Source organism: Ammospiza nelsoni, chromosome 6, assembly GCF_027579445.1.
Source record: "Ammospiza nelsoni isolate bAmmNel1 chromosome 6, bAmmNel1.pri, whole genome shotgun sequence".
NCBI classification, from domain to species: domain Eukaryota; kingdom Metazoa; phylum Chordata; class Aves; order Passeriformes; family Passerellidae; genus Ammospiza; species Ammospiza nelsoni.
The window spans coordinates 21,690,160-21,751,107 of NC_080638.1; the positions used below are offsets into that span (position 1 = coordinate 21,690,160).

Here is a 60,948-nt window from a genome sequence, read left to right on the forward strand (position 1 = left end):
ACGGCTCGTTCTCCTGCGTCCGGAGGGAAGCGCCAGCCCCGAACCACTTCACCCAGCTGTGCGTGTGCTCAGTTCACATTTGTGGTGAGGCCAGGTGTGTGAAACAGCCAGTGGCAGATCAAGGCAGCCCCGGGCACCTAGGCACTTCAAGAAATCTCATTATCTCTGCTCCTGCAGCTCAGGCAGCCTGGGAGAGGGAGGTAAGGAGAGCTGTAAGGTCGTGGCTGTGACCCAAAACCCCAACAAGAGCCCCATTATTTCATATGGGAATAGCTCACAGAGAGAGAACAGCCACCGTTAGTTTAAGTTACATCTCAGTAAGGCAAAGGGATTCATATCCCATTATCAAGGAAATACTGGAGTCATTCAGGCCCCTTTTGTTGCGATTGCTGCCTTTTATTGGTTTGAAATGACACTTTTGGAGGGCTTATTTCTGCCTTACTAGCTATGATTGTCTTTTCATTCGGTGTTAGTATGCTGGCTAGCTCAAAGAACTCCAGATTAAGGTGCTAAGAAATAGCAATAAAATCATAAAGCCACAGGTTATTTCAACAATGCCTTGATCACACATATAATTGCAACAGAAAACAGTTTCAACAGTAGTTTTCAACAAAAAGCAGTTTCTTTCTCTATTTTATATGGCTTAAAACTCGGAAAACAGGAGGTATAACACAAACACTCAGAAAAACCTCTATTCATGCCTCAAAACAGAAGAGCAGAATTGTAAAAACAAACAAACTGGAATATAAATGATTTATCTTTCTCTAGAGAGGTAGAGCTTTAGCTCTACTTCTTCACAACCACATCCTTAAATTAACAAGCCATCATAAGGGTAAATGTCAGGAGAAATTCTTTGGAAATGTCCTTCCCAGTATTATCAACATCACTATGGACTATTAAAATTAAAAGGCTCTTTAAAACGTAATTGACTTTTTCATTATTTATCTGCTGCTGCCTCTGTTCACTTCCATGTGTGTAAGTAGCAAATCCCCAGAGGGGTGTTTCATAGCTATATAAATGTATATTAAATGCTTTGCCTCTGGCATTTTAGAAATAGCACAAATGCAGCTGTGTTTGTGCATCTATAATTTCAGGACATGAGCCGGCCTCTCAAAGAAGTTTCCACTTGGCAGCTTATGTTTTCTTCTCTGGAGTTTTGCAAAATCTCAGTGTTAGTAACGAGGGTGTGTGAGGCAACGTCAGAACAGCAGAAATTATCTAATTACATTAAGACTTCAGCCTATGTTTATGTGAAACATTATGCCACAAGTAAATTGAATCCAGTCTGCTGGGCTCTTACCAATAGGATAAGAATGGTATGCAAAATAGTACAAACTAATTACTTTCTTTTAAGGGAAGCTCTTCAAGCAGATTATGTAAAATACACCAAAACAGACTTCATCCCCAATGCCTATCTATTACATAGTAAATGCAGCATGTGTAACAAAATTAATACTTTCTCTAGAAAAAATACCTTTAACCATTTTGTGTGCATTCATCGTAACTCACAGAGGGGGAAGCAAGAGAGAGGTGCTGTTTGGAGGTGAAAACAAACAAAAAATTGCAGTTCTGCAGGTCGTGCAGTCACACTGTGCTGTGCCCTGTAGCTCTGTGATGCAGAGCAGCAGCTGTGACTGTGAGCACATGAGGTGCAAACCAAGCTGTGGTGAGGCAGGAGGGAGCTGTCAGTGGTGTGACTGTCACGCTCAGCGCATGAGCTTTGGCAGGTCTGGTTTGTCAAAGGTGGGAACTGTGTATTGGGTGCTTACTTCTGAAAGCAGAAAGTTCTGGTGTTTATATGGTGCATGTCCTGTTGGCTGTTACGAATTTAATGAAGGGCTTTTTCTTAATTCAGAACATTTTATGGCTGTGGTGTTTTATGTTTTTTTCCTCTCAGTAAACTGCAGAATGGAGCTTGCAAAACCTCCAGCCTCTTAGGACAGGCTGTGTTTAGCCCTGCCATCCCAAGGTACGTAGTTTGATGAGTTAGCTGAGTGTTTTACTATGCTGAAAAGAGCACCTAAGCATTGGTGTGCTTGTTGTTCTGTTTCCTCCTGGCTAATACATCCTGCAAACAATCTAACTTATTCCTTGTCCCCACAATGACAGCATTGTACAGCGCAACAGATCAGCATCAACTGATGTGTGATGCACGGTGCCTCATCGTACCAGAGACAGAATCAAAGGGCTACTGAAGAGTGCCACAGCTTTAAAAAAATGACATAGCTGAACCTAGAATTTGTTTTGTTTTGATAGCTGTTGTTCAAAACAGGCTCCTCAGTATATTTTCTGTTAAAAATATCTTTTGACATGTCTATAAAATTACCTTAGTTGAAGGGTAAACCAAATGATCACAACTCTAACATCAAGCCTAGGTAGTAATTCCCTGGCTAATAGCTACTGATGCTGCCCTGTCACTGGGGTGCTTGATTGATTTTACCCAGGCTGTGCATCCCCACTCTGACAGGTTGTATCAGAAGAGCCCTGCCTGGGGAACCAGCTCAGGAAAGACAGCTGTAGGCAGGGTTTTACTGTCGAGTGTTTTCCTGTGAAAACAATATGTTTGCTGAGGATATGTGTCAGCTCAGGAAGAGAATCTGTGCCTGCAACAGAGAGGCTGGACATTGGTAGGTCACTTTATAATTTCAGTGTGTCCACATACAATACAAACCTCTGATTATGAAATGCATATAATATATAAAATGTAAATACAGTGGTGTAAATGAGGCCTTAAAGGTTTCTCCACTCTCACCTGTAACTCTTTGTGCCAGTGCTACACAGGAGCACTGCTGTCTGAAGCCTCCTGTTGCAGCATCTTGCCAATGCACAGTGATGTTATGCAACTTCATTATGCAGTGACACAAATACCATGGAGCTGAAGCACTACTTTCAAGAAAAATTTATTCCAGCAGTAAAAAAAATGTTTAAATCAACACAAACACAAGGCTTTGGTAGTAAGGCAGCTCTGGGTCACCAACTGATCTGAATCAGCATGACTTGAAATGAAGCAGAATGAATTCTCATACCTTCAGATACAAGCTGTCAGAGTTTAGAGAAGTGTAGATACTTTACACCTCAGGAAATGTGTCTAAAAGTAGGAGCTCGTATACCAGCCTGGAAACAGCCATGTGTCAGCCTGTTGTGCCTTTTCTCTGCACTGTGGCTCTAGTGTGCAGTGAAGGGACAAAAGTGTGGGACAGAGCACAGCCATTGCAGCAGTTCTGCCTGCAATGCTTGTGATGTGGCTCCACTGGTGCTTCAGTTTGGATCAGGACTGTATTTTTTGATGCAAATCTTCTGAACATCTTTATTGCCTGTGCTTCTTTTTCCATCAGGGGCTGAATTTTGAGTGGAGGGGTTAGGTTCTGTTGAGTGAAATTAAACTGAAAAATGTTCTCCAGAAGTGTACCAAACATGCTCAGACCTCATTGGCATTCACTCTGGGGGATCCAAATGAAGGTGATTTGAATTGAAAAAAACAACACCTGGAATAGTGTGCATGTCAGATCTTCAGCAGCAACTGTTTGTGTAGAGCATCTATTCTACAGGTTCTTGGTCTGCTTGACCTTACCATGCAGATGGAACTTGATCTGATTTTTAATAGTAGTTGAGAGAACCTAGTTGTAGGGGGATAGAATAAAAGAAAATAAAGGTAGTGTAGAAAGTAATCTCACCCCTAAGGAGTTGCAGCTGGGCCGATTAGCAAAGATGAGGAACAGGCCTGACTTTAACAGGGCACAGCTGTAACCAGTGAGAAGAAGAGTGCTATTAAAGAGTGGGGTGCCTGGTTGAGAAGGGAACTGGAGTCAGTGGGTGCTTTGTGAAGGAGTAGGAGTCAGTGCTCTGAGGAGCTGCCCATGAGAAACACCAAGAAGGTATGGAACTTTTGTGATAAGGAGATAACAGTATGGAGTCCCTGCAATGAGATGACAGCACCTAGTGAAAATTAGGCTCCAAATTTTCAATTTCATTTTCCCCATAAATGAATTTGACCATGTGAAATTCTTACTCCTCCATATGCTATGATCATTAGTGAATTAGTGCTTATATAACATCTCTGAAAATTATTTGTCATTTCTGTAAATGTGCTGGTAATGGTGAGGAAGTTTACTAGTTTATTCTATAATATTCTCTAATATTTCACGGCTTATACAAGTGGTAAATATTTAAATTTTTGCTGAAAATGGACTCCCTTCAAGAGTGGAATGTTCCAGCTGAATCAGCACACAAAATTACAATGTAACTGTAGGAAGTTGAGGGGTAAAGGGGGGAATTGCATAAAGAATTCCATGTCCTAGGTAAAAATCAGCATATTGCAACCTAAGTTGGATTTGGAATTTTCCTAAGCATTTCTGAATGGAAAGGCATTTGAGATACTGTTTAATGTAAGGATTAAATTGATAAGTAAATGTTAAACAGTGTTTGGAGAAAGTTGGATGTTAATTAGTTACAGCTGCATTTTCAGCAGTTCTTACTAGAACTTTTTCTTAAGCAGAAGCAAACAGGAAGCATAACTCTTTCAGTATCACCACCGCTTCAGATTTGATTCAACTAGGAAATAAAAGTCTATAGTAACAAAAATTTTAAACCCCTGTTTTCTTCCTGGAACAGGAAATGTAAAAATAGGAATAGTCTACTTCCAAATTCTTCTAAAAGAGGTGAAAATGTGTCACTCATTCCATAAAAAAAACACTTTACAGTGTTTTTAAAACAGCAAGTACAGCGACCGAAGCAGCTTCATATATGAATATGCAGCATATTAAAGAACTGACAGAAAACATAAAAGCACACAGAAATCCTAGCTACCTTGGTTTTCAACATCACTATTACAAGGCCAAACCAGTATCAATCAATTTAATCTCTGTGAACTATGAACCACTGTTGATCCATAAAATCTAAGAGTCCAGACAATGGAATACTTGTTGATTTCTGACTGTTGGAAGAGAGCAATATCAATATTGCACTCAAAATCCCAGTCAAAATGGCTGTGATTATAACATGTAATTTAATTTTTTTAAAAATCATAACATTTTATTAATTAGATATTAGGTGCTTTATTGAGTAAATTGACAAACACTATTAGTATGTAGAATGCTCCAGAGACTCCCACTTTCATTTTCTTTTTTTTTTTTTTTCCCTCAAACACTATTTGGCTTGTTAATTACAAAAGGTTGAGAAACAGTTTTGTTACAATGCAGGTTTGGGCTTGGATATTAATCCTCAGTTAGAAACTTCCTGTCCCAATTCTCTCTTTGTCTCCGTCAGCTTAAAACCACAGTAAGCCTCAAATACTACATAATGCCAGCCCCAGTCATCTTGAAATGGGAGCCTCAGAGTCTAAAAATCTCCTTCTGCTGGAGTCATGAGAATCACTGTGTTTGAACAACCATTCCCATTTCTCAAGATAAGGAGGCAGGAGAGGACCTTTAATGTTTAAGGTCTGATGCATGGGCAACTACTTCACTAGAGAAGCAGTTGTGTTTGGGGGCACTTGAATAGACAAACCTCTCTCAAAATGCTGAGGCCAACTCTCCTCTCATCTTAGAGCAGGGATGTTTCTTCCAGAATACTTTCTTGGGAGCATCCAGCAGCCTGCATTCACCTCCTTCTGCAAATACGATTTACATGATTAGCTGGAACTGAGTCAATGCCCCCAGGCTAGGGCACAGGATACAGGAGGATTTTAGTACGAGTTGGGTTTCCTGGAGGGAAGTCCAGCTAAAGAGGAGTCTTGCATTCTCCTCAGTCTATTGTTCAGTCTGACTTGGACCCTGGTCTTTTCTGTTTACTCACTCAGACAGCCCGTGTCCCTGCATACCAGTCTGTGTGTGTACAGTAAACACTGGAAGCTCATTGTAGTGGTAATAAGGCATTGCGGCTACGAGAATCCCAATCTTCCTGGGTCAGCTGCTGACCTTGGTTCTTTCTGCCCTCTTGTCCCTGCTGGCAGGCTCCTGCAAGAAGGTAGGTGCAGGCAGTGTGTATCCTGTGCATATCCTGAGCACTGCTGCACGCTGCAGCTTTCATCAGATGAGAAAAGTACACGTATGCCAGCAAAATGTCTTTTGCAAGGCTTATGGAGCTGACAGAAATTTTGTTGCTTAGATTTCTATATTTACAAGAGAGGAAAGCTTTTTTTGGTTAGTTTTGTGACCACTGTGTGTAGAGAAAGGGACAGTATAGAATCACATAAAGGCTGGTTGAAATTAACTTCATTGACTTTGCAGTTCAGGCTGTGGCTGAACTGCAAAGTCATTTGGCAGCAACTTTAACTCCTGTTAACACTGTTCTCTCTGCCTCCTATCAGGAACATATGCCATGGAATTTTCTCCAGCAAAACACCTGTCCTGCACAGACTTTGGAAAACACAGACGTGAAAATAAATTCAAAGGTACCTGCAATTATAGAGGCAAAGTGATTGAACTGCAGGGAGCACCTTGTGTTAGCTTCAACTTAGCTAATACAGGTTAAAATATTGGTGGAGATGACTGAGAGAAGTCATCTTTCCATATGCTTTTCCTGTTCCTGTGGTCCACCTAAGGCATCTGTGTTTGGCTATTGTCAGAGACAGAAATCTGAGTTAAAGGGACCCATTCTGGCCCTCAATATGTTACATTGCCTAGTAACCAAATGCAAGCTGGCTGGGATCCCTGCTAGCCTACCTGAGCCAGATTTATGCAATCAGACACGTTTCCTATTTCCAGTTGCTTGTAACAATTGTATAATTGGACTAAGCCTCTCTTAGTGGTAGAACTACTAATTTTTAAACAGGCTGATAATTCATGGTGATAATGGATCTGTCAGACGACATGTAGGTGCCCTTGCTTTTGCAGCTCACTTCCAAATTCCCCTGCCTAGTCCTGAAAATCACCTCTCCCCATGCTGGGTGCAGCCTAATGCAGAGTCCCTTAATGAAGCACATGTCCCAGCTGCAGGAGAACACCACAGTCTGTCCCTGTCACTCTCTGCATTTGTACCTTGCTGGGCAGAGCTCCTGGCCCAGGAGGTGACACAGTGCCAGCCAGGCCTTGCTTCACTGCACTGTCATCAGAGCTGCTCGTCTCCACAGCTCAGGACTGTGCCTCTCCTTAGCCGTGACCTAGCAGAGGCACCTTCTGGTGCAAGGGAAGGATGGGAGACAGACTGCCTGCCCAGGGCATGATGGGCATGAATCTAGTGAATTATAATCCAGAGTCAATGACTGTTTCCTTGGAATGTTTTTACCATTTTGATTTCGTATGTTTCAGCAAGGTGCAAAAATAGTGGGGAAGGAAGGCAAGGGGGGAGGGAGAGAGGAAATGAAGGAGAAGAGGCAAGCTGGTTTATTTGCTGAATTTTATTGGTTGCAAAGCCCAAGTGTTGTCCCTGTGTCTGTTCTAGAGAGTTGGCACCACATACACACACAAAAATTTCATATTTCCTTTAAACGGCTGAAATTCCAGTCTGGCCTGGCAGAAGGGTAAATTCCACATAAAGAGCAGCCTCCATAGAGAGTTTTTGAAAATAAATCAAAAACCTGCGAGACTGAGAAAAATTCTGAAAACTGGTGATATGTCAAACTGATCTACTCAGCTTCAAATTGGCACAGTTGGGATATGACTGCCCCCCACAAAAATGCAGAGCCTTAGACACAGATTCCACAGCTGGTGTTCAAAAACCTGTGTTAGCTCACTGGAGAAGTGTGTCTGTACACACAGCCATGTGGCCACCATAAAGTGTTACTCATAAGACATATGAACATGTGCATATGGGATTCTTGAGTTAAATGCATTTATTCTGACAATCACAAGCTGAATTCCACAGGTGCACACGCCCTTCTGGCTTGCAAAGACTCATCCTATGCAGTAGGTCGATATACAGTCTGCATCTTCCTTTATGCAGTGCTTTTGGCACCTTGTATCCTTCCTCCTGGTTTATTGTGTGTTCTGGGACAAAGGCTCTATGTGATAACAATAGATAATTTGGGATCAGAGGCATCTGATAACATGGAGGAATCCTATGAAGCTGTCCTTCATGTTACCATCCATGTCCCTCCCACAAGCTGTGCATACTATAGGTGTTTGCATCTTGCTCTGTATATTAAAATGCAGTTCACATTTCAAATGCCTCTGCTTGCTCTCCAAGCCTTCTCATCCTCCCTAGTTTAATGTATCGATCTCTTCTATGCCAGAGGTCACTGACACTCCTCTGTGAGACAGGAGTTGGTCAAGAAAGAGGCATGTAGTTACTGAGTTGTGACTCACTCATTCTGCCAGGCCTTTCTCTGTGCAGTTAAACACAGAATGGCCAAGGGTTTTCTTCTCACCCCACACAGACTCCAGCCATCTTCCCCACAGCACAACCTCATTCCTGGGCAGACAAAATAAGATCCCTTAGCCAGTAAAGGCATCTTCCAGTGTGCTCAGCACTGCTACGTCTGGAAAAGATGACCTGGCAATTACAGTGAAAGTCAAGAGTAGATGAGTAAAAAAGCACCAAGCTGTAAACATGTACATTCTGTCCGTGGCACCTGGCTGCATTCTACCATTCCTCCATTTATGAAGGAAGGCAGGGTCATCTCAGGGAGGTGAGGAAAAGTTGTCAGCAGCTGTGCTAAATCAACAACATAAGCCACAAAACAACAAGACTCTTGCTCCTAGAGGAAAAGGCATGTCTGCCCATCATCCCACCAACTGTGGGATGGATGAGGCTTCAAGTTTCTCCCACATTCTCTCTGAATATAAATATAGGCAGAGCTACTCTGATCCCTTTTGGTACAGCACATGATTTCCTCATGGCTCCTGACTAAACTGATCCTTGTGCCAGTCAGCTCAGGAGGTGAGCATGTCCTTCTGCTGTGTGCACACAAATTTGTTTTCAGCTGGCTCTGAGAGCTACATCAAAGTGACGGTTCCAAAGGCATTTAGGAGTTTTAAGGAGGAAAGCCTGTTTTGTTCTCACTAAGAGAAGTCTACCCCCAGTAGTGACTTTCACTGTGTTGGAGTGCTTCTGTTCTGCAGAGCCCAGCATGGTCTGCAAATGAGGTGTAGAAAGTGAGAAAAAGACTGACTGAAAACCAAGAGATGAATCACACCAAGTCAAGAATGAGTAAAGGAAGCCACCTTAGAAACCTCCTGTAATTAGAACAGTATGACTTGGTATCCATTCACCAGTGTTCACTCATTTCACCTTAAGAACGATGCCAGCTTTCAAAGACAATATAACCCAAAGCTGGTGCCAGCAGACAGCTGATATATGAAATACCAAACCTCTCTGCTGCTGGTAACTGAGCCCTTGGCCAGCTTGCCAAAATGACCCAAATTGCCCCCTATGGTGAGCTCTTTACTGGCACAGCCTACAGATCCTAAATGGCCATGGAGCTGGCTCACAGCAGGACAGCACACATGGCAGAGAAGCTTGCAGCTCAATTTCAGGCCTGTCCTTACACTCAGAGAACACAGCGAGGTTCTCCTGGCCTTTTAGGCTGGTGTTGTGGTGGACCTCACACAGCACTGGGTCCAATTGTCTTTTTGAGATGCCACCAACAGCACAAAGCGAGGTCAAGCTCCCTGTGAGCAGTGAAGGCAGTGTCATCTTTGTAACCCAGCTCATCTTCCTGGCCCAGTTTGCTGTGCAGTCACAGAGACATTGATGGCACAAGGGAGGGCAGTGCTGGCCAGAGCCAACAGCCAAAGCCAGTGTGAGATTGCTTTTTTCAGTGGCAATCACAGCTGACTTTGGTGCAACTAAGATGTAAGAAACTGAAGTAACATGAAGACAGGAGTGGAACTGTGGTGATAAGTAGAGAAGGACAGGCCAAGAGAGGGAAGGAAAAGGTATTGCTTTCAAAGTGAGAACTGACTTTTGTAGCACTGCTCTGCATAAATATGAGTGAAGATTATATTTTTGAAGGCTGGAGGAAAAGATATCACAGTTATCTTGATATGAAGTGACTGAGGTCAGGCTAAGATATATTACTCTGTGGGTAAGAAAGGACATTATTTGAAAGAGGACATCTAGAAAATATCTGGAAAATTTAGACATTGCCTGAAAATGAGAACTTAGAGAAATAATAGTCTGACTTAAAAACAATGCCCAAATAAATATGTGTGTGTGTATTTATAGTTAGTATAGTAAGTTCAAAAAGGAAGAAAAGGGACTGAAGCAGAAAAGGCAACCATGTACCAGTAACTTAATTGGTCTGTGTGTGTGAAATTACCTGAAGTCAAGATGAAGAAGAATAGAAGTGACCAAAAGAAAAAAGCCCTCCCAGAGGAAGCCAAAGGATGATACACTGATGAAGCAATTAAGGAGGAAAAGGAAACTGTAAGATGGAAAATGAAAGGCAAAAGGACTGCCATGTGTTTCAAAGATTGCTGACACGTGTGAGAAGACGGGAACTGCTCTGAATCATGGTACTTAGAAAATGGGACACACCACTCTGGTGTGGGAGGTATAGAAACCAGATTGGAGAGGGTTTAGGTGGATGTGTAAGATTCCAAGTAATGAACTTAAAGATTCAATTTACTGACCTCAGGGATGAGAGGCCAAGAGGGAGTTGGAGCAGATGGAGATGCTGGAGAGACAAACGAAGTCAGGAGTGTGATGGGAAGACTCAAAGTAGGAGGCTGGAAAGAACAGTTTGTTATGCTTGCTTGTGACCTTTGGAAATTTATATTACGGTGTCTAGCAGGGTTTAGTGTAAGGAATACTGGTTGCCACTGCCTTTGCCTGGCTCTGATTTGTGGTGTGACTGTAAAGCATCAAACACAAACATACTTCAGTTATTTTCTCCCTTTAGGTCTCTGCCCGTGGGTTATTTTGTTGTTTGTCTTCTCCTCGAGGTTTGCCACTGGCGTGACAAACAGCGCTCTACAGAGGAGGAGGCTCTAGAAACACAGAAATTAAAGATGGAAAATTCCTCTGTAAACGATCAACTAGCCCACTGTGCTTGGTAGGCCAAGGGATAAACACTGTGTTGTGCTTATTTAAAATACCGCAAGAAGTCTCCCACAGCAACTGCTCCACCAGGCAGCGGATCTTACAGCCAAGCCATTGTGACAGTACCCATCCTAATCTTCTTGCCTTGTTTCATCCTAGTTTCTCCCTCCTCACAATAAAAATGCTCTCACTTCTGTAAACCAAAATAGCTGTTCTCCCACAACTGTGTTCATTTTTTTGCAGCGTTGTGTCCTACACACCGTGCACAGCTGTATTTAGTTCTTTCAACTCACGTGACAGGTCTCTAAATCAATCCTCATCACTTCTGCTTTTTAAAAATAATTCATTTATGTTTACTGATGTCTTTTTGATGAGAAGATAGTCAGCATTGAATGCAGTATTCCAAAGTGTTTCCACAACACTACCAGTAACAGAGGCTTTTGTTACAGTTTCTGTTTATGAACTCTACTATCCCATTGTTTTCTTGTTTCTGGTTTTTTTTCCCCTCCCATCATCTCAAATTATGGGCCTGTCTAATTTACTGGCTGCTTTCCTGCTATTTTAGGTCTCTCTCAGCATTACAGCTTCTGAGAATTCATCTTCTCAATGAGTATCTGTGAGTTGAATTATTTTTTGACAGATGTAGTAGTATTCCCTGTGGAACTACATTTTGTTTCCTGAATATCATTTGTGCCAGAGCTTTGACTTGTAAAATTAATAGCATACCATACCCTCAACCCCACAGCTTAGAGGTGTTTCCTTTCCTTCCCCTTCCATCCCCAAGCTTGAAATCATAAAAATGAACATTAAATGGCAACCAAAGAAAAAATATTTTTTTATTCTCTTTGAAAGAGTTGTTTAAGCTTCATGGCATCACTGTACATGAAATTTTCTCACTACAGCCCCAAGAGAAACATTAATTGCTTTGTTAAATGATTTCCAGTCTCACTGAGGATTACCAGACATGTCCTCCCTGTCTGAGATGTGATAGGAGCTTGCTGCTCCCAGCTTATCCCCATTTGTCTGCCCCATACTGCTTGCAAGAATCTGCAAGGCAACTTTAAATGTAGCTATTGCCTAATCCTTTGTTGCCAAAATCATCTACTTTAGTTGAAGTATTTTTTTTTTGCTGGCCCCTCCTCCCCACCACACATTGGACAGATGCAGGACCTGCTGTCCTTGCAGATGGAAAGGGCAAGAGATGCTTGTAGATAGGATAAGAATAAAATGTAGGTTGATGACTTCTTAGCCTGTTTTAGCTGCAACCCTCAGCTATTTGAAATTAGTGTCAGGATTGGTAATGCTCTTCAGAAATGATGACTCTCCTCACTGCCCTCCTCACAGACTACTCTGTGGGTCTTTTCCCAGGACTCTTTTCTGGGAAGCACATGATGCTGAGGACCTGTTGGATCACACAGCCAAAGCCAAGGTGATACCTTGTGGGTTCATCCCATCATCAAGTGCATTATAAGCAAACCAATAAAAGGTCACATCTGTTAGTCACAACTCTTGTGGTTAGGCTCCTATTGAACAGCAGGCTGTGTGACAGCAGGGCGTGTGTGCGCTCAGTCCCGCTGTAGAGTGTGCTGCAGAGAGGATGTGTGGTGTTAAGGCAGAGTGGCAAAAACAAAATTAAGGCTGTAGCTATTTTCCACATGGCTGTTCATTATAGAAATGTCTGTGGCAACATTGTTGATGCTGTCAGTTTGCCTGCTGTTCAGTTCTCTGAGACGATGCTGTAGGACAAGGCCGTAGAAGAGCCCGTTCCTCTCACAGAAAGCACACAGCCGTGCATCTGCACCACACATTGTCTTTGGGGCAGGGAACAGACACCTGTGAATTAGCACTTGTCTGTGTAAGGCAGAGTTTTCTTTGAAAACCATGTTCTTCTTTTCTTGCTCAAACCACAGCTAAAAGGGGAAAAGGAGCAATTCAATTTTCTCATCTGTCAACCTGAACACAAGTCTTTTGTCTTCAGATCCCTTTTACTGCTACCTTATTCCACTTGGGCAAGCTGTAGGGCAGGATTTACCTTATCTAATTATGAAAGCTAGGTGTGTTTTACATGGACTCAGATAGCTAAAGGTAGGTAAAATTAATCCCATCTAATTCTTTTATCTCTTTCTGCTGGACTAATATTTCTAGTTGTCTTTTTTCGTCTGTCTTTGCCATATATTAAAGTCTTCCCAGTAGCTGTGCTCCTGCATAACATATCTGGAGGCCCTCACTCTCAAAGACTATTTTCTTTCCACAGAATCCTCACTTCTCCTAATGAGGAAATTAAAGAGGACCTCCCCTTTCCTTCTGGTGTGGTGGCAGGGGTCTCTTCAGCTCTTTCCTTCCTCTCTTCCCACAAATGAGAGTCCAGCCATACATCAGGATGGTCACAGTAAATCTGTGCTGTGGCAGTGATGTCCCTCAGTGGTAGTCCTGAAGCTAGAACCACATGGGTACGACAGTGACCTTTTCTTTCAAAAACCTTATGCAGGAATTTGTCCCACACCTGAAATGTCTTGTCAAATTTTGACTCATAAATATGTGAGTAAAAGTTTGGGGAAAGATGCCAGCTTGTAGGATAGTGTTTTAGTTTTTTTTAGAAAACCTGGGAATTTCACTTAAATGGAGCATGGCACCTGAACAAATATGTCAGGTCACCAGACCCTTCACCTGAAAATTCCTTAGGATTTTTGCTGGCCCATGGCAAACAGCTGAAGTACAGTAAGTCCCATCCTTGCTTTGCAGCCCATCTACCTGCAGTGATGGTCACTGCCCAGCTATACCATGAGTCAGCTTGGGATCACCACTCAAACTCCACTTCAGCAACGCTCTCTCTGAAAAATAACTAACTGTTGGCTTGAAAAGCAGGTGCACAATGAATGACAATATGCACTTTCAATTATTCATAGATTAACCAATTTTATATTCTGGGTAGGTATCGACTCTCATCGTACGACACATGAGTCTGGGACAGGAAATATGTTTTTGTATGTGTTCATAAGCTTGCAGTAAAGTCTTGTCTGCAATCTCTAGGTAATGATTTCATGTTCATAATAGTAAATCCAAACTAGTAGAAGCACTGGGCAGCAGGTAAGGTTCGCAGTACCCCAGTGAGTCTTTGTTTTAAACATCTGGAGACAGAAAAAAGAGACGCGAGAATACCTCTCCTACAAACACATATGGCAGCTGTTCTTATCTAAGCTTACTATGGATATTGACACAACTTAAAAGTGTTAAAGGATCCCAGCATAAGCTAATGGATTTACATACTGGTTTCAGAGTAGCATCAGCTTTTTCCATTCTGAGACCAAGATGCGACTTGGTTGTAAAGTTACAATTGGAATTCTCTTAACAAGGAGTGCATCAGGTGACCAAGCTTCACCAGTATAGAGCATAATTCACAAAACGCTCTTAAACAGTTTAAGAAAATTTCACTATTTTACCAGTTTGGTTTGTCTCCTTTAAGCACTTAAAAGTCTCAAGTGTTTTCAATTAATAAGTAGCTCTCCAAAAGACAGCGCAACTATTTGACTTACATGTTCCATGCGACTGCTCCCTGATTGCAACTAATTGCGGCTTTTAATGTCTTTAAGGACCCCGAATTACGCGTGGTTTTGTTCAGCAGTTTCCTGTCTGATGCCTGCTGTAGGCTGTGACAGCAGAACAGAGCAAACTGCACGGCGCTGCGGCTGCCAGAGGAACCTTGAACCATGAGATCAAAATAAAATAAACCCCAACTTTAACCGGCACATCCCTTCCCCCGTGCTGCAAGACCCGTTGTTTTGGCTGGGTGCGCCCCGAGCCGGGCCAGCGTCTCCCGGCCGAGCCGGGACCGGGAGCGCCCCGCGGGACGAGGGCCGGCCGCCCGTCCCCGGCAGGGGCCTCCCGAGCTCCTCCATCCTCCCCATTGCCTTTCTTTCGCTCAAGGTCAGAAGAATTTAAACTTCCTGACTCCGCGTGACGGGAGGGGTACCCCGGGCGGAGCGGGCCGGGAGCCGGGGAAGGCAGGAGGGCTGGCCCCGCTCCGCCCGGCCCGGCCCGGCCGGCTCTTGTCTCGGCGGGGAGGAGCCAGCCCGGGGCAGGCTGCAGCAGCAAGGGCTGGCCGGCCGCCAGGGAGTGTAAAATCCTGGCCGGTGGGTGGCAAATTTCGCCAGATCGCGGCGAGGAGACAGCGCGTCCGTGCGTCCGTCCGTGCGTCTGTCCGTGCGTCTGTCCGTCCGTGCGGGCAGCGGCAGCCCGGCAGCCCGGCCCGGGGTGAGTGCGAGCCGCGAGCTCGGGCGCCGGCCCCGCTCGGCCGGGGGGGCTCGGGCCGGCGGCGGTGCCGCAGGGGATGGATGTTTGCCGGGGGGCGGCTGCGGAAGGGAGCGGGCTGGGCCGGCTCCCCGCGCTCCGCCGTGCCTCCGGAGCGCAGTGCAGGCAGGAGACCTGGGTAAGTTCTCCATTTAAAAATATTAAAAATAGACCCTCCGGCTCCATAGTGCTGCCGAGTGAGTCATTTCCAAACCAAATGTCTTAGTCTAACCCTTCCCCCCAGGAGATGCAATAATTCTGAAACCGGGTGGAGGGAAAGAGATTCTTCTCCCGTCTCTCTCTAAACAAATTGAATTAGCACGTAGAGACAGAAGCCAAAAGAGTAGCTGGCCACCTGTTTAACAAAGTGAAGCGTAGCTCCATCCCTTTCTCTCTTCCCTTGTACCTCTGCCGTGCTGTCGCCGCCCATTTTTCCCCAACGTGCACTCGCAGCCCCTCTGCCCTAGGAATATTTACAGTGCTTTCCAATTTCGTGGGCATAATCTACTTTCCAGTTCCTTCCACTGCCAAACACATTCACTGCCACCGTCTTCTCCATGGGACATCAGCCACAGCCTCGCATCATTCCAGCAGTCCCCCAGTCAGTGCAGCTCCTGGCTGTCTATGCTGAAGAGAGTAGTCCAAAGCACAGCTATTTTTTTCCGCCTTTTCCAGTCATATGATGATTTGTTCATGTAAGTGAGCTGTCTTGACTAGAGGGATGTTTCATTTGTCAAAAACAAGTGCTGAGCGTATTTATAGGCAATGCTGCAATTTTGTGGTGTGAAAGACCTCGGTTATGCAGAGCTCGCTGGTACCTGGATCAGCATGCAGGACCTGTTCACATCTCGCCTGTAGTGCTCTCTGTGTGTGCATATTTCATGTATATACCCACAGATCGTATTTCATGGTGAGGCAGCATGCACAAAACACAGGAACTGGCACACAGGTTGCATATTTCTTTTTCTTAAACAGATGCCACAGTCCAGCTGTGCAGTAGCTCCTGACCGTATAGCTCTAAATCAGAGGAGATGACGCTGTGGTCTACTAATGAACTGACTGTCCTGAAAACCTCCTAGCTGCAAGTAAAATCCTATCTTCTTACCTCTGTGAAGAACTTTGTTAGCAAAAATGTTGATGACCAAAGTTTTTTTTGTCTCAGGACAAAAAATGACCTACAGTTGAAAATCTGTGCAGTAAATTATGTCGGCTGTTTTACAGCCATGACAAGGATGTTAGATTTGAGAACGTGATCTGTGGCAGCAACCCAAAACTTAATGGCATGTCTGTGTAGGAGAATTGTGATGTAAAAGCACTGGCATTCTTTTTTTGCTGCTTAGATTAAAGTTCTCCTATTAAAGCTATGTATACCTTTTACAGCCAAGAGAGACCATTGTGATTGATGGACCTGTCACAAAGGTGAAGAGTGCTAAGAAATTCCTGCAGAAGGCATGCAGCTTTTCTCTCAGCTGTAACATAGAAGAGATTCATTAACTTAGGGATGCTACCAAAGTACTGAACTTAAAAAATGAAAGGGTATTATCTTGTGCTCCAAAACACAAGAAGAAGTAGACTTCAAATCTCAAGTAAATGCAAATTTCACAGCAATCGAGGATGAGGTATGCTCTTCATGCACAATTCATTAGCATTCAGAATGGCATTCTTGCTAAGATACAACATCTGAGGGAGCAAAGTTCTTGGGCTTGGGTCAAAAAACATGTGCATTTTGATGAAGCTAGGAGGAAACTTTTCCAGAGGTGGATTATTCTTGGTCGTCCATGAAGGGGGTATTCTAAATCTCTGGCTGAAGTAGCTGTGATGTCAGCTGTGGTGTGCTGCACTGGGTTCTGCATGGATGGCACTGGCAAGCTGGAGTGACAGGGGTGGGCAGGGAAGTATGAGTGCACTCAGGCCCTTATTGGGAGTCTTTTTTGATATGTCAGCTTAATAGTAATATCTCCTTTTGGCAGTTTTACAGCACAGTTAAGGTGACAGTTTCGCATTTGTCTTCCGCCTTCAAGATAAAATTCTTTGTAATAACTTCATGCAGTGTGTTTATGGGTTGTCTGATATCACCTGAAACTCCGATAAGGCTTTCAACGTTCGCTTTCAAAGTTCAGCTGGAACACAGGTAGTGTTTACTGAGTCCTTACTCCCTTTTGGAGGAATTTCAATTCCTTAAATTTCCGGCAACCAAAGACAGAATAGGTGAGATATTTAACCTTCTCTTTGATGTAGCCTCCGTTCTTATGAAAAGAGTGGAGTGATGGGACTTGCATGCATCAGCAAGGATTTAAAAGTAGCACACACATAAGTACTAGAATTCTATCCTTCTTGTAACTCATATTCAGTGAGTTCAGTTTTCATGTGACTTTTTTAGGCGCCTGTAGTATTTGTGGATATTTTTGCCCATAATGTATGGCCTTTTGTACTCATTGTTTCTACTGATGTGAGTTCAAGCATAAATATACACTGACTAAATATGTGCTGGGTTCCAGGGCCTATTCAGTAGAGCATAACAACCTGTTTTTACTGCACAAGATGAGTTTAAGTGCAGCTCAGAAGATGGACTGAGGATTTTAGCAAAACCCCAGTTACACTACAGCTGGCTGAGGATGGGCTGTGATGTATAAGCAGCTGCTTAACTGCCACGTTTTGTAGCCCCAGGGTTAAAAATGAGGGGCATACTTAGGTTTTTAATAACAACAACAGGAATTTGAAAACAAAAATCAAACAAAAATGAGGAAGAATGAAGTGCAAGAAAGCACAAAGATAATAGATACTCATTCTAGTTGCAGTAGAGATAGTTCTGAAGTCATTTTGGTGGCTGACTTATTGTTTGATTAAAGTATATCTTGCATGCTTCTGATTAACATTCCTAGAAAATTAAACATGTCATTGCATTTAGAGTGATAATGACCTTTTTGCTTCTGAAATGACCTTTTTCGCTCACTCCATACTTTTGCCTGGCATACAATCATAGAAACATAGGATTAGAAACACTGGATTAGAAGGGGCCTTAAAGATGATCTAGTTCCAAGCCCCAGGCATGGGCAAGTATGCCTTGCAGTAGATCAGGTTGCTCAGAGCCCTATGCAACCTGGCCTTGAACAATTCCAGCTTCTCTAGGCAACCTGTTCAGTGTTTCATCAACCTCACAGTACAAAGTTTCTTCCTAATGTCTAATCTAAAGCTATTTTCTTTAAAGCCATTCCCCCTTCACCTATCACTGCATGCCCTTGAACACAGTTCCTTTCCAGCTCTCTTGTGAAGCCACCTTTAAGTTCTGGGAGGTGCTCTAGCTCTCCCTGGAGCCATCTCTTCCCCAGGATGAACACCCCCAACTCTCTCCCACCCTGGTCCGCTGCTCTGATCATCTTCATGGCCCTCCTCTGGATTCCTTCCAACAGGTTCTTATTGTGCTGGGGCTCCAGAGCTGGATGCAGCACTCCAGGTGGGGTCTCAGGAGAACAGAGTGGAGCGGGAGAATCCCCCCCACTGGCCTGCAGGCCACGCTGCTTTGGGTGCAGCCCAGGATGTGGTTGTCTTTCCGGGCTGCAGCTGCACATTGCTGGTCATGTCAAGCTTCTGGTTCACCAGCATCCCCAAGTCCTTCTCCTCAGGGCTGCTCTCAATCCATCCCTGGCCCAGCCTGTATTTGTGCCTGGGATTGCTTTGACCCAGGTGCAGAGCTCTGCACTTTTCCTTGTTCAGCTTCATGTTCAGGATCTAAACCTGTCTAGGTCCCACTGGATGGCTTCCCTCTCCGTGGTGTTGATTGCACACAAGCTTGGTGTCATCAGTGAATTTGCTGAGGACGTGCCCAGTGCCGCTGTCCTGGTCACTGACAAAGATGTTAAACGGTGCCTATCCCAGGACTGACCACTGCTGTCCACTTGGATAATGAGCCATTCACTGCAACTCCTTGAGTGTGGCCACCTTTAAGAAAGCATCCTGTGGCTTGTCTGTTCCTCTCTTGGGAATTCCCTTAGGAATTTGTTTGTGAATTTCACCACATTTGACCAAGGAAGGAATGGTCTAAAAGGTCAAAGTTTGTCTGAGATTTGTGAAAATATTTTTAGAGCCTGTGCTGAAGGAATGGCTCTTCACTTCCCACGTGGGTGAAATTCAGAAGGGAGAGCAATGCTAAGTTAGTTTCTGGGTTTGAAAACATATTTGTCAATTCAGTCCAAGGGCCTTTTCTACAGAAAGAGTTTGATAGCTTACTCATACTTGTGTCATTCAAGTGATACATTCTTGGGCTGTTTTTCTCCAGTAGGGGTGCCTTTACTAGGGCATCTGTTGAATGCAGGAATACTGCCAGTGGAAGGAAACAACTGTGTGTGTTTCATCTTCCTTGTTTTCATGTGTGTTCCCATTTAGCTGTATTCCTTTAAAATCACCTGCTAATCAAATTAGTTTAAGACTGGTAGGAACAGCATGAGGGGGCCTGAGATCCTTGGAGCACTGCTTTGCTATTAAATCAGCTGTGTTTTTTGGAGTGTTAACAGCTTGAGTAAAGCCTTGCTATAGAATTGGAGATGAAGCAGTGGTGATTTTACATTTGCCATGTGTTGGTGGGTGAAACTCAAAAAACAGTTTCAGGTAAGTTTGGTGCTGTGGATTACGATAGCACCGCAGTGATCCATTTTGAAAGGGTGGTTGCTCCAACTGTCACAGATGCAACTTAAAATACCCTAAAGCTTTCACTTGATCAGAAAATGATGATAGATCTTATCTTTCCCCTTTCTTATCCATTCCTCCTCTCTGCTGGATTGTTTTTTCATTGTACCAAAGGGGTAAGTGTATTTTTTCATTCTCAAACCACTCCAACAGTTTTATTTTTCTGAGCCTGTGTGACATTTTTGCTTCTTGCCTTTCATAGCTAGGTTTTGGTGTTGTAATTCCTCATTAGGGAGATACAATTTATTTTAACCAGATTAAATAATCTGTTAGTGCATTTAATTCAAATTTGTCTCTACCTTCATTCTGGTCAGCTAAGTGATTCTAATGAGCTCTTATTCTCACCCAGGCACGTCATAGTGTTTTGCAACCATATAGTGCCTTTTAATAGCCATAAAAATTTGCTCCAATTTTTGAATTATGTGAGTCCTAGGAATTAAAATTTCTTTGAAATAACAGAGAACATCTATGATAGAAAACAAAATGACTTTGCTGTCTTAGATGCTAGTCCTGTATAAGATATTTATTTTTCTTGTGTTCTTTACTCTGAGCAGATCTCTTTAGTTCACATTGAACTGGCTTACTCTGTGTTATTATTGATTTCTTACATTTTTAAATGAGTAGTTGTACTGTCATGTATATAGATGTGAAGTAGCAGTCTTGCTTTGAACTGGGTGTAAACTCCAAGGGGACTGCAGGGGTCTGTCTGCTACCGAGAAGGTTCTCAGACCATGGTGGGATATGCACAGAGGTTTTTTCCCCTCCTCATATATTTACTCTCACTCTTAAGCAGAGTTTCACTTTGAGTTTCAGGTTTGATTTAACCTCAGAAACTCAGAGCACAACTGAGTGAATACCACTGAATTTCTTCATAAATGATTCTGTTATCAAAGCCAAGTTAGATCTGTTTGTGAAGTTGTTTGAGATGTATGGTGAATAAAGGCATCGTATGGGTCAAATTGGAAGAAGGAATATGCAAAAGGTGGGGATGGAAAAGAGGGATGCTGTTGTCTGTGTTGTGGAGATGGGTGTGTACTAGGAAGATAAGGAAGGGGAGATCTTGTTTTGGGTAGCCAGTGTTTTGTGCCAGTAAAATTGTTGATTATATGATTGCATACCAGAGTGTGAACTTTGTATCAAGAGGGCTGTTTTCCCCAATTCTATTGATGTCACTTTGATAACACATTTAAGCTCAATAGTTAAAATCTATCCATTTTAATTACAATATATCAGGCCAGTGGAACACCTCAGGACTATTTATGGGACATCAAGTTGCTGCCTTTGTGGTGGTGAAGCCAGGGCAAAAAAATAAAAGACACCGTTTGGTATTCAGTCAGCTTAGGAAGGGAGAGGTAAGGAGAGGTAGATCAGATTCATACTTTTCTCTCCAACCCTGTCAAATAATTTGAAAGGTTCATTAAAGCAGCTTAGAGGGATATTTTTGTTTGATGAATAGGATCCTGGCTTGCAAGGTTGAAGACCAGGCTAAGTCACTTCACTTGCTTAGCAACTTTTGTTTCCTCAGCCAGAAAATTGAGCTAATTATTTTTACTCTTATTAGCATGCCTCCAAGAGCTCTTGATGAGTGATTTGCGGGACTGAGTGGCCCATCTGCCTGGGGCTGAGCCTCCCTGGGATCCCTCAGGGCTTTCCCATGGTGCAGGGAGGGGTGATGATTTTTGGGATTCAGAAACAAATGCCATTAATTTATGGGTGGAAGAAGCTGTCTGTTAAAGTTTGACTTGGATCAATCCTATTGACAAGACTGAGAGACCTGAAGGCTGGTCTCACACTCTTCCAGTTACCTTTCTGAACTGGGAATGTCTCCTAGCATGGGCTGTGCTCCTGGTGCTGGCATGAGCACACCTGGAGATGAACTTTTCCCTATTTGAGGAGCTGCTCACAAGACAAAGGGTCACCACTTTTCCATGCTGATTCAAGACTTGATTCAAATCATATTCAGATCAATATGTAGTTCAATTCCTGTTGTTTTATGGGCTGTAGATTAAGCACTAAACTTTTCATGGGTCAGATAGCCAAAGCTGTGAAGGCATGAAAGCATGAGGGTGTAGGAAGGAGTATGTCTTGAAACTGGAGCCTGGACTGCTTGAACATTTTTGAAACTCTTTCAATAGCTTCTGACAGGTATCTAAGACACAGCTTCTGATCATTGTTGACCAGAAATAACCTCTGTTAATTATTGAGTGAATCTCAATTTTATCATCTTCTCTCCTAAAAAGTAGGCGAGATGATGATCAAACTTCTTTTAAGAAACTGAGCAATTGGGAGCTATAAGAGGAGCTGAATGTGCTGTTAATGTAGTATTGGCAAATACTGCCTGTGTAAGAATATAAATGAAGTTCATGCATGTGCCATGTGTAATTATGATGAGCTACAAGGCTCCAAGTTACAGGTTGTGATCTGCTTTTCCACTTCTCAGTGTGGCTGCATAGTAGGTAAATGAGGGATTTTTGTCAGAAGTGGTGTCTTCAGATCTTGTCAGCTGAACTCTCATCAAGGGTTTTGCCAATCACATACTTTGTTAAAGATTTATTGGGCTGGAAGAAGAATCAGCTAACAAGAATCTGGTTAGCTTTCTGCATACTTTTTGTGTCTGAGGCAGGATGGGACTGCTCATTAAGCACTGTAGGCTCAGTACAGTGGGGCATTTTTCTAAAGATTATGTGTCTTCTACACTCAAAATGATTACAAAACACTTAAGTGCATGTTGCAGTGTCCAGTTTGTGTATTTTATGATCATAGGTCGTCAATGTCACAACTGCATGAAGCATATAAGAGGCAAATATAAGCAAGTGTGTATTTTTCTCCTTGAAGGGGCTATTTTTAACACTAAAAATAATTAAATGGCAAAACATCAGTTATGTCAGGATAACCCATCATTCTCTATTGGTTTGTTTCATTCTCCACTATTTCTTTCCCTCCTGTTTTAAAGGTACTTTTGGACCTGTGGCTTTTTGGTGTGAATTTGTTGTGAAGTAATATTGGTGAAAATTTTCTTCTAAGAAGCAAAAACAGTTGTAGATTTTTCTGCCATGTCACTTCTGTTAGCAGTTGTTGCTCTGAGTTTCACAGAGAAGACATCAGAGGAATTTTAAAAGGTCTGTTCTGTTAAATCTCAGTTACTATGGGCCTTTTGTTTGTTTGGCCCAAGATTATCATGAAGATTCATAATTTGGAGACCATGGTGCCAATTTTTACTTTGGGTTCTTCTTTCTTTAGTAGAGATGTTGAAGTAGGGGTGGCTCCTGATCTTGCTTTTCCTCCAGACAGTCAGATATATTATGGTCTGTTGGGAGGGAGAGGTCAATTCATGAAATCATTTTGTAATGATTTCTCTGTTGTTTTTCATGGCTAACAGAAAACAAATAATAAAAGTTTCCTAGCTTCATGACTGTAATGTTTTTATAAATGTTCGTATCTATGTGTGTTGGAAAAGGATTTGTCTCGATGCTCAGTTATTTTCTTTGAAGATTCGTATTAATCCTAAAAGTGTTTACTCAGATGTGGTGAATTACAAGTGGATGAAATTACATTGTTGTCAGATTGACTCATGGTCCTGCTGTGCTGCTTCAGTTGGGGACATTGACTTTCATCTTTGCAGAGTTAGCTCCCTTGGAGACCTGAGTTTTACATAGATGACATTTCTGCCGTGTTAGAGCTCTAGAGGGTTTTGGTAGCTGGACTTTGAGATAATAATCAAGGCTAAGGAAAACAAAAGAACTGGGGGATAGGATATCTGGAAGGGAAGGAAGAGCAATACCTATCTCTCTGACTTAGTCATGACAAGTGTCTTGCCAAAAAAGGCGTGCAGGGTCACTAAGCAAGATGAGGAGAGTGGGGAATGTTTTAGGATATATCAGCTGGCAAACAGTCTGAAATCCCCTGATGCCATGTAAAGCATTATCCCAGCAGCTGTACCACGTGGCACTGAGAAATTATGTGGTGTGGCTGTATGTTTATGCTGTCACTGCACTTCAGTCTCTGGCTCTTAATGTCTCTTATAATTGATGGAGAGAATGTTGCTTGGTGCCTGGAACATCCTGTGTCTCCTATCATTCTGTGTAAAAGGGGAAAAGTATTTGCTTCTCTGTAAAGCTTTTTCAAGTTCTGTGACTGCTAATAGGATTGTGATTATTAGAAGTTGTTTTATTTTGTAGCCTTCTAAACCACTTTAATACCAGCAAGAAGAAAATGCAGATGTGAAGGAGTTTATAGTGAAAGCCTCTGGAAGAACAGTGTGTTTCTGAACAGTTCTGCATAATTCTGTGAGAGTTTTCACAGCAAGATGAAATTGTTCCTTGCTCAGCATTTTGCTAAATGCTGTTTGTTCCCAATAACTCAAATAGCCTGAATACCACGAGAGCTTCTCACTAACCTATAACTATGTTAATGCCTTTCTTGCCACAGGGGTAGTTTCTTCCAGTAAAAAGCCAAAAAATTGCACACTGCAGAATGCACACCACAGATATTGCCAAGAAACTGCTGCTGCAACCTCCCTGTGAAAACGAAGAATTATTTACAAGGCTTCCTTGCTTTGGGGAAAACATTCAGTGGAAGCTAGTTGCTGTGACAGGAAAATCTGGAGTGATGGAAGGGTTTGCTTGGGTTCAGGTGCTTTGTTGTACTGTCAGGTAGGTGCACAGGATCTGCAGAGTACATGTTACAAAAGTCAGTTTTTTAGTAAACACTCTGTTAGTTTGAGCTTTTTGTGCCTCTGAAAACAGTTTAAATGGGCTGTGGGCATGGGGAGAGAATGGTCCTTCTCACAGACTGGCATTTCCAGTTCTGGTAACACCAAGGTCAGTTATGCTTGGATACCATTTAGGGTTAGCCTGCCTTCAGAGTAAGAGTTTGGTGTGTCTGCCATTTAATAGTTACTGGGTTTAGATAAGATAGGAGAGATTTGAGTCTTTGAGTCCTGAAGAAATAAGACCATTAATCAAGTCCTAAAGCTGAACATCTTGCTTTAAATTCCTAATGAGATTCTAAAGTAAGGTTGACTTGACAGTAGCACAGATTGCAGGCTGGGTTGGGAAAGGAAGGGTTGGGGTGTCTTATCTGCTCTTCCCAGGCAAGAGCTTGTTTTTATCTGTCCTGGTGACTTTTAACAGAGATTAAGGAAAACAGCACGTATGTTTCAATGAGTTTAAGCACATTCCCTAGGTAAGCAGTGCTCAGGAAATTCATCATGGGGCCCAGTGTAATGCCATGGTTCTGCTGCGTGGAATCAGTCTTGTAAATCCCTAGCCCGAGCTCAGAAGAGACCTTCCTCATTGTGCTGTTTTACTGTTTGCACAGAACAGGTCAAAGAATTTCCTACCCATACCTGAATTTATATATGTTAAGGCACAGAGGTTGTTATATTGTTTTACATTTCTGAATTTAAGCTTTCCCCTTGCAACTTAATTTAATTCAAATTAATATGAATGCATCCTATAAAATGATTTCATTGTTGGGGAGAAGGGTGCTTGCATGCCTTTGTGGCACCTGGGGTAGTGGTAAGAGGAGGCTTGTGGGTTAGCACATCTTAACCACTGCTTTCTAGCCCTGTTAAATGCCTGCTAGAAATAATGCTTATATTGCATTTTATACCTCTGAAAGTGAAAGGTGTCTCTGCCTATGGCAGGGGGGCTGGAACCAGATGGTCTAAGGTCTCTTCCAACCCAAATAATTTTGTGTTTCTATGTGTAAAGATTGTTAAGTGAGAATTTTTACGGTGCTGCCAGGAGAAGTGATCTGTCACTCATTCAGCTCCTCATGCTGTCAGCTTTGGAACTTGTAGACAAACATTGGCAGGAGCTCTTGTTTTGCAACAGAAGCAGCCTCTATGCTTGGGCTGTGCCTTGTGGCCACCCTTTGGTCTGCTATGAAAAGAACCTGCCTCGGCTCTCCAAGGTGCTGTAGCTTTTCCTCTGGTGCTTTCTAATGTGGTTACAGTTGTCAATGGAGAAATTGCTGGCAGATTGAAAATGTGTGGGCAATGTCAAATGAACTGGTGCTACAAAATGCACACAAAAGATTCTGCTGATGTGGTTGTACTAGTTTACATTTAGTCTTAATGTCTAAAAGTTATGACTTTGTTTTTGTTTTTATTTTAATTGTAACAGAGCAGGCAAAGAATCAACTGACTGCTGCCCTTTCAAGCAACAACAGTTAAGGCTAAGCTTATGTCACAAAAGACTGTCTGGGCTTTGTCATCTCTGAAGACAGCCAGTTGTCGTCTAAAGGAAGGAAAAAGTTGCACTTGTAGTCATGTTCCAGTTCCACAGAGATCTCTGCAAACTGTATTTAGCTTGTGAGGGTATAACAATGGTATTTATTTCTTGAATAGCACCAAGAATGATAGTACAGTGTGTTTCAGTGCCTAAAAAGTGGAGTGTTTTCTCCATTAGCCTCCTCATTGGCAGGGCATGGGGTGTCCATGGCACAGCAAAGGCCTTGCAAAGGCTTCATGGTGATTGATCAGAATCTGCCAAGGCTGTGCAGAACTGGGGTAGCAAAGTGAGCTCAGCATAAAATGGCGCTGGCCAGGTGGGAAGAAAGCCGTTTTCTTATATGTAAGAGTTAGTTATAGTTTGGGCAGTGGAAAGATTTTCCTGGGGCTGAATACCAGTCAAATTAGTGCAGACACATAGCATTGTTTTTGTCTGACCATCTCTCTTTTCACCTCATTCTGTAGATGTAGTAGAAAAGAAGTTTTGCTTTACATCTTTCAGTTACACAACTCTTTTGTTTGTTTCTTTTCCCCTCTGCTCTCCTGTGTCCCACATCTCATTCTCAAAACTGCCAACTACATCTATTGCTTGTATTCATCTAAAGTGGGAGGATTTCAAAGTACAGAAGCTTTGCCAAAGTTTTTTTTGTGGCTTTTATTCAAGCTTGCTTCTTCTATTTCTGTGGTTTACTTGGGGCTACACAGTCATCTACACAGAGATGGTGATCAGAGTGGAAAATACGGGCATTTCGTAATTGGCCTAGCAATTACTTCTCATGCTGTAGAAAAACCAGAAACATAAAAGCCCTGCTCATGCTCAAAATATCTGCATGTTAGAACTCTTTTGAAGAAGCTCCTTATTATATTCTTTTTGTAGTGAACTGATAGCAAGTGGGTTTATTCCCTTGCACAACACTTCTCAAAAAAAAAAGCACTGTGTTAGTCTATTCATCTTTTTTTCTGTTGTTCATCTTTTGTGCCTCTCTAGTGGAATAGTTTTCTCTTTCTCCAGTTCTACTATTTTATATACAAGCTGAGTGGCTAACTGTATTTAAAGGTATTTTCAAGTGCCTCTGGCAGAAGAGTTGAGGCATCTTGCAGCTCTGCTAATTGAAGCCAAAAGAGAGACCATGCTTGCATTTCTGACTGGCTCTGTTGGGTCATTGTTTAAGGGCCGAGATGGGAAATAGGGCTCTTGAAGAACTCTGGAATTCCAGAGTCTTCCCAAAGCTGCTGTTAATGGCACAGGATATTTTCATCCCTCCTTACTCTTTTCTTTTCTCTTTGCATTGCAGGACTGCTTCAGTTCCTTCATCATGCAGCGCATGTCACAGCCCGGCACGGTGGGGAATTGCTAGTCCAGGGCTGACCCTTCGTTTTTGGCTGAGTCCTTGGGCTTGAAGACTCATGTACATTGCTGAGGTTGATGCTTGAACCTTGAAGAGAAGAGCCTTTCTGATGGTCCTGCTCCGCTGCACCTGACCCTATGAAAGGAGGGTTCACCGTAGCTCTGTCCTTGGCGCTGCAGCTCCACAGGATGGGCTCGTTCAGAAGGCCCCGGCCGCGCTTCATGAGCTCCCCTGTGCTCAGCGATCTGCCTCGCTTCCAGGCCGCCCGGCAGGCCATGCAGCTCAGCTCCAACTCTGCCTGGAACAGGTCAGCAGGACCCCCCTGCCTGAGCTCTCGCCCTGCAGCAGCTCCTCAGTGAGGGTTACGTGTATCTTACGCTTGTGCCTCACACCATTTAAGACTAAGCTCATCTGTTTATAAGCATGCAGAAATTTTTGGCATGTCCAGGCTTTGCTGGCATTGAAAGCATCTGTGGAGATGAAAAATTTAGACCTACTAGTGCTCAGTTGTTTTTCAGTCATACTGTCCTGAAAAGCAAAATTGCTTTTTGTAAACAGTTGCATCTTTTAAGTACCATTTAGGAAAACACAATCCTAGTACTGTAGTAAATGCCAGTTTATTAATTCACAAAGGCATGTATTTGCATATTATGAAGCTTTTATCACAGTCAAGTTCCTCTGACAACTACTAAGTTCGTGGCTTCAATCAGCATTTCCTACTGATAGCTAAATCTTGTCTGCTATGTGTGTCATGCAGCAATGGCAACTGGAAAAACAGTGTGAAAGGTGAAGAGTCCTGTGTCTTGATCTGCTGTAATGGTGTGCTGCTACCAGAAATGGGTGTTCCCACCTTCCCTTCTGCCACATGGCACCAGCTCTGTGCTCTGCAGACTGTTCTTACTTGCTGACCTAGCTCAGTTTACCAATGTCACACAAAAGTAGCCTGGCAAAAACACTGCAGTTTTGTGCCATGATAGTGAGCTGAGGTCTGTGAAGCATGCAGATGCCATAACTAGCCCACAGAAAGGAATGTCTGCTTAGGGAATGACATATGCCCTTGTTAGCCATGGCAAGATTTAGAACTGCTAAACCTTCTTGTCTGCTGTCATTTTATTACTTCCTCTGTGCTGGTGAGAGAATTAGAAGATACTCCAGCAGCATCTTACAGGCATTAACAGTGCTCAGACTGGGATCTGACTGAGGTGATGCTGTCTGCAGAACATCTCCAGCATGGCCAGGGTCTTGCCAGATACTGCAGTGTGGGTGGCTCATGGCAGGATCACTGGATAATGCAGTGTGATGTGTTTGGCAGATATTACCAAAAATCCTATGTCCCCTCATAGCAACTAGCCTGCAGCACCCAGCAAAGATCCCCCAAACAGTTGTGTTCAAGAGACATCTGGCACAAGCAGGACCCATGTGACAACTTTCCCTTGCTTACCCTATGCAGAACTTGAGGTTGGTTCTGCTCTGTCTCCCAGGGGAGATGTAGGTAATTAAAAGTAACAATTTCAAGGTGAGATAGAGTGGAACTATTTCAGGGCAATTATCTCCACCTGGTTGTAATCTCTCTGCTTTTGGTGCCTTGCTCATGGTGTGCTGTGTGGTAAATCACACTGTTATTCATGGATGTTGTCCTGTCTCATTTCTTTTTTTGGCAGCGTACAAACAGCAGTGATAAATGTGTTCAAAGGGGGAGGATTGCAGAACAATGAACTTTACACTCTCAATGAAAATATCAGGTAGGTTGCTGAAATGCATGAAAATGGATTTTTGTTGTTGCTTCCTTGGTGTTTGCTGGGATCTGTTGCCTTCAGAACCACAGTTAAAAAGTATTGGTGGGAGGAGAAGGGATGAAAGCAAATTTAAACACAGCTTTGGGATTTCTGGCTAAGTTACTTTTTCTTGCTATCGAGTGACATGAATGGCATGGGATAATTTGGATCATTTTTCTCCAACTTGTGTAGCTTTGATAAGGACAGGTTGTGTATTGGCTTGGGTTGTAAGGATTTTGTTCCCTCCTAGGAACTCTGCCTCCTTTGGATGTGTTTTATATATAATAATATTGGCATCTCTTTTCTTAAACCAAACTTCTCAGAACTGTGGAGTGTTTAAAGCAAACCACAGCATTTTGTTTAAAGGCTTAATCTTCACATGATAATTGCAGAGCAAAACCTGAAAATATGAACAGTAAAGATAAAAACAACTAAAAACCTAGCTAACATTTTTTGTCACTGATGCTAGTGATGGTTAAAAGTATCATTTTCTTTTAAAAGCCGGTTTCATGATTATCTGTGGTTTCATTCTGATTAGTTGGAAAGTTTGATTAGCAATAGATAGGACTGTGGAGTAGATAAAGAACTATTTATTCTTGCCTTGGTTTCCAAGTGCTGCTGAGGGAAGTATTGTCAGGGCTAATGGATGTAGGTTCCTCCTCCTCTGTTTACCAGTGCATCCGTATTAATTCATCAAGAGTGCTGTCATGTGTCTCTCTTCTTCTTTTGTTTGCCCTCCCCTCATTCCTATTGCATTTTTTTGAGCTCCAAAAGATTCAAATGACAGTTTGAGCTAAGTATGTACTAAACAGCAGTCTAAACTACCCCTTTCCCCACTTTCAAAATAAATGCAGCTATCAGGGCAGGAGACTCTGTCCAATTTGGTCTAGTCCCAAACCCAAAAAGTTTAATGTAATTCCTTTTGAGAGTTGAGCAAGGGCAGCATCTTGCACTTTAATGATATTTTAGTGTGTTCAGGTCAGAAGTCTTCAAGTTAGGTTTAAGCACTTGGAGCAGTCTTAATTCTCCACGGGATGAGTATTTGTGGACAAGAAAATAAAACCAGATGTCATAAGGCTTGGGAAATACCTAAAGCCCCAGCTTGTTAGCAGACTTGGGGAGTGGCTTTGGGCTTTGTGACTCGCCTGTTGCCCATGGCAGTGGCTGCATCCTGCTTTTCCCCTGAAGTGCAAGGAGGTGCTCCTTCCCACCCTTCCAGGGAGGCAGAACTGGGCAGAACTGCTGTGGGGTCTGGGCTTGGCCCCAGAGGCTGGACCATGCTCTCTTCATGCTGGTCGCTGAAGTGAATGCAGAGTGGTGAAAACCAGGCAAAGAACAGGAAATTCTTTATGCACTATGTGTGCTTTGAGGGCAGTGCTTGTGGTGGGAGGGGAAATGCCCTTTTTCGCAGACATGCACTGCCAGGCTGTACTTGGAAGCACTCACCTTGAATTACATGATTAATGTTCCTGCAGGTGCCCTGAGCATTGGTTACATCTCCAAATGTCACTCTTTAAATAGACCATTTCAGATCCACATTAATGCCTATCTAAGGAGCAAAGGACAGGCCTCTGCGTGTGTCTGCATGAACACCTGCAGCCTCACACCTGTGGTTCTGGATGGAGCTCCCAGCACAGGGTGAGCTCTGTGCACAAGGGGAATCCCTAGCTTGACACTGGAGAAAAGCCAGACCTCTGAGACAGACAACTCTTGTGGGCCATGAAGTTGAGCTGGTGCATTTTCCTCACCCTTGTTTGTAGTTCTCCACTCAGCTCCTGGGTTGTAGTTTGCAAATGCAGTAAGAGGCTCTCAGGTTCTGCACAATGGTTCATCATTTGGCAGAGGGGAAGCATGGGACAGTTTTAAAGAAGGATGGTAATGACAGGACCAGGAGATGAGCAGGTGGTAACATTTTGTTCTGGATTGCTGCTACCTAGATTTTATCTTGCTGTGATTTGATAACATCTCACTGGCTAACTTAATTTTTTTTTACCTGCTCTGAAAGTCAGTTGTCACAGCAAAAGGAAATGTAATAAATGCCTTTGTTAAATGGAATTTCTGTAAGTGGGAGATGACCTGGCCATGCTTAGGAAGAGAACCCTCCCTTGATTTTTTTCCTAAGGTGCAAGTGTCTGGTTGCTGGTCTTACCTTCATGAAGCCAAATCCCGCTGGGCTTGTCAAGTCAGGTGGATTGGCTGAAGCCAGTGGAAAAGCTTCTGACAAATCAGTCCCCAAAGACTTACCTGATTTATTGGTCTCATGGACATAGACATGGGCTTTGATTTGGGTGGGTGAATACAAACACTCAGAGAGAGAAAGAGTAAAGGCACATTGGCATGCTCATAAATGCAGAAGCATTGTAAAGGGGTTAGAGAGGAAGGCTGTCAAATTTGACTTTGAGCAGAGATGAGGTAAAGGGGCATAGTTTGGTGGTAAAAACCCAGCCTAAGAGCTGGATGATTGCTGATTCAAATGCTGTTTTCAAGAGCTCTTGACTGTACTTCACATTGGTAAAAAGCAAAACTCTTAGAACAGAAAAAAAATTGCAGAGTTTGGCATTGGCAAATGTTGGGCAACCTTTAAATTTTAGGCAGAATTTACTGCTACAGAATTTATTCTCAATCACTGAAAGCTTAAAGTGCAAATGCACTGAATATCCTGAGTTGTTTTTGTGATGCTGCCTCTGATGTAAAACAATCCTGATTTTTGCATAATTTTTTTAAAACCACAAATATGTATTAGAATTTAAAGCTTTTATCACGGCCTAATTTAAAAGCCAACAATTTTCATCAAAAAGACTTCTTTAGAGTGGTTTTTGCCTGTATGTATTTGAAACACCTCTTGTTAAGTTTCTAGAATTTCTTCCTTGGAAAATATGCCTTGTTTTTTATTGTTTGAAATGTGTCAGTTAAAATGTGGGTGCAGCTTCTGTTTCATTTCTCCTCTCTTTCTACTTCCAAAAGAAAAGGAAGTACAATATTAGGGAGATATGCTGTCTTCAATGACATGAAAGGCATCTTTGTTTAAACAAGAAAGCAGAAAAAATTATGGATTTCAATCTAAATAACTCCAGATTTTCTTCCCAGCTTTCTGTTCATTCAGGGAGGTAATTTCTTTTTTCACTTGTTCTAGGTGTATGGTTTATAATATCGAAGACTTCAGAGAAACTGTTTAATTCCTTTATAATTTGAGAATAGCCTCTGTAAAATACGTATGTAAGAGAAATCTGTGTCCAAAAGGACCCATTCCCATACATTGCTGTATCTTTGGTATGCCTGGTAGTAAAGTGCAGATATAGCTGTAAGAAATGACCAGCAGTGGCTGCTACTTCATGGTTCCATTCCTTCTGTCTACAGACGGCTGCTGAAGAGTGAACTTGGATCCTTCATCACAGATTACTTTCAGGTATTGCATGACTTGCTTGCTTTATTTTGAAGTCTGCTCCCTTCAGCTTTTTAGCCTATAACAAAACTAGGATCCCTTTTTACATGTGTGTAGCCTACAAGTTTTGTTTTTGTTTTACTGAGGAAGACGATGGAGGTACTGGACTTTTAAAATGTGGGCCATATAGCCCTGGGAGTAAATATTTTTATTGATGTGAGTGCAGAATTAAGGATAATCTTCCTTTGCACTTAAGAAATGCTGCTAGTAGCCTGCCAAGATCAACAAGGAATTCACTTGAAGTTTTTTAAAGAAGATGCGATGCCTTTTCTGGAGTGTAGAAAAATCAAAAGGTTTTCTGCAACAGGGGCCAGCAAAGGGAAAGAGGAAAGATAATGACAACTGCCTGGAGGGGGCAAAGAGAAGGAAGTTTCTATCAGCAGGAAATCAACCTGGGCGATGTTTGCCTTTTAGTCCCACAAATATAAATGCAGTTTCTGAAAAAGAAAAATGTGCAAGATGAAGTAACCATGACAGACCTGAACAATCACAAATGTGAATGCGTGTAGCTGTGTTTTATTGACACTGGTCAGGTAGGCAGAGGTTCTTATGTAACCGTGTGAAAGCCTGCTGGATGATTTTTAGAAGGCACTGATGGTTTTCAGTGTTTTAATTTGTTCAGTTTAATTTGTTGACTGCTAAAAAAAAAAAAAGGGCTGCTGGAAACAAGAGGGTTTTCTTCCCTTTGAGTAAGGGAGAGAAAATTTCTGTACTTTCTGAAGCAGCTGATGCTGCTGTGTGCGTGCTAACAGCTTGAAAGAGGAAAAAGAAGACTAGTGTTGTTTCCTATCAGATTACGTGATTTATTAGATTACATGCCTTTAAAAAATCCCCCTGCTGTGCTATCAAGTGAGAAGAAAACTCCTGCCCCAGGGGCAGTTCTGTTTCACTTCCCCAGCCCCTCTGTGCACAAGTTGTTTACTGCAGAGGCAGCTGCTGGCGGCACAAGGCAGGATGTTTCCTAGACCCTGAGTGGGGTGGCAGCCACCAGCACTCACATTTAATTTCTGGGGTATTTTTGCTCAGTGTCAAAAGGAGCAACTTGGCATCTGTCAGACTTAGCCTGAGGTAAAACTCTTGGTGCAGGCAAGTTGTGGGACAAACTGTGAGATAAAGGCTATTGTTGGAAGTGAGATTTTTCCCTCTGTGAGGTAAGATGCAGACTTATTTCTGACTCTAGACTAACGGCATATGGCCATGATAAAAGTTACCACTCCCTCCTGAATGTCTTTCCTCAGAAACCCTCTTTCCTGAGAAATCCTAGGGCCACGGAGTGGGGAAAGACTGTTCATGTGCCAAAGAAGGGCTGACAGCATTATTTCATTTGTCTGTGGGTTCTGTTTCACTGCTGATGCCAGCTGAATTATGGCAGTACTGCTGCCACCAAGATGAGCAGAGTTGAATCAAGCTGCTGATTTGGCTGAAAAATAACCTTGAAAGAAAAAACCCAATGTTTCCAACTACTTCCTTTGACGTGTTGTGGTCATCACCTCTGACATGGGGGAGGTGCTGGGAGTGGGTCGCCAGGATGCGGAGCGGAGTGGAAGTGCATCTTTTGGCAGTGACTTCCTCTGACATCTGTTAAAGCCCGCTGAAAACTATTCCAAGAACCACGTTTTCTGTCCTCCTGCATTGAAATGGACCCTGAAGAATATGCTCTCTCTGTAGCCAGGCAGTTTTAAATATCCTAGCAGCAATTAGAGCAACTAATGGGATCATGTAATATTTAGATGTGATAAACTGACTTGAACGTTTTCCATTTCTTATGCCGTGGCACTTATAACTGGAGCCACTAAGAGGAACTTTAAAATCACATTTGTTTTAAGAGTTGGGGATTTTACATTATGTAAATTTTATACACTCACACATGCACATTTTTATAAGCATTGAATATTCAAGACTAAAATGGAACAGAGCTTTTATAGTAAGACAAAGCTACCTTTGTGATCAACTTGACTTAATTACTCACAAGTCCTTTTCATCAGCACTCATGCAAATTAACAGTTTTTAGCTCCTGAAATTGCTAAAGGAATTTTTAGGAAATGGTTGGAGTTTACGCAGTCTTTTTCTGCTACCAAGCCATCATCATACCAGAGTTAATGAGTCTGTTTTGTCTTTGAAAGAGAAATATAATTCCCATAAGTGCTGCAGTGCAAACTCAGATGTTTCATTCTGAAGGAAAGTTGTGTTTATAAATCTGCCGCTTTAGCAATCCTACTGTATATACAACCCCTCTCCTTGGATTGAAGCCTGAGGGAAAATGCCAGATAGTTGGGACTTGCAGCATTTGTTGCAGATCTGCCTTACAGCAGTGCTTCATGCTCAGGTTTTTCAGGACTGACTTTGCCCATGAACTGAGTCAGAATTTCCTGAAGAGGGGCATTTGTACCTACCTCTCTGCTCAATAACCGAGCAGGGCACCATTTGCTCTCACTGCTGGGTTCCTTTGCTGGTGGTCTGCAATAGGTGGAAATCTTATGACCGTGGAAGGTAAGAGGCTGGGATTTGGAGGAACAGGGTGTACTGGCAATTGGGACTTCTCTGGTGGAGCTGTGTGATTTTTCAGATAAGCTCCCTTCATTTTCTTACTGTCTGGCCCTTGTTTTGGTGGAGAAAAAAATTTTAAATATAAAATCAGCAAGCGTTGATAAATTGATGCATTATCTGCCTCATTCTACAACAGCCTGAAAAAAAACCTCTGGAAGGGATGACTTGTTAATCTTGAAACTCATGGGGGACAAAATGGAAATGCATTTGTGTCTATTAACTCCAAACTGTCTCCTCCCAAGGCAGAGAGACCTGTTCCCTTCCCAGGCACTGTATCCTCTCCCAGAACCCATAGGCTGCAAATGCAGAAAGTCAAATGCCCAGAGCTGATGCCTGATGTCCACTCCCTGAGCTGGGAGAGCTGGTAGGTGAGGAATGGCAAGTGGACTGTGTTTCCTCATCTAATCCAATGAGATTTTTGATGTCTCAAAACCAGAGGCAAGCTGTTACATAATTTCCAGCCTGCTGCAGCGGAGAGGCACCCGCAAATCCTGACTCAGAATTAGACCCAGCTTGCTGTTCGTGCGAAGCTGCAGCGTGTGAGAGCACACACTGCTGAGGTGTCAAGCAAAGTCCAGGCAGCAAGAGGATAATAAATAGCTGAAAAGCAAGTGGTGTCAACAATGAGGCGAGCCTGGGTCCAAACCAAAACTGATTTTATCTTTGCCTTTAGAGCAGTCAGTAGTGGTGCTGGTGAACCTTTCTGTAGTCAGTTTCTCTCGCTGTAGGCTCCACAGCTGTGCACGGTGGCTGCAGTGATAGGGGGAAACCTGCTCTCCTCCCTCTCTTGTGGCACCATAAAGATTTTTTTTAAGGTCCCCACTGCATGTTTTCCTGGAACTCCAGCCTGGAGAGATGACTCCCGCATCTCTCACGATGTTTGCTTGCTCCTGTGAAAGGCTGCTTTGTGAAGCATAGCTGAAAGGCCATGTGGCTGCTGAAAAGGCCATGTGGCTGCTTAGCTAAAGAGAAAAATACAGGGGGTGTGATGCATCCTTCCTTGATGACAGGTTTCTGTGTCTACCTGTTTCACAGCAAGGCAAGGAAATAGTTGTGTAGGCTATTGCAGTGATGGTTACTCCTGGATACAGGCAGCACCAGCTTTTCTCTAGCCAAGTGCTGTCTTGTGCCTGCTGCCAGGGCCTGCAGCAGCTCGGCTGCTGCACAAGGAACAGAATTCACACTTGTGTGATTTGCAGAGCTCAGCTGTGTGTCTGCAATACTCTTTTGGGTCAAGCTGGTCTTTATTGTTCTATTTGTCTGGGAACCTCTGTTCTTGCAGGTCTGCTAATTATTTCTGCTTCATCTGGCACTTTCTAGAGCAGCTTTGATGGAGCAGCTCCAGAGGCTCTATGGCAACTGCCCAGGTTCGTTATCATGGATGGAATCCCCCAGTAGCTCAGCACTCGTCCTGGGTGGCAGCAGGGACACCTCCTTTCAGGCCCCAGCACTCTGTAGATGTGTGTGAGTCCTTCCAAAGGGAGCCAGGTTGCTCCCACTCAGAGCATGGCCAGGATGCCATGGCCTGGCTGAGCAGAATCCCCCCTGGAGCAGGGATAATCAGGGTGAATTCAGGGGCCCTGGCTGTGGGGTTTTCCCAGAGCTGCTCCCTGCCTCGCTGTGGTCTGGATCGTAGCAGTGCTGCCTACTTGGTCTGCCTGCTCTGCTCCACTTCTTACCCTCCTTGCCTCACTTTCATCTCTTCAAGTGGGCTTTCTTTTTTATCTGTTGTGAACAAAACCAGCTCTAGGAAGAGTCATTTTAGGATGTGATTTCATATTTATCTTGCAGTTTCTCCCCTATGTGGGATCGAAGTGATCTCTCTACTTCTGTCAGTATTTCCCCTCTTGTTAAAGAAAAAAAGATGGGGGTGGGAGGATGCTCTAGATATGAGATACTGCAGCTCACACAAATTTGTATTTTGTGAAACACTGCCAAGAATTAGGTTTGTGTGCAGCTGGCAATAACTTTGTAGAAAATAATTGCCAAGTAAGTTTGGATGATGCTTTTTCTCTCAAATTTACATCAGATTATCCACAAAGCAGTGGCTATTTGCTTGTAGAGCCTGTAAAAGTGTGGTTTAGCACTAGAACACAAAGCCTCAGCTGCCTGTAAAACAGGGTGCGTTTAAGAAATGCAGTAATATTCTGTAGAAAAAATTTTTTTCCACCCAGCAAAATGAGGTCAATTAATTTGAGTATGTTCTGGATCAGTTTACTTCTGTTTCAAGCTTATGTTGTTTGATAAACTAATATTAATTTGTTAATATGAAGGTGGCTTTTAAAAGGCATACTAGCCATGTTTGGCTTGGAGATATTAAGGGAAAGCAGAATTTATCCGTAATTATATGGATGTTTGTGTAAGCCTTTTTCCCTCAAAGGTAATGACTGACTTGTTATTAGCAGGGGGATTAATTTGTACTTTGCTGTACTGCAGACATGGCATTCAGGCAAGATGTGAAGTTGCCTGGGATGGCTTGAGCCTCCTTGATGATTTCTGTGGAGTTGCAGCCAAAGCATCTCAGCTGTTTTCCACCAGGCTTCTGCTTGCATGCAGCACTCAGAGCAGAGCAAGCTGTGCTGGTGGCATGGCTGTCACCCCAAATCCTTCCTGTTGGCTCTGTCTGGGGGCTGGCACCACACCCACGCTGCTGACTGCGTGCTTCTGACAGGCAGCATCTGATCTGCCTCAGGCACAGTCCGAGGGCACCATTCTGCCCAGGAGGGGCCCCGCTGGGAATGCCCAGATCCTGCAGTGGCAGGGAGGGAGGGAGAAGGTGCTGGGCACTGCAGGCTCTGCTGCTTTGAGAGAGGAGCCCCAGCTGTTGTGCCTGGGACAGCTTTCACCTTCTGGGAGGATGGTGGCGCTGGTATTACTCCATTGGGCATGCATGGAGAAATTTGCCTCAATTTCTCTAACAGGGAAGGGAAAGAGGAAAATATCTGTGCCAGAAAAAAGGAAGAAATTATCAGGAAAGTGTGTGGGTTTTATAAGGTGGTGGCTGACTGCCTTCAAATATTTTTTTTATTCCAAATGGTTTGAGGATGACTTACTTTAAGGAGTAGCAATCACAGATATGTTGTGAGAGTCTCTTTACTGAGGAACAAATGAAAACTGATTATTTTCACTTTGAATCCTGTCTTTAAAAACTTAAGACATTTAAAAATTTACTTGAGAGCTTTCTTTTAGCTGCCCTTCTTACTGGTGTATCTGAGTCAGCTATTTTGGTTTACTGCTCTCAGAAAAGGAATCAGGCTGTGAGATTTCACAAGGTGACTTCTGTCTGCTGCAAAATCTCTCTCCAGATTTCTCAACTGCACGTACATGTTTTGAAGTTGGGACTTTGTTTCTCTGCACAGCAGAGTAGCAAAGAGTAAAGGCATGTTTGTGCCTCCCTCAATGAGCATACAGCATCCCATGGTGTCCCAGCAGAGGGTGAGGAAAACACCCTGGAAACCAGGAAAAGCTCATTTGGGGAGGGAAGGGAATCCCTGCTCCCCCAAGCTCCCATCCCTGTTCAGCTGTAATTGCAAAGAGATGGAAGGTGGCAGCTGAACTTTTTCATATAAATGTACCTTTCAAGGTTACTTGGTATGAGTCTTTATCTGGTTTCGCTTTAAATAGAAGATTTATTTTTCCTCTTAGCTGTGTGCTTCTGGCAAGTAGGGATGCAGCAGCAAAATGAGACTTGTAATCTAGACCAGGTCTGAAACAGACCTCCACTGCAGCTGGAGTAGCTTGTATTGATTTGTCAGCAGAGCCTGTAGGGTTTTGTAATGACGATTTGCCTGTCTGGCTTGCCCTGAGGGATTAATGCTTGGATTGAATCAGTTTCTAAGCCTGTGACTTCTTGCAGAAGAGAAGGAGAAGTAACATTGCCAGATATTTTCAGGACAGGGAGAAGGGAAATAAAGTGTGGGTTGATTTTACTTTTTTTTTTTTTTTAAGTCTCTTCCAAGGAAAAGGAAAAATCTGAGAGGATAAGTGAAAAGTCTGCAGTAACTACAGTAACTATATAGCCCTAATCTCTTTTTTAAGGAAATCCTTTGAGTGAGATTATGCAATCTCTTTAGCACATGGAATTGTTAAAATACATTCATAGGGGCATTATAAATTTGTTACCACAGAGTAATGATTAATATATCTATTTTGCAATAGATACAGCTGTGCTGTTCACTAGCATGTACAAATGTGTTCTTTGGTTGCTGACATAGTTGCCAAAGAAAAAAAAATCCTCCCTGGAAGCAAAAAATATCAATAATATTAACTTTTAGGCAAAGTATCTGGAAATTGTATCCAGAGCGAGAAACATATGTAAAATTAAATCTAATGTTCTATGGCAGATAGAGAAGGAATTCATATTTCTTGAGAGAAACACAAGAAAATAAGTATCACATCCTCATATGTGTGTATATATATACACACCTTTATATTACAAAGTAGTTTAAACTAAAACAGTATTAAAGACCAGCTGTAAATTTCCCCTGCAGTATATGAGAATTGCCTTGAGCTACAGGTTGAAAAATAAAGAAGTTCAGTACTATTTTTAATGAACTGAAAGGAGGATTAACATGCCATATCACTCCAACATCTATTGTTCAAGCAGAAAAATATTTCTAGTGGAAGTGGGTTTCACTTTTTTCCCCTTATGGTTTTCTTCATTACAGATTTCTTTCTCCCTCCTTTTTCATACTATTAGTTTTTCCTGGAAAGCTTTTTTGTTGTTGTTGAGATCAGTTTATGTGTAGCCATTTATTTCTGTTGAACAAATCTAAAACTTGAATGAACAGCCTGGTAACTTAGTATTTCCCTCCAAAGCCCATATTTCTGCTAGAGGATCTTCATAAAACTGTCACCTTCCACTCATTGCTAATGTTTGGAAATGTTGTAGGTTTTTTTCATTATGTGACCATATTTATCCAGCCTGTTAATTCCTGTTGTCATTGCCCAAGCGAAAAACATCTCCCAGCCTGAGAATGTCACAGAGGATTGTTTCCTCTTTTTTATACCCAGCTTTGTGATAGCTTCCTGTTGAAGGGAGGATGCAGAGGTGTGCTGCTCTCTTGGCTTGGGGTGTTCCACAGATGCCTGTCTCCGTGTCAGGGTGAGCCAGGCTGGTGTGTGGTTCCAGAGGCAGGTTTCCAATGCAGAGCAGGAGCACCGGGGCAGGATGCACTAAGGCAACTCATCAGGAGGCTGTGGTGGTGTCCAGGCAGTGGGGTAACAGCAGTGTGCACTGGGAATGACAGGGATGTGCCTTGCTCCTTGGCTGGTGGAAGGTTCAAAAGTGCAGCCTTGACCTCGTTCCCATTAAAACCAGAGGCTGAACAGTGGAGGAGTCATCTCTGACTGTTGTGGGCTACCCTGATACTGAATCCTTTCAGAGAGGCAGAAGGCCTATGTTCTCTGTCAATGTGATCTCTGTACCTTTTTTTAGGATGCAGTAATAGTGTATTATGTGGGATTGCAGTGCCTTTCTCTGGCATTCTTAAAGCTTTTCAGAATAACTGATTCACCTGGTGCTGTCGGGAGAACAAAAAGATAGCTGTTTTTTTTGCACCATTCTTCTGTTTGGGGAAGTTGGAACAAAAAGCTCATCAGGTATTTGGATGTCCTGAACTGCAAACAGGCTTATTGATGTCTTGATCTGTCTGGTCCATGAGTGTTAAGTTCATCTAGAAAGACCGAGTCCTGCCACTTCTGCAGCTTGACACTGCACACTGAGATGATCCAACTTCTTAATACAAAAAGAATGGCCTCATGGAAAGACGGTAGGTAGGAATAGAGAAGTGGATGTTAGGGAGCTGAACTTGGCCTGCTGTGCAGTTAGACAAGCAAGTGCAAAAAGCAAGTGCAGAAAAGAAGAGAAGAGTGGGACATTTTCATAGCATTTGACTCTTTGATCACCTCCATCCTGTAATTGAGTTATAGCTTATGTGGGTGCACCATTATGGTAAGAACTATTTTATTTTCTTGACTCCCTCCCTGTGACCCTTTCCATTTCTGGGAGATGTTTCATTCTCTTCTGTTGCATTCTCATGTCTAGCTGAACATGAAGGGGTTAAGGAATGCCTAGCATTCACACTGAGACCAGTGCTGGAAGAAGTCACTGCAACATGACTAATCTTAAGATTAATGCATGCAGAGTGGGTAGTATCTGACAAAAGTGAATTCTTCCATGTTCATTATAAATAAATAAATGACAAATGCATATCTCTCTTTTCCCTTGGCAGAACCAGCTCCTTGCGAAAGGCTTGCTGTTCGTGGAGGAGAAAGTCAAGCTGTGTGAAGGTAAGTATAGTAGGAAACCTGTTCTGGAATGGAGTTGTGCTTTGATGTTTGGTCAGATGAGATGATTTGCATGTCTGGAAAGCAAACAGCCCTGTCTGGTGCTGTCCTGGGGTGTCACACAGCCCCTTGGGAGCCCTGTGAGGCTGAAGAGAGGGAGGGCTGTTTGAATTGTCCCAGAGCCACGATGCTCCCACCAGCCATAACTGCACCACAAAAGCAGCAACGTGGCTCTCATGTGGCAGCTGAACCTGGGCTCATGGCAGTTCTGGTCTGGACATGGATCTGTTGTGAAACTGCTTGGAGCTGCCTTCTGCCTTTCACTTCTCAATGTGATTTGCAGCTTGATGTAAGCATTATTTTGGTTTCTCTGTCATGCCTTTGAGAGCTGAACTATCATTCCTTGTGTAAATTTAAAGAAAAGAACAGTCTTTTGGGTGAGAATGAAATCCTTCAGGAAAGAAGTCGATCACGCATGGAGCTGTGTTCAAACTAAGGCTGCAGAGCCTGTGGGCCAAGGCAAGTGTGGTGTGGCCACTCAGTGCTGGACCTGTGGGGAGCTGCTCACATTCAGAAACTGTGTGCTCAAGTGAAGCCAGCACATCTTTATTCAAAACCAAGCTGCTGTTTGGTTTGACCCAGTTTTTTAGCCTGCAGAGAAGATTTCTTGCTAATCACCAGAGTGTTGTATGTGGATCATTAAATGCCAAAAGATGCTTATAATCTCACGTCATTGCTGGGCCTGGATTCCTCTGCACCAGTCTTCACCAAGTGACCTCACCCAGCTGGCAGGCTGTAGGATTTGAGCCCCAAAGGAGTTAAGGGGTTGCCAGCCTCCTGCTTGGGGTGTGCTTCCTCAGCATTGACCCTGTGAGGGAGGAAAAAGGGCAGACTCCTGTATTTTCCAAGATGTGGAAAAAAGGCAGACTCCTGCATTTCTAAATGTGGGTACCTGCCCTGCCACTGCCAGCTCTTCAGAATGAATGCTGCACAGCTTACCAGAGACTTTGGTTTCTGTACTCGTATAAAACTATTCCAGGGTCTGCTTTAGCATTATGAAAATTGAGCTTGACTCTGTAATAAGCTGAGAGCTGCCCAAGAGTGTTTTGCAGGTGCTCAGGTAGTTTGGGTCAGATGAAGTTTCCCAGGCAGACAGCAAAACACCTTCTATGCCTCATTTTTCTGTCCCTAGCTTGAAGCGACACTGGAGCCAGTTCACTGTGCAGGCTGGCATCACTGCAGGAGATGACTCATGGGCACCTTTCTTTTATAATGTGTGGGCTTGTTGCAGGTCTTGTGGTCACAGCAATGAGGATTTCTTGTACATGCTTCTTGGTTAGTTCTGTCTTCCTGGAAAACTTACACTGCCCTGCACCCAGACAGAGTGGCTGCAGGGCATGGCAATGTTTCATCTGAGTCTATTTTTCAATCACACCCTCTTTAACGTAATTTTTCTTTATACAATCTGTCAGAATCTCTTTCAATGCCTGCAGGATTTATGATTTCTTGAAGAAACAAACCATTCCTGCTTCCCCTTCAGAAGGAGAAGTGATCTCTGACATTTCATTGTGTCTCCAGACAGCAAAGCATTGTAGTCCTGGGTAGGAGGCAGAGGAGGGAAATTTTAAACATTCAATTAATCTGTTTCCTGTTGTCTTTTTCGCTTGCACTTGGCTGTTGTGGTAATGGGAGGCTGTTGGGGGGGTTTTGGGTCATTTCTTGTCTGCCTGAAGTTCCAGATTTGAAGCCATAATCATACCTGACACAGTGAGGCATCTCTGAAATTTTCTGTGGTTGCTAGTGGGCTGGCTCTCTGCTCAAAGGGAAATGTCTGCAGGATCTGGTCCTGCTGGCTCTCTGCTCTCTGGCTGTGTCCTAAGCAGCACAAACTGGGCAAGCAGAGTGAAAGTCTGTGTGGAAGCCTGCAGATGAGGAAAGCACTTCAGTACAGAGTCATAAGGCTCCTTTGAGTTGCAATTTTACATGTATTCCAGTTCCTCATGTTGGGCCTTTAGTGACCTTGAGGATGAGCCCTCAAAGCTGTCATGAGTGACCATCTTCCATTACTGCTCCTTGAGTCTAGACTGCCTCTGAAGTCCTGAGAGGTATCCTGGAAAATCCTTTTGTCAGAAGCTTGGGGTTTTAACCCTGAGTCTGTTTGCACCTGAGAGTCCAGGGATTCCTCTTAAACTTGAAATAAACATTGCAAACCTTAAGCTAAAAAACTGAGAGGCTTTGGGCCCATATGCTGAGGAGTGCCCAGCTCTGTAAGTCAGACCTATGAGCATAATTTGATCACAACTGTATTCCTGTTATGGGAATCCCAAGATTCACAGCTTAGTCTGCCTTGGTTTTAAGTACCCAGTTACACTTGGGGATGTTTAAATTAGTCATATAAGGGTTGGCCACAAATGGATTTCATTTGGGAACCTTCACAAGTGCCTTATTTGTCATTAGTACCTTTGTTGGGATCCCTGACAGGTACCTGACTGCTGCTTGGTGCTGAGTGGATGCTGGAGGGGGCTCAGCTCTTCCAAATGCTCTCCCTGACCTTGTTGCAGGATGATGTTGGAGATCAGCTGATGTTGGCCCTGACCTGCTGGTTCTCAGATTCAGCTGGTTTTGTGTGGTCTCTCCTGGGCTAGTTGAGCATGTTAACTGTGAACTCTGCCGTTGCACAATCCTGGGCTGTGGAGTTAAAGCCTCTGGTTCCAGAGGGGCTCCACTCTTTTGTTTGCATTGGTCTCATGTTTTGCACAGACAAATGATGTCATGTTTGCACAGACAGCCTTGTGTCTCTGTTGGTTAAGGGGAAGCTTAGCTGGGTGATGTCCAGTTTTGGGCAGAAACTGCAGAAATGAAGTCCCTTACCTGGGGAATTAGGGAGTACTTGGAAAATCCAACTTGCTTTTAGTGTCCCTGTCACTAAAGCTCTTACTCTGATCTCTGTTTTCGTAGGTGAGGATCGCATTGATGTCCTGTCTGAAATCTGGGATCACTATTTTACAGAGACTCTTCCTACACTCCAGGCAATATTCTACCCAGTCCAGGTAATCCTAATTACAGTTCACTCAGGTGAAGCAAAGTGACTGCAATGCCTGCTAATGGCAGGTTATAACTTCTCTGCCAGCAGCACTGTTTGGCCAGTGGCTAAATATACGTCAAAACCTTTAAACTAAATCTTGGAGAAAGTAGAGTTTATCCAAGTATTAACTATAAGAAGGGCTGCTAAAATCTACTGCACAAGCACAATATTTTGGGCTGAATTTATTTCCAATTGTCTACTCTCTGTGCTTAGCTTAGCTTGCATACTGAAACTGTTGGACTGTGCCTTGTCTAGACTGAAGCTCTGGGCTATTTGTATTTATCATTCCTTCTTTTTTAAATAGCTGTGGCTGTTGGTGCAGATGACAGCACTGACAGCTTGTCTTAGAGGTATAAATCTGAAGACTAGCTCAGGAGAAAATGTGATTAACTCACCCTAATGACTTTTGAAGGGCTTATATCCCATTTGTGCCTTTGGGAAATCCTCAGGTTTTTGAAGCTTCAGTAAGGGGACATGTAAGTCTATGGGTAGAGGAAGAATGAACACTTTATGTAAAACCTTTTACACTGGGTATTTTGAAGGCTGAGTATCCCATCAGAAGTGTTGAGCTGTATCATTTTTTAATGTAGTTTTACTCAGAGTTTCTATATGAGCAGTCTAATTACCTCCCCAGCCTATTTTGACTTTTCTGCCATCAGAGAAAAAGAAAAATGTACCATGTGGAGAATGACGTTCTCGGAAATGCTAGCCTCCTCCCCCTGACTTTTGCCTCTTCTGGAAGACATTATTTCCAGAGCCTTTTCAAATTATTTTTCACTTGTGTTATTTGAAAGGCAGCAGGTAAAGCTCAAAGCTTGCCCTTTTCCTCTAATCCTATTAAAGCTGGCATTTCCTAAAAGAGAAAGGACTTCTACGAAGACAGACACTAACCTTTCTGCTGTGTTTATTTTTGTTCTTTCCTTGCTCCAGATGCTTGAAGGTAGGTGTTTGACAGGTAAAACTGTGCAACTATAATACCCTCCCCTTCTCTCCTTTTGCAGCTAACTCTCAGTGAGGGAGTGACCTGTTTAGGCAGGGGTTTCTCTGCACAGCAGCTACCTGTGTACTGTGGAAACAATTGAGCTGACTGTGTCATATCCACTGATGCTAATAATTCTGCCACTTAACAGAAAAATCTACTGCCCTGCTATTAAATGTCTGTGATGAAAAATGGGACAGAAGTTACAACACTGTGGGTAAAGCTTTTGGAATTAACTTAGTGGTGAAAGGATGACTATAGGACGTTGAGATTCTTTGAAAGCATAATTGTTTTGCTGTATTTGTCTTGTTGCAATATCTGAGTCACTCAAAATATATCAGCAAAGCTTTAAGTTTGGGAAGTATTGCCACTTTCTGAATGAGGAACTGAAAGTTAAACAGGCAGGATATTTAAAGCTTTGTAGGCACCTAAGTACTACACTGTATGTATGGATGGGTTAAGCTGCCTAAATACATCCAAGAATTTAACTCAGAGTGAGCTGCTCTAGGCTACCACAGAGAGAATTGCTGGTGCAGCAAGAAATAGAAGTTGCTCTTATGCCAGGCCAGTGTCCTAATAACAAGATTGGGCTTTTCCTAGAAAAAGGGAACTGTATGTGACCACTTATGTGGTGTGTCACAACATGTGAGGAGAGCTCATCCAGCGAGTGCCTTCCATCACGCTGCAGTTCTTTGTACACTGCTCTGGTAGATAGGAAAGTCAATTTGTTCTTGATTCCGTATCCTTTCCTGCAAATACCAGCAGGATTTTTTAGTTGTGCTCTTCTGTGATCCCAGCAATTACCCATTGAGAATGAAACTGAGTCAGCCACAAGTGTGAGTGTATGTTACCAAAGGTAGTAACTCACACCAGCCTCGTGTGGCTGCTATCTCAGCTAAGTTTAACCCCAAGGCTCATAGCTCTTGCAGAAATATGACCTTTAAGCAGCCAAGTTGGTTAAATTGCTGTACAGAGGGAAACTATGTAAACAGGTCACTCACTGGCTTTCGTAGAGTTGCAGCTGTTGATGTGACTATTGGTGTGGAAAAAAGAATAGCAAATCTTGTTTTGCTTGGCACAGAAATATATTTGCATTTTGAAGTGGGGTATGAAGTTAATGGGACTAAACTGCATAATATAAATAAAAAGTTTGCAGCTGCTGAGATATAGTTTCAAGATAGGTACTGGTCTTTCCTGCACGTTTTTTCCCTACACAGTGACGGTTTAAAACAGCAAACTGCTTTTTTTATGGCCAAGGTCCCCTCCATACTATTGGTTTTAATTCATATTTACGTATTGATGATGCTGTTAATTATGACCTGCAGCCTGTTATGAATTAATGATTACCTGCTGTTAATTTCTTCTAGCTAAATATTTGCTATGTTATGAGTGCTAGATATTTGCTATGTTATGAGTGTGTTATGGAGATCATAAAATGATTCCCAAGCAGACCATGGGGCAGAGATTAACATACTGAGAAGAACAAAGCAAACTTTTCAGGCTGGAAAGTGCTAGGCAGAGCTGGCAGAAAAATTTCTGCTGCTGAGTTGCACTGGGGCAAGAGAAAGTCATGCAGATATTAAACATAGCAGAGGGAAGGTGGTAACACCAGAATGCCAAATGGAGTTAGACTGTGTTTAAAAATGTTGAGAAATATTATATCATCTGTTATGCCTGCTCACTTGTGTTGTTGATGTAAAATAGGAATGCCTTGCAGACGATATTAAAGCTGTTGCTTTTTAAAATTATGTTTGGTTCAAGCAGTCTTGCTAGGTTTGCTCCAGGCTAAATCCTAAAATCTGTAATGGAATTACTTGCAGATTTTTGTCATATCAGCAAGTGCAGATGTTGAGCAAAAAGAGGGTACAGTATAGGTCAGAGGTAGGTTTAGTTAAGAAATATTCTGAAACAACATAATTCCCTACAAAACCTTGTGTGCTTTTTTTCCAAGTGCCAGAAGCACAAGCTACATCCAGCCTGGGGTTTTTTGTGAACAAATTGGATGGCAAGTGGGCTTATGAATACATACATAGTCATTTGGTGAACTACAGGCCCATTTCTGGCTTTGCTCCAAACCTAGTGATGCCACAGACGAGACGGTGCCCACTTCAGAATTTGTGAGACTGAGAGGGAAGAAATTAAAGAGTATCATGAATCCTCAACATGAATGACTGGGGGTGTTCTGCCACGGCAGCAGTGGGCAGAATAAACCCTCCTGTCTGTGTGCCCGTGTGCTGGTATGATGCTCACACATCCCTTTATCTACGCTTGGATTTTGCCTTTGTTTTTTTAGGGTCAGGAGTTGACTATCCGTCAGATTGCTCTTCTTGGCTTCAGAGACTTGGTCTTGCTAAAAGTAAAGTTGGAAGAAATCCTCCCCCTGATCCAGACAAAGGTTCCAGCTTCCATTGTCCAGATGCTGTTAATTCTGCAGGTGGGGAACCTCTGCTCTTCTTCATCTGACTCACTTGGGTATCTTGACCTCATTGAAATCATACAAACACTGGAGGAAAAGTGGGGAGAGTGGAGGGTGTGATGAAGGGGGCGTGATGTGTGCTTATTTGGGAGTGGTCAGTGTTAAAATGAGAGCTGAATTTGGATGCCCCAAGCTTTCCTGGGAACAGGTAAAGATGTTGCCTTGAAAGAGCTGGGTTTTGTTGGGTTTTTTTTTTTTTTTTTGATACCTCTCCTCCACATCTAGGAACAATGTCAGTACTCTCTTTTTCACACAAATTTTCATCTTCTAGCTTGTCTGAATGTCTCTTTGTGCCCTAATTTTCATAATTTCTCAGCTTTGCAAGGACAGGGCAAGTCTCCATCACAGCAGATAATGGAATTTGAATGGACTGTGGCTCTAGTTGCTTGACATCAGCACCGTGGCTGGCTGGGATGCTGAGTAGTGCCCATTAGAGGAGAAATACCTTTTGGCAGCAGGCAAAATGAGAGGCCATCTTTCAAAGGCCTCTCCCAAGAGATCTAGAGCATCTGTGGTAACTATCCTCTTTTTCCAGGTCTCAACAGAATACTTTCCAAGCATGTCAAATACAGCCAGTTTTGGTTTTTTCTCGTATTGCCCAGCCTGACAGTCCTGAAAAAATGCCATCTTACATGTTAGAGTTGACAGAATCATAGAATGGTTTGGCTTGGAGGGGATCATACAGTTCCAACCTGCCTGCCATGGGCAGGGACATCTTCCGCTAGACCAGGCTGTTCAGAGCTCCATCCAGCCTTCCTGTGAGCCATGTGCTGGACCTTTCATTTGACCTTGTTGATTATCAGGAGGTTTGCACAGGCCCATATCTTGAGCATTTCAAAGTCTCTCTGGATGGCATCCCTTCCCTCCAACATACCACACACCCTGGTGACTTTTATTTCTTCTCCAACATAATGGGTGTCTGAGAATTAAACTTTATGAGGCACAACCAAAATTGCAAAGTGGCTAAGCTGGTAGTTCTGTATGAACTCTCACTGTTCTGATGCTCCAGTGACCCAGACTGGAACAGCAGGTGATACTAAAGTGCTACCTCAGTTTCCATGAATGTTTTTAATACAAGACTCTTGAGAGCAAAGAGAATCTCAAAGCAACACATTTGAGGAAAAAAGCTTATTGAGGCTTTGCATGAAGTTAAGTGTGAAAGGTTTCTGAAATTGCTGTTAAATTGGTTGGTGTTATCTACCATCTTCACAACTGTAAGCTGAACCACAAAGGGTGCTTTGCCTGCAGTCCTGCCTAGGGAAAGAGCAGTGCTTTGTCCAGGGTGCGTTAAGGCTTTTCTACAAAGAGGTGTTTTCTGGTAGAACCACCCTGGCATGATGTCACTGCTGCAGTGCACTGTGCATATCCTCAGTGTGAGCACATTTTGTACCTTCCTGTCACTTGCTCAGAAAAAGATCTGTCTGCTCAATGGCCATAGGGCGTGGCTGTAACTTCAACAAGGAGATTGACCTGAAAGGCACCCAAACCTCCATCAGCTCCAAAAGCTTCACTGACACAGTTGGGATATTCCAGCACACAGAGAATTGACAGACCCCAGACTTTATTCCAAAATCTTTTAAAGGTAATTTGACCTTTTGTGTTTGATTTTCAGAGTGTCCATGAGCCTACTGGTCCCACTGAGGGCTATCTGCAGCTGGAAGAACTGGTCAAGCAGGTGGTATCACCATTCTTAGGTCTGTGTGAGGATCACAGCTCCTCTGGTAGCTTGCTTGGTAAGACATGCACATTGTACTGGAGCTATTATTGGGGTGCACAGGTTGGGTAATGGGAGGCATTGGTGCTGGAAAAGGAAACAGTGCATGACTCCATGAGAGACAGAAAACAAAGGCTAAAACACCCTTGAAAAGGCCCTGATTAATGTTTCTGGATACAAGTTTGTGTGACAGACTTTTTCTTGTCCATGACCTAATGAGCTATTAGTGCCCTATCACTGCACCCAGACCCCCACAATGTCTCCCCTCTCTCTGGACATGGACTGGATTCTAAAACCCCTTTGTCCATGCTTGGTGTACTGCTTTCACCACAGTGAGAGACCTGGTCCTTTGCTGCTTGCTTGCTAGCCTGCTTCAACTGCTGAATCAATCAGCTTTTGCAAACAGCTGAACTGTTGCATATCAATTCTGAGGGATGACAGGGATTTTGCATAAAGTCTTCCTTCCATCTGAGGATTCTGTTTACAAAAAACCCCAAATTAAAATTCTGTGTTTAAAGTGTGGATAAACATATCCAGGTGAGAGAATGGGCACCTCGCTTAAGGAAGAGCATGATCATTCTGGGAACCTTCTTCACATGATGCAGGAGCTCTGCTCACATGTGTGGCCAGTCAGAAGAGCTTGGCCAGCTAATGGGCATAGTGTTACTGATTTGATGGTCAAGAAATTTAAATAGAACAAGTGAAGAAAGCTCTAGTCTCCCTCTGTTTTTACTACCTTTAGCCTTTGATTTGATGCAAAATGGTAGCAAGCTGGAGACCCACAAGGTGCCTTGTAGTACACTTAGCAGCATATGGGCAGAGATGGTCTTGTGGTAGGAGAACTTAATTGGAACTCAGACAATCTGTGCCTGTAATAAACCCATGGCATTGCTTTAGGAAAACTGTGGCTCAAGATTTTTATTCTTGTGGTTGCTGGGCAATCAGATATCTTCTGTGCAAGTGAGCATGGTTGTACAGTTCAGCATGGATTAGCAGATCTGATCCTAGGGCTCAATCAGACCAAAATCCCCTGTAAAAGTTGGACTTTGACAGATTTGATTGCTTTGCTGTTTATGGACAAGTGCATGATGCTGGGATTGTTTGAAAGGCAGCTGCCTGACCTGTGCTGAAGTTTCTAGCCATTCTGGATTTCTGCCAGCTGAACCAAGCATTTGTGCCATTAATAAAAAAAAAAAAAAAAAAAAAAGAAAACCTACACAAGCTGGCCTTGTAAAGATTATATGCCTTAAAATAATTGAACTTACTTTGATTTTTAGCTGTCATTTATTTGTGTATATTTCCAAGGTGGCCTTTTACTCTTGCTCCACCCTTTGGTGATCATGAGGAAAGAAGGAATTTCTTTTTGCAGTACAAGACAGGGACTGCAAAACTGAACTTTTCTACAAATAATCTTGGTACTTTCACAGTGCTGCTATGGAGGGGGCTTCTCTTCCTTATTTTTCATTTGTAATCAGACTTCTTTCTCTTCCCTCTCCCTCTTTCAGTTATCATTTTGCTTTCTCAGAACCAGTTTCTTCTCTCGCGGGGCAGCCTGTAATGATGGTGAACCCCAGTAGGTTCCCCACAGTAGCTTTTGGGAGGGGCTGTTGGGCTTTGGGTGTGCTTGCATTGTACACAGCTGCTCTGGAGGCCAGACTGCCCTCTGGACTGGAGCTTCAGGGTAAATGAGTGTTGGGAAATGTGACTGAAGGTGTCTGCTCCCAGCTGGGACTCTACATAAGGCTTCAGCCTGCAAGGCTGCTGTCTCTTAAACTGATTTAAAGCAGAGAGGTGTGAAAGGGACAGGACCCCTCACAGAGGGGAGTTGTAGATGGCAGCATTTCCATCTGGTCTGTTAGCTTTTTGCCTTTTGCTTTGCCTGTGTGAATTAGCCATAATCTGCATGGTAAGGATGCAGTATGCCAAAGGGATCCAGCTGGCCAAGAAACAGGGTTTGTATTGGGGATAGGAGAGAAGATAAAACAGCCACACATCACTGCTGATCTGAGGTTGGTTGCAAAAAAGTCCCAGAAAAACTCCTCCCAGTTTATATTCCTGGTAATAAGGCACCAAAATAAAAATAAAGTTTCTAGTTAAGCTATGCAGAGCAACTCCCTTAAGAGACTTTCTTTTGTGGCCAAGAAGGTAAAGGGGGAAAAGTAAAGCAATAAATGCATTGCTTTACTTTTAGAGTTTAGACTAATTTCACCTAATTTTTTTCTCAAAAGAGTAATATCCTAATGCCCTTTAACACTACAGCTTGCTGTGGCTTGGGCTGCAGATGAAACCTAAGAATGTATTTGCTGTAACCAGCCTCAGAAGTGATTTTTGTATACTCATAAGTGTGAATGAACCATTTTGAATTGATGTATTCCTGGCAGTAACAGGGTGAAGGCTGCTCACCTGTTCCTCCCTGCAACAAATAGTTTGTTTTTTGCTTTTCTTCCTGATACAAGCTTCCAAAACTCGGATAACCTTCAGTGATGAGTGCTTTGCTTTGCGTTTTGTTACTCTTATCCTTCTGCAGTCTTGGTTGGAAGCCTTTTATATGGTTTAAAGGCTTCTGACTATGAAATGAGACCCTGCACTTGAGTGAAGTTTGTGAGAAACAGAGGGACACATAGGGAATGGCTCCATCAGCTGCTGCAGGGATAGACCCACAGGAGGTGTCCAAAACCACCTGGAACATTGCAGGAGGTGGAAGCCAGCAGGGAACAGTAACAGTGTCTGATTCAACCTGCTGGGGTGGGATTACAGTGAGCCAGGGCAAAACTCTGACCCCTGCCTTCCTTCAGGCTTTCAGTGTCAGAATTGACATGTGCTTCATGGTACTGCACTGGGGACTGCACCTTGGGGCTGTGCTTTAGACCTGGCAATTTTCCTCCTTGACATTTTGCTGAGCAGACTGTACAGCCCACACCCAGGCATTCTGTGCCACTGCCTCTCCTCCTCAGCACAAATCCTGCCTTTCCCTTGTGCCCCTCTTCCCAGGCTGCTGTGGACTGTTCCTGTGCACTCTTAGGTGTTTTCTGTGTCCAGCCTCCAAAACAGATGTGATGCAAAGTGGATGAAATGTCCTTTTTCTGGCATGATCTTTAAAAAATATGGTGGGATAATGCCAACAGAATAGCCTGTTCCTAGGCAGATGTAGAGACAGTGTAATGTATGCATCAGGAATTTCACACTGACAACAGCTAATGGCACGTCCTGAGAGAAATTCTTCAGAGACAGGCATGGCAATTCAAATCCACACTGAATGTTTTTTTGGAGACTTGTGCCACTTTAATGTCACTTATTTTAGTGACCCTCCATGTGAGGTTCACTACCTACTTGGTTTTCACCCCTTGATAAAAGAGAAGACTCTGAGGATGCTCAGGAGAGTCCCTTGGCTGCACTGGTGACATTTTGGCTCACCTCTCTTGCAGGCAGCAGCCCCTGCAGCAGGATGGGAGGTCTCTCCTCTCTGGGCAGAGGCAAATTTCCTTTCCCAACACCTAGCAGTATGAACTAGTGAGCTTCTGACTGCTTGCCAGTGGTAATGAAGTGGGCACTCTGTAGCTGCACGCTGAATTCTCTCTGTTCCCGAGAGCAGCCCAGCAGTGTGGGCAGCTCTCTGTTTGTGTGCTGTTGACCATTCCTGCTGCCTCTTTCCCTTCCAGAGAGAAGGTACTCCAGATCCTGCCCTAAGGCCCTGACCCCGCTGACGGAGCAGGAGGGCGAGGCCTACCTGGAGAAGTGTGGGAGCATCCGTCGGCACACGGTGGCCAACGCTCACTCGGACCTCCAGCTGCTGGCCATGGCCTCCATGATGCACACGGGGATGGTGGTGGAGGAGCAGGACACTCCTGACAAGTGCCTGCTGCTGCAGCCCAGCTGCTTCGGGCCCCGGCAGTGCTCCAGCGAGCCCAGCATCGCCGACGGCCCCGAGGCGCCCGCAGCCGGCAGGCAGGACCCTGCCGAGCTCAACTGCACCTCTGTCTGCTAGGAGGAGGCTGCCTGAGAGGCGGAGAACTGTGTGCACCGAGCTGGACTAAGGGGTGTGTCATCCCTGCTGGGGAAAGAGGAGAAAAATGGGAATGGTGCTCATGTAATTGAAATGGGCCCGAGGGTTCATATGGCTGAGAATGGTATCTAGATAGGTTCTTTTGCCAGCCTGGGATCATTGCTGGTGGAGATACCAGGCTGCTCCCAAGTGACCACTGAGGGCTGCAAAGGTTTTGCTGTTGAACAGCACAGTCTGCCTTCTGTAAGGTTTCTCTCTCTATTAGTATTAACTTCTTGGTGACACCTTTCCTTGTTTTTGTTTGGTATGATACAAATTGAGTTCTTTCTGCTTTTCTCCCTCTTTCCCAATTGTGCTTCTTCTTTGTTCTTTGTCCCTGCAGCGGAGGCCTCTGTGCTCAGTGTTCTCTTTGCTTCTGGTGCTTCGTCGTGAAGGCTGAGCACTTAATTTCTCTTTTAAAGATGAACTCAGGGTTGAAGCCATTTGCATCCTGCAGAAAGATCTGCTGAGGGGGCTTGTGAGAGAAGATCCTTCATTTTGCTTCCCATGGGCATGGATGAAAAGTCCAAATCAGAATTGATCAGACTTGCTTTTTTCCCCAGGCCTGAAGAGAACCAAGTATATGTGGAATCTGAGCTGAGTACTTCATATGTAGTTTATTTGGTTCCAGTCATATCCTGGGGCTTCTGGTGTAAATTGGGTGCAAAGGATGGCTGGGGTGTGTAAATTGGGTGCAAAATATACTGAACATCCTGGCATTTGGAATCAATTTGCTCTCAAAATTTCGGTGGTGATAGGGCTATGATGAAGGAGAAAATCAAATGGGTAGGATATGTAAAGGTGCTTCTCAGCACTGGGCCATCGTGACTGCAGATCAGGAGGTGATGATCAGTATTTCATCCTGAGCCTACCCTGGTACTTTTAGCACTTGTGGATTTCATGAGACTGAGGATAATCAGTGGGTGTGGAAAGGAGTCCTGGCTCAGTGCATTCATGAAGTGCTCCTGACCTCCAGTGGTATCTGACTCAGTGCAGTATTGCTTTTAAGATAAAGTGAGGGCTCTTTGCAGTCTTTGGTTTTGTTTTTGTTGTGAAGATTAGGAGTGGGTCCAGTTTGCAGGTGTCTGTGTCAGGCACTGCAGCCTGCAGTGTCTGCTTTGTAGCATCACTTGGTACCCCAGTGCTGCTTCTGTGGGGACAGAGCCAATCTGTTTCAGCTGTCCCTGGGATGCTCTGCTGGTGTCTTGCTAAGCAGATTTGCAAGTGTTATTATAGGCTTAGAGGTGAACTGCAGTGCTGCCTTAAATGTCAAACCCCATTGAAAATATGGACACAACACAACTACCACTTGAATCTACTCCAAGTGGTACTTGGTAAATAAGTGTGTCTTGACAAGGAAACAGAAGGTTAGGATGAGCCTCTGGGATGTTTTTTTTGCATGCTATGACATTAACTGCAGAATTTTCCATGCTTCTGTTAGGCATTAAACATCTTCTGCCCCACTGGCTGCACTGGAGCACAGCTCTGACCTGACAGGATTTGGCATTAGTAGCACATGCAGCAAAAGGAGAGTTGGTTATTATATGGCAGTAAAGCATCAGAAACACCAGCTATGAGCACAAGCCAGGCTGCCTTGGTAAATGAGAGTGTTGCTTTGTCTGCTGTGCTTTGCAATGTTGAGAGAGGTACTTGGAAGAGCCTCCTTTTCCTCCTGTCACCAGAGCTCTTGGCCTTTGGGGAAAGGCCCAGTGATTGGATGGATCAGCAGCTGTGCTTTCCATGCCAGGAGAAGTTGTTCAGTGGTGCTGGCTGCCTCCTCTTCCTCAGAGCACCCACATCCAGCAGAGGCCAGGGAGATGTGCCTTTAAGCAGCATTCCCTTCAGGTGGATTGTAGGATAAATTTCTTTCTTGTTCATAAATTGGCCTGACCAGGCCAACTTACTGCCATGTGCCCCAGGGCAGCCATGGATTGTGGTGGAGCTGCAGAATCTCTGTGGTGGCAGCCACACCATGCAGGTCTCCCTTGGCACAGTCCCTCCAGCGTGGGGCAGATGATGGTGTCCTGCTCACAGTTAATTTCTTCAGCCCTTGCTGTGACTGAGTCTTCTCTTAGTCACACCGAGGTGTGTGGGGAAGTGGTCACCCTGCAGCATTTCAGTTCACTCTCATGAATGCTTTTCTTCTTTCTGTTTCTCCTGTGGCCTAGTTGCCTTCTGTAAATACCCAAACCATTTCGATCAGAGAGCAGCACCCTCTTTTATGGTGAAAACTAGAACAATGTATTTATTTCCTGACATATTCTTGGATTATCTCTAGGGCTAATAGGAATTAGTCCTGGTTTTAACTTGAATTTCTTTTGTTTTACATGTATGTATGATTTAATTATTTTGGTTTTGTATCTGTTACTTTGCAAAAATTTGCACCAAGCCCTCTGAATCATGCACTTGCCCCATTGTTTTGTTTTTATGGAGAATTAAAGCTGGTGGCTTTACTTTGTGAACTGAAGTAAACACAACCTGTTCTGTAAACCACACTGAGTGTATGGTCATGACCACCACATTTACAGCCACGTGGGGTTGCACAAGCCTCTGCAAGTGCTCTTCTTTTCCAGGCTGGGTGAACCTGAAGGTGGCTGGAAAGCTGTGCCATGGTGAGGCTGGCCTGGAAGGGCCCTGGGAGCAGCTCTGAGGGGCAGTGCTGAGCAGTGCTGAGGAAGCTTCCAGTCCTCTGTAAGCAAAGACCCTGTCCCCATGCCAGAGCTGCAGCATGAGAAACACTTGCATTGTGATACAGGGTTCTGATTTGGGTTGCACTGTGGTTGCTGACCATGTCACATGGCCGTGACAGGGCCACAGGGTGGGTCTTTCCTACCCTTGTGGTCACCAACCTGAGAAAACCTCCTGGAGGAGCTGTCAGAACAGAAAGAAGGAATTTCTCTCACCACCTCCTGGAGTCTGTTACCTTCTACTTCAATAATGACCTAGACCGAGCCACTTCTCATCATACTGAATCTTCCCTTTTTACTCTGTTTCCTTCTTAAGGTAAGTGATTTATTCTGTGTCCATGCAATTCTGTCATAAATGTATTGATGGGTCTATTCTTAGTACCACTGGCCTTTTTCCTGATATTCCCCATAGCCAAGCACATGTTTTTATTGCCAGGAAGCAGAGCTGCTTCTGGTCCTAGCCATATGGACAGCAACTTGGTTTATTTTTTAATCTTTTATCAATCAGAGAACTTGCAGTATATCTTGCTGGCACTGATGGGAGCAGGGTGAACACTGCAGGGTTTGGGTTGCCTTTTCTTTTTAGGTCCAGGTTCACCTGGAAGGCCTTTTGGCACTTGCCACTGAGTCAGCAGATGGAAAATATTTGGCTCTTAGAGGCAACCTGTGTCCTCCAGAGGAGAAGCTGCAGGTCTAGTGAGAGACAAATTGTGGTATTTATGGTGTGCTTAGTTATGCAAACTCCTTAATTTTGCTGTAGTCTCAGAGTAGAAAACCTTCCTAACTGGATTCCCTGTTCCTTCCCAGCCTGGCTCCTTCCCCATGGCAGAGCAGGACTCCTGGGCCTGGCAGAGTGCAGCTCCCTCACCCTGAAGGAAGGTTGTGTGTTAGACAAAGCCAGCAAATGGGTGTCTGAGCTCCTGAAAGAGGCCAGGCTGGCTGGCTTCCCTGGCTGCCCCTTCCCTGCTTGGGACAGGTCTGCGCAGAGCCAGCACCACTTCCCACTCAGGAAAGCAGGTGAGAAAACAAGACCCACCCTGGCACAGATTCCCCACAGTGCCCAGGGAGTTTCCCAGGGGTACTGGGCTGGAAATTCAGCCCACAGTCAACATTCTCTGTAGGAAAGTCACTGCAAATATTCCTGGTAATTAAAAGTGTGAAGGGCAGGGTATTTGGTATTTCCCTGAGCAAAGAGGAGGTAATTAGTCATCCTATTCATATTTCAGATATGGAAAGTGGATCTGGCAGGACAAAAATAGGTTAAGTGGGATATTCTTGCTTGCCCACACGTTTGGAGAGGGCTTTCTCTTCCCCCTGCTATCCTAACAGCTCCAGGTAAGGGCACCAAGCATTCAGCTACATAAACAAAAGCTTTAAAACAGAAGTAGCAGCTTTTAAAGCAATTTTCCAGCAAAGGTACAGCTCATTCTCATCAATGTGGAGCTCAAAATGGCATGCTGTAAAATAAGTGCCACTTGCCACCTGAGAATTGGGTGCCTTTTATTCATTACTTGCATCTGAAATTACCTGGAGTACCCTTGTTAGTTATTCCCACCTGGGAGAGCAAGTGCTGTATCATTGTTGTGCCAGTTTACATCTCTCCTATGTGTAAGTTCATCCTTCCAGGGGGCTAATCCTGCCCCAAGCCCTTCTTCAGGTCTTGTGAAAGCTGTCCTAAGTCCACAAGGAGTGGTAGCTCAGATGTTTGAGTAGTTTGGGTGCATTTCTCCAAACCAAGTGATGAAAAGAAGTGACAACTCCAGTGCAGAAGTGAACTGAAAATTGCCATTACTTATCAACAGTTGCTTGCTGTGCATGGTCAGCACCCTTTTGGGGCCACAAATATGGGCTGGTGTGTAGGAGACTCACCTCTATGGGAGAGAGCAGTAAAGAAGAGGTATATGCAGGTAAAGGAAATAGCTGGTTAGATTAATTTTCACCTGAATAATTGGTATAACAGAAGGTAGAGGCTTGATTGTAGTTTGATCAGCAGACTTTGCAATGAGGAAAAGGAAAGCAAACTCCTTAAACCAAAAGATAATGGCTTGAAGGGTCCTACCTACCCTGAACTCCTGCCATAGCACAGAGCAGATTTTCAGTAGCTGTGAATTGCAAGAGTATTCAGGGAGTTGCTGTTTGAAGTGTCTCTCATTTGGCTTCAAAGCTAATTCCCACTTATGCCAAGAGCTAGTTGATAATTCTTGTGGCATAATTATTATAGACTGTGCAGTTAACAACCTCTGTTACATTGGAAAATAGATTGGACTCAGAGAATCAGTCTTTCTGACCTTGAAATTTATGAAGACAGCTGCATTGGCTCACACACAGGACTCTTCTGTGGTTGTTGAGTTGTTTTTGTTTGTTGGGGGTGTTTTTTAACTTTTTTAAAAACTTTTTTTTTTTTTTAAACCTGAAAGAGTGAGTTCTGTTAGAATTGCTTGGGCTTCTCAAAGACAGACCAGTTACAAGACACTCAGTCTTCAAGTCAGTACTGCAATAGGACTACCTAGAAAGTGACAGAATTTATTTATATTAAATGTCAGTAAGAAACCACAGACTGTGCCACAAATCAGCTGCCCTGCAGGCCTCTGAAACTGATTTACACCCATCACTGGTAAGCCAGCCCTCTTTTTCACTGGGGATTTTTAATCCTATTCACATGAAAGGCTTATTGACTAACATATCAATGGCTGTTAGAGTAGAAACTTGTTCCCTCTTGTCCCCCGTGTATCTGTCTCATGGCTTCACTATGACAAGTGCTAAACCTGTCTTTCTTCAGGCACATCTCAGGCTGATGGATTGTGTATTTGCTGTGTGGTTGGATATAAGAGATGAGAGGGTGGGAGAAGCTGTTCTGCAGGAGAGAACTGACAGTATGTGTGAAAAGCACTTCTTAGGTGGTGTATGCACCACATCTACAAAAAACTCTATTCTAATTTTTTTTGTGGGAATGGGAGGAGAGTTCTGATGTGCATTTGGAACTTTGAATCTCAGAGATTCAGAACCACAGTCCATTAGAAGTTTGAGTGAATGCAGAGGATTTCTTGTGATTTTCCCCCATCCTGTTGCTTTTTTCAGAAGACAGCAGTGGATGGTGATTACGTGCTGAGCATGGCTGTGTTTGGTAGTGCAGATGGAGCTCCTCTGAGCTCCTCCATTCAGCCTGTCACTGAATGTCATCAGTCTCTTCTGGCTCTTAAATGTTCAACACCTGTCTTCCCTGGAAGCCCTGCAGCAGCTGGAGAGATGCTGCCTGCTGGACCCACAGTCCTGGTTAAATGCAGTGGTTCATCCTCAACAGCACTGTGTTAAGGAACCTTCCCTGTCCCACCATCCAGGACCTGCTCTGGCAGTCACACTCCCACCCCCTGAGCTGTGGGAAACCCAGAGCTGAGCTGGTAAGGAACTCTTTTCTCTGACTGAGTGCGAGGTGGGCATCAAGCCAAGAGGGGCACCCATGGGGTTACTGGAGCCACCCACTGTGAAAGGGCTTTGTTCCCAGCAGGGACAGTCTGGAGTGGTGGGAGTGTGACTGCCAGAGTGACTCCTGAATGGTGAGACAGGAAAGTTTCCTTGACAACTTCAGGGAAAAGCAGTTGCCACCATCTAGCTATTCTCCTGTCTAAGAGTGTCCTGTAGTTGCTAAAAAAGTCCTGCTCTTTGAAATCAAAGTAAATGCTGCAGTAAATGAGACCTGAGAGCATTTGTCACGAGCCTCTTCTAGCTTATTGAAATGTATGAGCTGCTGTGAACAAGGCACCCACGCTTGTCAGGCAAACAAACAAGAAAGCTCATTTTCAAAAGCTTATTTCTTTGGCTTTATCCAATGCTTAATCTAATCCACTGTTTGTCTGCATCAACATAGCTGTCCTCCTTTGCCTGGGGTTTACGGTGTGGAGAGGAAATTGTTCAAGATCTGGACCTCTCTCATCTCTTTTCTTGTTTTCCTGATTAACTGTGGTGGTGAGCTGATTGACTCACAGAGCTGATGATGCCTTCAGAGGGCAGCAGCAGCCTCTCTCCACTCCTCCTCTGGCTTGGCAGTGCTTACAAAGACTCAGCTCTCTATGGAATAGTGAGGGTCCGTTCAGAAGCAGACACTGCTGTTTGTAGGGTTTGTGGAGAGACCAGTGGAGCAGGACTAGGCCTTTGAGGGAGTGACACTGCAGCTGTACTCTTCCTACATTGCTTGTTTGGGATTGTCCTTATTGGGGAAGCCTCCAATGGGCTTTTGAGAGTCTTAGAGGAAAGCAAATTCATCCCTGTCTCTTACCCTCCCAGCCTGCCCTCCCTTCCCCAGGCTCTGCCTCTGTCCCTGCTGTGTGCGCTGGGTGCTGTGGAGCCTCTGGCTTGGGTTGTACCTGGCGTTACTGCAGAAAATGTGGGTTTGGGAGGAGGAGGACAGCAGAACTCATGAGCCAAGCCCTGAAAATCTTTTT

General features: G+C 43.7%; 1 protein-coding gene and 1 long non-coding RNA gene across 4 annotated transcripts; both read left to right on the forward strand.

Annotated features, from left to right (window-relative positions):
• Window positions 1–3,829: 3,829 nt before the first annotated feature.
• LOC132075165 (uncharacterized) lies at window positions 3,830–12,398 on the forward strand. 2 transcript variants are annotated; one of them, XR_009418725.1, is made up of 3 exons: window positions 3,830–3,875; window positions 6,308–6,391; window positions 10,781–11,073. It is a non-coding gene; the product is annotated as an uncharacterized LOC132075165 (long non-coding RNA). The 2 variants fall into 2 exon arrangements; XR_009418724.1 differs by lacking the exons at window positions 3,830–3,875; window positions 10,781–11,073 and adding exons at window positions 11,486–11,536; window positions 12,289–12,398 and having other exon boundaries at window positions 6,306–6,391.
• A 2,721-nt stretch (window positions 12,399–15,119) lies between these two features.
• PRR5L (proline rich 5 like) lies at window positions 15,120–56,397 on the forward strand. 2 transcript variants are annotated; one of them, XM_059475375.1, is made up of 9 exons: window positions 15,120–15,171; window positions 27,421–27,781; window positions 29,136–29,216; window positions 32,607–32,655; window positions 41,472–41,529; window positions 44,485–44,576; window positions 47,884–48,024; window positions 49,679–49,799; window positions 53,440–56,397. In XM_059475375.1, the coding sequence occupies exons 2-9, from the start codon at window positions 27,612–27,614 to the stop codon at window positions 53,763–53,765; spliced, it is 1,038 nt and encodes a 345-aa protein (XP_059331358.1). In that variant the 5' UTR covers window positions 15,120–15,171; window positions 27,421–27,611; the 3' UTR covers window positions 53,766–56,397. The 2 variants fall into 2 exon arrangements, with proteins under 2 accessions (XP_059331358.1, XP_059331359.1); XM_059475376.1 differs by lacking the exons at window positions 15,120–15,171; window positions 27,421–27,781; window positions 29,136–29,216 and adding an exon at window positions 30,790–30,887.
• The last annotated feature ends 4,551 nt before the right edge of the window (window positions 56,398–60,948 follow it).

What these genes read in the sequence shown, in the direction of transcription:
- PRR5L (XM_059475375.1), top strand. Translation starts at nt 27,612, where the DNA reads ATGAAAGGAGGGTTCACCGTAGCTCTGTCCTTGGCGCTGCAGCTCCAC. An exon ending in ACTCTCAATGAAAATATCAG is followed by an intron (nt 29,217 to 32,606) that starts GTAGGTTGCTGA and finishes TTCTGTCTACAG; the next exon opens with ACGGCTGCTGAAGAGTGAAC. An exon ending in AGATGCTGTTAATTCTGCAG is followed by an intron (nt 48,025 to 49,678) that starts GTGGGGAACCTC and finishes TTTGATTTTCAG; the next exon opens with AGTGTCCATGAGCCTACTGG.